Below are 54724 nucleotides of genomic sequence, written 5' to 3' on the forward strand. Positions count from 1 at the left end.
GATCACATAATGTTTAAAGCTGTGATGATCTTAAATGAAACCCAGTACGAGAAAGTGGGCTTCATTGGTTTTCCTGTTAGGGGGTCATTTCCTTTGATTCTCTGCAATCATGTGCAGAATCTGGATGACTGCCACAAACATTTGCACTGGTCTGCAGCTTCAGCGTGACGAGAAAGGAAATGGAAGAGTGACAGTAATGGATATGGTGAGTGAGCGTACATTGGTGTTAAACAAAAAAAAAAAAACAACATTCAGTGGCATTAATGGAAAACCTTTCTATCCATCTTCTTCCATCCTTATGGCTTTAGCTGGTTACTGTTTGCTTTTCCAGTAGAATTCATTGAACTAATGACAGATTTATGTTCTCTGGTCCTTTCAGACACAGAGCCACTGAAAACTAATATAAAGGCGTTTCTTAAGGAACGAATACAGTAAATCAAATCGAAATGAAATGAATGTCCTGAGATCATATAACTTGAAAAAAACTCTGTAAAACTGAAAAGGCAAAGATGAACCATGGTTTTTCTGGCTTATAATGGGACTTTGGAGGGTGAATTTAACCAACAGTAAGACGGTCTGTGTTATGGTAAAGGCAAATGAGCTTGTGTTATCTTATCTGACAGAAAATCTATGCATTTTCCTTTCATTTGTGGCCATAATATAGACAAAAACACATTAGTAGGCAAATAAAGCCCTAGTTCACAAATCTGGTTGACTTTTTATATTACTATTTTAAGTCTTTATTTATTTCTAATTATTTCTTTTATCATTCTGTTCTTGTCGTTTGTCAAAGAAAACCCTGATAACATTGTAATCCTTAAAATTATACATTGTCAATACACTTATTGAAGTCATTTGGGTTTAGTTTGGTATATTTGTACTAGTCTGGCTTAACAGTTTACAGTCAATTGAATGCGCACAAGACAGGTTGCATTGCAATTATCACAGATATCTGACTTACTTGCTAGACCCACCATACCTCGTAGGTGAAAATACAGTATTTTTTAAAACTCACCCAGGCAAAGTAAAATAGTGGCCTGAGTCCCAACAGACAACCCCATCAATAGTATTTTCTCAGACTTCAGAGTTACAGTAGTCATTTTACAGTGGTTTTCCAGCTGAAAGTAGTCGTGTCACTGTGATTAAAATGAGCTTTAAAGTAAAGTTGGTGGAGTGCCCCTCTGTGCTCCCAGGTCCTAATGAGCCCTATAAACCCTAGATTAAAAGTTTGATGGGAAAAGTCATGAAAAATGAAGGCCAAGCCAGTTAACAATAAAACACTATACAATTGTACAAACAGATATTGGCTTCAGTTAAGGCACAAAAATTGCACTTGTGTGTGTTTTAAGGCAAGAGCCCCTAAAGCCAAACCCATTTTAATCTTCACATTTCCCTAATATCAGAGCAAAGCTTGTTGAAATTTCTCCAAGACCACTCGAGCATCAGCAGCACTTGTTGCATTGGCTTAAAATTCACTTTTTGGTAATAAGCTACAGTTGAGAAGATCATATGCCTAAAAAGATGATCCGCATTAAAATACGCCTTTTTACGTTCAGCTATTGGTGAGAAAGTTGACGCCACTATCATGATGTCCATGTGCTCAATATGAAGCTTCAGTCAGCAGTCTGTTATGTTGGCTTATCACTGGAAATAGGCAAAAACAGCTAGCCTCAAGTAAAAATTACAAGATGTAATGTATTGAAGAACCCATATTCTGCTTTTTGAGTTCCTCCCTTTCCTTTAAGGTGTTAGAAAGACATTTTTTGTGCATGCAAAAGGTCAGCAAACCTACAAAGCCCAAAGTCAGTACATCATGTTTAAAGTCCAGACTTTTCTTCCCTCACTTATCTACATCACCATGTCACACATTTGCATAATGGTTATCCAGCCACTAGTCTGACATGAAAGAATTATTTTTTTTTGCAATCTACCATTAATTCCTAATTAGAGTTGATTCTGCTAAGGCTACTTCTCTCTGTCTGTACTCAGAGGTCTGAGATTACGATATGTGACCAACATTGCCTCGCTTTTATCAGTCCACCTGACCAACCAGTCCCAAGGGCTTATAGAAGAGGGGGCCTAAAGAGACAGGCTAAAATGGAGTGTTTCAGACCTAGGCAGAGAAGAGGTGCAACAGCAATGTACTTTATGAAAAAAAGTGTTTTTGAACATTAAACCAACTCGCAATTTCTAGTAGGCCTCAACCATATAACCAGAAAGCTGTAATTTTGCAGAATATGGGCTCTTTAACAAATTAAAAGGAATTTTATTACCAGGGTAGCTATGTCCAGTTTGTTTCACTGCTAAGCTAAGCTAATTGAGCTAACTGAACAGTCTGCTCTTTACTGTATTTAGCACACAGATGTGAAAGTGGTATTTCCAAAATATTTCACAACTAGTTGTGCAAAGCCATAGAGAGTAGAATAGGTAGCTTATTTGAACACAGTATGTCACATTTGTGCAAACCTTACAAAATTACTGGCCAACAAAAATGACAATATCAAGGATTGTTATTTAGCTTCAACCACCAGCACTGGTGAGCAGCTGCATAACAAACTGGGTTCACATCCTCATGTTTGAATTCAACCCTGTGTCAAAAAACATATGCTTCTCTTTGTAATTGCTTTGAGATTTTCAGTGTCTTTGAGTCTCAGCAGTGCAGCTGTTTTAGACAGAAAAGATCTCAGCTCCTCCTTTTTTTTCGTCTCGTCCCCATGAGCCAGCTTTAGTTGCCCTATTGTCCATACAAAGGGACCTTCCATTTTAACTCATGGCACATCACCTCTTGATGCGGCTCAGTCTTTCACACATGATGGACAGATACTGAGTCAGCTTCACCATGGCAATGATGACGGTTCCTCCAATCAGACTGCAGGTTGGCCAGAACAGGGAGTGGAAGACAGCAACCCGTCCATAGATCTGGGTCAGGATGGCGCTGTCTGATCTGTCTGTAGGGTCAGCAAAGCACTGAATCATGTGCTGAGACCGGAGACGATCAGAAATGTTCTGAATTATGGTGTGTGTGACTGCGTAGTCCTTATGGCACTTTGGGATGTAGAAGCACTGAAGAAAGAAGAGAGAAAAAGAGAAGTGGCAGTAAAAGCTGTGTTAGATTTCTCTTACAGGAGATCTTTCTGTCAACGTAGAACTCACTGGTTTTGTGACAGTTCAGACATTAATAAATTTGAAGTGCACACACCTGATTCGATTGAAACCAACTTTTGTAGACGTGTCAGACTCACCATGGATTAACAGTTCACCACAATAAGATGTGAATAAAACAGGAATAAAAGTGTTTGATTCATATCTATATGTAGACAAAAGGATAAACTGGCAACAAAAAGCTGCCCAGGAATTTGCTGTCAAGAAGCTTCAGTTTGATATCAAATTTAAACTGGCACAAAGTGTTTGTCACTCAGTGGATCCCTCATTTTAAAAATCTCACAGTCTGACAATTTCTATTGTTTGTGTCAGGCTAAAATGTCAAATCGCACTAATTTTCTAAGGTTTCCCTCGTGATATTTGTGTGCTCAAAAAGCAAAATTGAATTAATGTAATGATCAGCTGACACCAAATTTAACTCAGTAGCTGCTTTTACTATTAAAATTCTGCAACATGCTTGCCATTCTTTCTATTTCTTATTAGAAAACAACAACAAATAACTCAAATGATGTTGAACCTGATCACATGGATGATGTATTGTGCACTCATTTACATTACAGTCCCACAGTATCATTCAGCACCGCTAATATTTTCTGTACTGGTTTGTGCTCCCTCCTCCTTCACCATTTTTTTAAAGTTCACCTGTTTGTTTAGACTGTAAAGTCTTGAACAAATAATTTTTATTGCTGGATTGGCTTTCAAATATTAAATGCCTTATAGACTGTGATGAGAAAAGCAAACGACGTGTAGTATAGAAGAAAATACTCAAATTTACAGGTTTATTTTACCAATTTATAGTCAAAGTTGACAACCATTTTTGAACACTTTGGAAAAATGTAGGGTAAATGTTTGATAGATATGTAGTTAGTTCACAGATCAGAGCGTTCTGCTGTAATAAATTTGTTGTATCTTAACACACTTAAGTCATCCAATCTTTTTCTTTGACTGTTGCCTCCTCTGCTGGTTAACTGTCTATCCATGTTTCAACAATGAGCACTAGATGTATGTAACGCAAGTTAGATAGTAACTACTTGAGTGCTTGATGTTTTCAGTTGTTATGGAAAGTTGCTTATGGATTTCACCACCTGTGTCACGGCACCTAAGACACATTGTATGTAGGCTGTAGATAGGGAAAAAATAACAACTAAGAATACTGGTCCACTGAAAACATTCCCAAACTCAGTGATGGCCAGTCTGTGCCTGTGGGGAGATATGGTATGAACATACTGTAAGTACTTGTAGAGCAGGCGCATTTCAATGTCTAATTTAAATGAGAGACATTTGGATCTAGGGATTTGCCCAAACCAGAAAGAAAACTGTATTCATCTTCTACATCCACACCAAACATACCAGTAGGAAAACCATAGGAAACAGCAGCATCAGTACCTCAGGATTGCTGTCATGCGTCTCCTCATTGTGCAACAGTCGCACCACCTTTCCTGAGGAGTTGAGGCTGACGTAGACCTGTAGACAGGGGTAACGCGAAATCTTCCAGCACTCGACTCCACAGCTGTACGAACAGTTCACATCCCACACTATGGTGGAGTTCACAATAGAACAGCGATCCTCGTCTGTCCACATGCTGGAGAACAGGATAGTTTAATGTTGTGAGGTTTTAATGGATACTCTTAGAAAGAGTATCTTCTATTTGGCTGTGTGCAGATCAAGCCATCACTGGTTATTACCTGTCAGAGTAGGAGCGCAGGATGGTGATTCCCAGGACAAAGTACATCATGATAGACAGGAAGACCATGCTGAGGCCCAGCAGTATGGCTCTGTCCTCTCCGGCCCTCAGAGCGGTCACTGTCTTCCTCTTGTCCAGGACCTCATACTCACGGATCTGCTGGTAGATGGATCTGAAAGAGGATGAGGATACATTTACTGAGAGCAAATAAAGCCTTACTAGCTGTACCTCTGTGATCGTGACCCTGAGCTTTGGACACTAATCAAAACACGAGCAGGAGAAGATAAAATCATACCTGCGGTCATTTCTTCCATCTGTTGCTTTACTCCCTGCCCACAGAAACATTCTTTCTGAGGAATGTGGGAATTGTAGTCCACTGTTGCTGCTAGAGGAGCTGACCCACCTATGAAACATATAGACTATTATTCAAAAGGCAACAGACCCTGGAGGATTTAATTTCTTTTGTCTTGGGGACAGTTTAAGAAGAGTCTGACAGCGTTAGGCTGGCCTTCGTTTAACTCGCAGATTAGTTTGATGCGTTTCAGGCAACTTTGCAAAAACAAAAACTAACTAATTTTAAGCTGATAAAGTGAGCTACTCTGTGCCCAAACAAACTCTAAACTAAGACCGTTGTGTTTGAGTGACACCTGCTGTCCACTGCTGACATTGTCAGTCTGCAGAATCAACACACTGAAACTTGCCACAGGATCTCAGCTCTTCTACGGACATGCACTGTGTTGAGATTTTATGGTGCTGAAAGACTGTAATTGAATGTGTTTGTTACTCTTCACTGGGTTTAATTTGTAATATGTTCTTGAAACTGTTGGAGCACTTTCTGCTGGAATGAACTGAGCTCAGTGGTTTACATGGATGCTCAGGCAGTCATGTTTTTACTTTAAAACTTTCAATCAGAAATTCTTGTTTAGTCAAGAACTAAATAATCTTGCATAGCTAAAGTTATCTCAACATTGCTTTATCAGTGCTGAAGAAACAAATCAAATCAAGTTTATTTATACATTTCAAACACAACCTGAGTTGACCAAAGTGCTGTAAATGCTATGAGACAGGCAACAACAAAACTGTGTGCAAAAATGTGGCCAATGGAAGGTTTTTACCCCCAGTCTACATCTGGTGAGTCAGAATTATAACTAGTCTACTTTGTGCAACAGATGAATTTTGATGTCTTTGTTAAACATTAGTTTGATCTGAGCCTCCAACACTGGCGAAATGGTTTGTAGTCTCAAAAGTTAAAATACACAAGTGAAGAATGAAAACAAACACTGATTCAGGCTCGAGAATAACAAGAAAATGGTAGTGAACATAATCACATGACCAAAGTTGGGCATGAGAATTTTATTTCATTGTACCACCCAAACTGTCCCTTTCATGTGACCCTCAGAGGGGTCCACAGTTGTCTTTTCTTTGTTCAAGATGTTGTTCACAGTCAATTGCAGCTTTAAGTGTGGAACATAAAAAGAATAAAAAGAGTGTGAACTCTGTGTAAAATATCTAGAACAATAATAAAATGAGAAATAAATAATCCCAGTAAATTTGTTAGACAAAATAAAATAACACTAGATATCAAGATACAGAATATTTTAACTCGATGATATCCTAAAGTGATTCATAAGGGAAACACATCAAAATCGAGAAATGTACCATAAACCCAAACTGATTTTGATCAGCAGCAACATTACAGTCAATCTGCCTTAAAGCTGCTAATTTTGGTCCTATTATAATCATAAAGTTCTTATTTGAGAACTTGTTTCAATTTGTATATCTGGCCAATTTTGCTACATAATGCTGTCATAGCTGCTTCTGATGTCCAGGAGCATTTTGATATTATACAGTTCCTGCTGGAAAATAAAATCTGCGTTCTTTTGTAATCATTTGGTTTCATTCCACTTGTGCAGGTACACTCTATGGATTCAAATGTAATTTCCCATGTTAAATGCTTTAAATCGATGGCATTGTGACAGAATAGATGCAAAAACATGCTGCGTGCCTCCTTATAGTAAATTTTTCCCTCAAGTAAAAAATATATCACATGCTGGACAGACTGCAGGAAACATGAAGAGTTGAAAGCAACTCCAGCTGGTTGTCAGAATGTATGTTCGTATATCAACACTCAGCTGACCCACCATCCCTCACAGTTATTTACAACCCAGGTCTAACAGGTCTCTTTCATCAGTCATCAATAAGAGCTCCATACTGACTCTGAGAGGTTTCACTATCATCACCTTAGTGTTTACTGTTTGTGTTCAGGGTTTTCTGAGACTCCAGCTTTGACAACAGACAACCTTCAATGTTGGAGCGTCTCCTTCAGCTTCCCACAGTTTTCCAACAACTGCTGTATATATGAATAAAGACGTTTTCCAGTGTTTGTACAGCACATGGAAACAAGCCGCTCTAATGAAATCTGCAGCCTCCTGCTCACTCTATTTTTAATTTAGCCCTTTCAGGAATTACATCTCATTATGCAACAAGTGCCTGGTTTAGTTTTTCACTCTTCAGGCTTTAGAGAAACAGACACGTCCCTTCTTCTATCTTTTAAACTTTTATTCAGTTCAAATAAATTCAACATAAAACCTAAAACACATTCCTGATGCCATGAATTTAAAAGACTCATAGACAATATGTGTGACGTGGTTCATAGTCTTGTATGTTTTAATGAAAACTACATACACTACATGTAGCTGTACATGTAGACACTATATATGAATAGGCCAAAAAACAACACAGAACAAAACAAAACAAAAAAATAACTATATCAGATATCACTATGAAACTTCCTTCATTGATTACTAACATTAAGACAATATTTTTTTGTATTCCAAGTGTCCTGAAATTTTATATCTAAATATGCAAATGAGGTATTATACACTGCTCAAAAAAATAAAGGAACACTTTACAGACTGGACAATGTGTTAAGATAAGATGCCACATTGTTTGATGGAAATGAAAATTATCAACCTACAGAGGGCTGAATTCAAGACACCTCAAAACTAAGTGAAAAAATTATGTGGCAGGCTACTCCATCTTACAGAAATTCCTTGGCAGCAACTCAGAATGGTACTCAGTAGTTTGTATGGCCTCCACATGCTTGTATGTGGCGATGTTGGGGCATGTTCTTAATGAGACGACAGGTGGTGTCCGAGGGTAAATTCACCCTGATCTGGACCAGGGCATCACTGAGCTCCTGGACAGTCTGAGGAGCAACCTGGTGGTGTCGGATGGACCAAAACATAACGTCCCAAAGGTGTTCTATTGGATTCAGGTCAGCTGAGCATGGGGGACAGTCAACGGTATCAATTCCTTCATCCTCCAGGAAATGGCTGCATACTCTTGCCACATGCATTGTCGTGCACCAGAAGGAACCCAGGACCACTGCACCCGCACAGGGTCTTACAGTGGATCCAAGGATTTCATCCCAATACCTAATGGCAGTCAGAGTGTTGTTGTCCAGCCTGTAGAGGTCTGTGCGTTCCTCCATGGACATGCCTCACCAGACCATCAGTGACTCATCACCAAACCGGTCATGTTGAACAATGTTACAGGCAGCAGAATGTTCTCCACAGCTTCTCCAGACCCTTTCATGTCTGTCACATGTGCTCAGGGTGAACCTGCTCTCATCTGTGAAAAGCACAGAGCACCAGTGATGGACCTGCCAATTCCTGTGTTCTATGGCAAGTGCCAATCGAGCTCCACGGTGCCGGTCAGCGAGCACAGGGCCCACAAGACGTTGGGCCCTCAGACCACCCTCATGAAGTCCGTTTCTGATTGTTTGGTCAGAGACGCTCATACCAGTGGTCTGCTGGAGATCATTTTCTAGAGCTATTGCAGTGCTCATCCTGTTTCTCCTTGCATAAAGGAGCAGATACCTGTCCTGCTGATGGATTGAGGACCTTCTACGGCCATGTACAGCTCTCCTAGACTAACTGCCTGTCTCCTGGAACCTCCTTCATGCTCTTGAGACTGTGCTGGGAGACACAGAAAACCTTCTGGCAATGGCATGCATTGATGTGCCATCCTGGAGGAGTTGGACTTCCTGTGCAACCTCTGTAGGGTCCAGGTATCGCCTCATGCTACCAGCAGTGACACTGACCCTAGCCAAATGCAAAACTAGTGAAAAACAGTCAGAAAACATGAGAAGGGAAAAAAAATGTCTGGCCTTCACCTGTAAACTCATTCCTGTTTTGGGGGTTGTCTCATTGTTACCCCTCTAGTGCACCTGTTGTTAATTTCATGAACACCAAAGCTGCTGAAACTGATTAAAAACTACCTCTGTTACTGACTTAACCGGATTGGTATCCCTGAAGTTTAACTGTCTTGATGCAATATTTAGATTAAAAAATGTTCCTTTAATTTTTTTGAGCAGTTTATATCCAAACATATGCTGGTGAACAATATATATTTACTTTCCAGCATTGTATTTCACAAATTGTTGTTGCCTGTAGTGTCTGGTCTTAACTGAGATTTTTGTGTGTGTTTTGCCAATAATTTCAGAGCTGAGACTGAAAATACTTTGCAATTGTTTCTTGTCCTGACAAAGGACTTTATATACCTGTTGGCAGTAGAGATGCTGCCGAACCATTTTCACAAACCTTTTTTGGTTTTGGTTACATTTAAATCTTAAAACAAAATCACTCCAGTCCATGAATTCTTTCATTATGGGACCGCTTGTCTGTCTTGGGCAAGTTTTAGAGTATTTGCATATTTATTGCAACACTAATTTGTGCACAAGTTAAAAAATAAAATAGGAAGGACACAATCCTTCCACTAATGAGCCAGTGCTGCCTGATTCAGATGCTCCACCATTTGCAGCTACTGTCTGAGTTCTGTTATGGAAACTGATAATCCGCATCATGACTCGATGATCTAAATGGAAGGAGGTTATAAGCTTTATTTACTCATACGTGACGTTCCATTGTATTAAAGGCTCCAGAGAAGTCAACGAAAAGTAATCTTGGATTAGCCCTTGCTTGTTCATTTATAATCCAAAATAAACGACACCATAAACACCTCCCAGGTTAATACACCAACTGCAGCGAATCGAGAGCTGGTCCAGTTACATTTAGAGCTTGGATTTGATAATATTCTTCAGAGTTTTGATGTTATTGCTCACGGCCACAGGTCATTGATACCTTATTTAGGTTAGCACCCTTTGTAAGATCAGAAACAAGCTGCAGCTGAGCTAAAATAATATATAAAATACATAGTTTCATAAGCATGACTTTGTTGCATTAACCACACTCCTACAACAATAAGCATTGCTACTTTAAATCTGGGAGGTGAATCTGGCACAGAAAGGACATATTCATAATATTACAAGGGAACTCAACATCAAAGTGTGCTTCTATGTGTTAGAGACACTATGTCAAAAAAAAAAAAAAAAGTTGTGCCGCTGCTTTTGTTACTACAGCATTAAAGAGCCCATATTCTGCTTTTCTGGCTTCTCCCTGTCATTGTGCTCTGTTGTTGCTTTTGTTAGGCATGCTAAAGATCTGCAAACTTGCAACCGGCACCAAACCAAGAGAATTTGTGTGCCATTATTTCCTTACTAGGGCTGCTTCCGAATGAGCTACCTCTCAATACTCATAGATCTTGGATGACATATGTAACCAACAATACCTTGCTTTTCTCAGACCAGCTGACCAATCAGAGCAGACCAAATGAGGCTTTAAGGGAGGGGAGGTCTTAAAGAGACAAATGTAGCATTTAAGAAGAGGTGGAGGCAATGTACAGTATGAGGAAATGACATGTCATGACATCTCAACATTAATGTAAAAATAATCAGGTAGAGCCCCCAAAAAATGTATGAACCTGTAAATGTGCAGAATATGGGTTCTTTAAAGACTGATGGATTGAAAAGTTTGGCGTATTTTGTTAAAATACAAAAATGTCACTTCAAATCTCCATTATTGTGCATGTACCAGTATCCAAGCGATACTTTGTCCTACTTTCTTGAACCCTACTGTCTAGAAAGAAGGAAAGTTGACACTGGTTGCTTGTGCAAAACCCTGAATTAGAATGCAATGCTGATGTTTTTAGAATTGCCCTTTCTGCAACGTGCAGATGACGGCATCGGACATCAATCAAGAGGCGTGGCCTCATCCCAAATAGGTGTAATTCTTTAGATACTAATCTGCTCCGTTTGCCTTTTAACTCTGTAAATCTGCCTCAATCAGGTATATATCAAATGTGAGTATGCCGTCCTGTTAGTCTACCTGACGAGTCTTCTTTTAAATGTGGAAAAACATGCACAAGGGTGGGGCTGACATTGTATGTGTGTGTCTTTTCTGAGAACATGTGTTACTTTGATTTATGTGTGATGAGTGTGTTGACTGGCCGCATGCCTACACACATCTACATGGATGTCTTTGAGTGTTATATTTGTCTAAAGACAGTTGTCTTCGTAAACTAATGGAAAAACTCCACACACGGGAAGTGGTATGTGGACACGCTGTCTTCAGCGCATAGCTGTCATTCCTTTACAGTTTAAGACCTCCTGCACAAGTGGAAATCACGCTCTCTCGTAAAAGTTGATGTAGTGAAGGTTAGACAACACTGTTGCTGAAATTACAAAGACACGTTATATAATAACAGCTCCATTCTGGTGCTTTGTGTTGCATTGCAGATTTTAAGCCCACAAATCATATAAAAACCATAAGAAATGGTCAGTTACTACTGATATCAATGAAACTGAAACATTTTTTATATCACCCTAATCTGTCCAATTACTTTCTAACCTCTAACATCATAGCATTGTGTGTTTAATGGGTTGTATCTCTCACACTGTCCTTTCTGTGCTGTTGTAAACATACTTAAATTAAAGGCGAGACTCTGTATTTTAATGTTTCAGAGGGTTAAGGGTGAAATCCTGACCCTCTCAAAAGCCAAAACTCATCCTGCTGTTTGAGGTTCCCCAAATGGGGTCACAAGATAAATCTGAGGGCTCACATCCTTTAATTTCATAAATGAGACTTATTTTTCTCATGTTTTTCAATTTATTTATTTTGATATACTTATTGTTAGTTTAGCATATTGATGTACAGACTCCAAAGATGTGCAACTGTCCAGTTGTCTGGAGTGGATTATCAAGTGTTTAACGTGAGAAAACAAACAAAAGAGGGACCAAAACATGAGAAACCTGTTGGCACCTGGCTTCTAAAACAGGAACAGTCAACATGACAGTGCTAAATATTGACTGAAACGTGCTTCATTACACACACAGACACACTGTTGGTCTATAAAAGTGATAGGGCCATGAGTGAGGGACCGCCTGATGGGTGCCTAAATCAATATTTGCTCATCCTGTGTGTGTTTTCCGTTTGGTTGGTCGATCTGAATGCAGTTTCAGGTCTTTTAGCACAACAGAGCTCCTAGCTGCAGCTCACTGACTCACTGTTCAGTGAAATCTACACCACTGATGAGATGATAAGTGGTGGGAAATCTAAATATGGGACTGTAAACCTCCCAACTCCAAGCAGTTTCAATGTGTTTTTGGCTCCTGTTACTTTTTTTTCACTGTGTGCTCATTTTCCACTGCAATATAAAGTCCTGAACCTCGATGGAAGCAGCACAACCATGACCAGCAGTAGAAGGAACTCTAAAATGCCGTTTGTGCAGTCTAACAGAATTATAATGACAAAAATCATAAAAACAGTAACAACAAAAGTTGAATTTTGATTTTTTTTTTTTTTTTTTTTTTTTACAAAAAATTGGAATCAATGCAGCAGGTGTAACTAAAACTTAGAAAAAAATAATGACTGCCTACTTTTTAAATGTGTTTTCATACTTGTTTCCAATTGGCTCTGTGGAAACACAGCCTGCAGTTCAGCAGAGAAGGGAATTGTCGTCACATGACCTTTGATTACACGAATACTTTATCGATTGCACTGAGGAATGCAGAATTTGTTGCTGATATTTGTCATACAGAATATAAATGATTTTAAATATGATGATTCTTCCTTTTTTTTATAGTCTGGTAAAAGGTTTAATTTTGACCATTTTCAGAAAATAGCGTCTTTTTTGCTGGATAATCTAGGAATAGTTTGCTTTTTCTTCTCCAAATGCCGTCACAGTGAACCATTGTAACAACAGATCATCATTGTCTGGTTGCTGACAACTCTGAGTCTTTACAAAGTGTGGGAAAAGTAAGTTAATAACAATATAGGTTGAATACAAATCCAACATTAGGAGATTTTTCATTTACCATGCACTGAATTGAGTTTTTGATATTTTCAGGCCCCACAATACCACATTGGTATCATTGGACCCCAACAGATTACTCAGAATGGGTTTGTTAGAATCACTGCCATGGTGGTAAAGTAAACAGGCTTTCATATGCTGTGGATATACCCAAAATGCTTTATTGATGAAATTAAATAATATCAAGTGTAACCAAGATCCAAATAAATATAAAAATGCAAGAAGCAGCTGTATTATTTCATCTAATTTTGTTAATAAAAAAAGCTACTTGTGGAAAATCGCTTCGAGAAAAAAGTCCCAACAACTACAACTGCAGATTTAGTGCATGTTTTGGTGCCTTTGTCACTTGACCTCATCAAATATTCCTGAAACTAAACACAGACTAGCCATGTGTTCATGTTGCATATTACATACTGAAAAGAGAAACAACTACTCAAGAGAAGCCAGAAGATTCCAAGCAAAATGCAAAAAGCAATAGAACCATCAGCCATGGTTCAGGGTACATGAAACCATGAGTGGCTCAGTAGTAACACCCTGTTTTACAAGCGCATAACTCATATTTTATGGGGCCCACATGAGTAGAGCTGATGAAGAGGAGCTCACCTGATTTCTGACGATGGTGTTGGACAGAAGTCAATAGTCAGACTGTCGGAGCAGTTGTCTCCTAACATGGCAACCCGGGCTTCACAAGTCTTCCTCACATGGGCTCATTTTTACCTTCACCCAAACGATTTCTGTCATTTTATGCACCCAGTAGCTGTGACAGCTGCCTATGAGAAAGGCTCAGGAGCCCTTACATTTCCTGAATGGTGTAAAAATTTAGTTTCTAGTCTCTAAAAGTTCATGACAAAATCTGCTGATGGATTCTACTTGATAGAAAACTGAGAATACCAGGAACTGGCTGACAACGATCCATCAGCTTCATCATCTAACCCACGGGTCTCGTGTCTCTGCTTCCACTGCTGCTCTGTCTGAGGCGCCGGGTCTTTAAGTGAGTTTACGTCATCCTCATCTGCATCTGTCAGTGTGGATGTGGGAGGTGGCTGGATGAAGGCAGTGAGGAGGAGGCTGACATGCGCATGAAGAAATCAATGTTGCCAACACACAATATAAGTTCAGAAACCGTCTCTATGTTTTATTAGATGCCAGTAATGCTTTAATACTCCACTGTCCTCATTACACCCTGATCAAACAAAGGCGAGTGTTTGGTTTTTAGGTTTTTTTTTTTGCTCCTATCATGTTTTTATTCACTGTGGACGTATTTTAAAGGCTTGCAGCTCTATTTTATATCACAAAAAGACAAAACCAAAAGATTAATTTCTTATTTTTTTTTCTTTTTAAAAAAAAATAAAATTGGAATTGAAAGTTGCAGTTGTTACCAGTATTGGAAAACATGTGGGCTCCACATGCTATAGAGTAGGCCTGTCTTACAATTTAAAACCTCTACAAACTGTTTTTTACTCTACTCTGCACATCAACAGTAGAAAGATGTTTCGCTGTTCTGAATATATCTTCTAACAACTTGCTCCTCTGTACAGTTTCCATGCTGCATTTATTTTATTGATTGTGTTTTATTTTTTTTCTCTCAATCTCTTGGTTACAATCTGGTGTAAATGGTTTATCTTTGCTAAATTTTTATATGTGACATGTAGAAAAAAATATTTTTGATAAAATATCATGATCTTAAGATTAGATTCAGCAAATTTTCCCAACAGAATCACATCTCTTTCTTCTGAAAGTTGAAAATTGTTGCTCTAATGGATGAATCACATGCCTTTCAGACCCACCGTGGGATTTTGGGTTGCAGAAGGTTAAATTGAGCATGATGAACCAATTATAGTCTGCCGTCTGCTCATTTTTTTAGCGGTGGAAGAAAACAACAACGAGCAACTCAAGGACGATATGTTTCACCAGAAAAAAAACATTAAAACATCAAACATTTTCAAGATTACTTCTTTCTAGAAGGTCTAGCTATGTAAGGTCAAAGAAAACTACTAGTTGGGGCAAATAAACCATGATAACTACAACCCAACAAAGAGCTAGATGCCCTGTAGACCATCCACTTAGAGCTATTGCTTATTTTAAATTAATTGATGAATTCATTTCTTAGTTGTTTGGTCTATAACATGTCATAAAATGATGAAAAGTCAATCAGTGTTTTCCAAAGCCCAAACTGATTAAATGTCTTGTTTTGTCCACAACCCAACAATACTCATTTTACTGTTCTAGTGGAGGAAATAAGCTAGAAAATATTCACTTTTAACTAGCTGGAATCAGAGATTTTAGACTTCATTCTCTCCAAAAATGATTCAACTGATTGATCATTAAAGCTGTTGATGATTAATTTCATAGCTAACAACTTACTGATAAATTACTATAGCTGTCCTTCACACCTCCACCCTGATTCTACATGTCATTGACTGTAAAAGACATGATGTACAACTCTTTGATACACAATGTTGTAACCTGTAGAAGTGATTTCTAAGACTACTGGACATCTCACTGCATCTTAATTCTAGTATATTTAATGGAATATGTCTTTTTATAGATCCTGTCTGAAAACCTATCTTCATAAAAAGCTTTATTCAGTGATCTTTCATGTATTTAATGCATTATTATTATTATTATTATTATTATTATTATTATTATTATTATTATTATTATTATTATTATTATTATTATTATTATTATTATTATTGATGGCAGTTAAACAGGTAAATAATCATCTGCAGAGGCCAGTGAGCTTCTCCAGTACAGACAGACTAAAGTACAGACAGACTTCACCTTTCGGGAACTGATTGTCAAATTATCTTTGTTTTTTATCAGGAAAAGTCATCATATATATTTTATAATTTTTTGTGGTGTTTTTGTTTGCTGGTCGTTTTTTAATGAAAATCTAGTTTGCAGGGGCACTATAGCTGCACCCTGAGCTTCTCCCCAAACTACTGTGATTGATTTAAAGAAATACAAACAAGCCACTGTGGGGTTATTTGCCCCCTATGGCAGAATGATAATGAGCTGCAGCCAGATCATCCTCCACCACTGACACCATGCTGTAGAGATACGTCTGACAAGACCAATTATCAGCCTGATTTTCTGCTCAGATATTCATCATTTTTGTTTTCTTTATTTAAGTGATTCTGATACAATGAATAACAACTGAAAATAGATTTTTAGACAGGATCTATAAGATGACAGAACTGACATCCAAAATAATAGATTTGTCTGTATGTGTGTGGTGTTTTCACTGTCTAGTATTTTATTGAAACAAAATTTTGGTCATGGAGGATAACAGGCACAAAGTGTGATACTCTGAGCAAGAATGTTTTTAAAAAGTCGACGAGAGGTGTCGTCACGTGGATCCACGTGTTGGGACACATGTTGGCCAAAGTTGTGACTTTAATGCTCTGAGCTTTAACCTTGGTGTGGTCATGTCTATGTAATGTGTATTAAGGGGAGATCATTCCTTTATCCTTATTAATTTACTTTTTCATTGTTGTTTTCATATTAAAATGATTACCTTTATACCTTGATAAAGTTAAAGTGATGATTTCTATTTAAACCTTTCTTCTGCTAGTCTAAGTAAGCTAGTCTAATTAATAAGTATTGACTGAAATACAACATTTAATCTTAATAAATCTTTCAGTTCTATTGCCCAGTACCCTAAAGAGCTACATGTACAGTAGAAAAAACTTGCCGCATCAAGAGAGAACTCAAGGGTTCCTACATCTGCTACTGTTTAATGCAGACACATACTCAGAGCTATTTATTCACCTTTCTTATAACTGTTAAAAAGGTCATGGATGCCGTGTCGTGTGCTGTCAAATCCGCAGGAGGAATACTCTCTGATGTGGTCAAACGTTTTGCCATATATACATGCTCGCACATGCTGTCCACATACTGAGATCTGTCCTCTGCTGCATCCTTAGACAGCCACACAGCCACATACCTCATCAACACATACACTCACACACACACATATATGCTCGCTTCATCTCAAGCAGGTCAGAAGCTAAGCCGCTTGTCTGTCTTTGGCACATAAACCTCACGGCGTTCCTGGAAGGCGGGACTATCAGGTGGCACGATGACGGCACAGGTGCTGCGCTGACACACAGGAATCCTTTTACACTCACACACACAGTTTACCCGAACCACAGCGACTACGAGCCAAACCCCAAATCATGTCTTCACCCTGAAATTGAATGACGTATATTCCAAGGACTTGATTTGTGGCCCCATGAGGGAGGCAGGGAACAGATTTATGTCCCCACAACAAACAGGAGTGGACACACTGGGTGCGCCTCAGCAGTGATGTCATGCTTCTGTTTCTGGAAGGTTATTTGGATGGCATGTGTTTTGTGTGCGTAGTCTGCAGTTGTCTTTTGCAGACAGTGAGAGTCGGACACAGCTGCTCAGCTGTGTTTAGAATCGAAGAGCTGTGGTGCAGCTAAGAAAATAAAACTGAAATCAAATGAGCTAACTGTAGACCTGAACAGTGGATATTAACATGTGGGGTAAAACACATTTGATGGCACTGCTGTTGCCTTCTTCCACCTCACATATTTCAGCTGTTCAGCCTAAATATCTCTTACAGTGTGTTCAGACTGAGCCACATCAGTTGTTTTTGTTCCCAAATTTCACATTTAGAGATTTTCTTATGCAGCTTGAGTATTCATCTTTCACTGAATGAACTGTGCTAGCTGCTCAGTTTGCAGTAATATTTCTCATTTTTTGTGCACTTTATATTTGTTTATTTGATTTATTTTATAAACCTTAGAGTATTTTATTGAATATCAAAGTGTTTTTTTTATAGTATTTTAACCCTCAAAAACCCAAAACCTGCTGGTTCACAACCTCATTTTTAAAAAAGTTACACAATTACACCATTCACCAGAGCCAGAAACTGTAAAAACAGGAAAAAGGAGGAATATTTGGCTGAACTGCAGGGTGTGTTTACACAGACAGAGAGGAGAGAAGTATTGAAACAAATCCGAGAGACTAAGAGCAACAACAACAACAAAAAAAGAAAATGCATGCTTGATCAATGAAATGAATGCAGCATGGTTCAAAAAGGGTAAACAGAGCAGCAAAATATCAGCAAATTGTTGGAAGATACAGTCAGCATGGTGAAATGTATTTCTAGAGTTAATGTGCAGAGTAGTCTTAAAATGCCGAGTCTGTAGAGACTGTAAAACATCTAAATATCAAAATATATAGTATATAGAGCCACTCTTTTTTTTCCCCAGTATTAGTAACTGTGTACTGTGGAAACTCTGAAAGCTGTATTGTACGTACTGATTTCAGGATTTGTTTTTGTCTGATAAGTGCATCATACTGCACACAATCATTTTACGAGTTCTCTCTTCTTCTAGCCATGGCTGGGCTGTTTGCATAGAACTGTAGGAATTCATTTTGTGGTAAAAACCCAACAGTGGGTGACCCAGCAGTGAGTAAAAATGTTATAAACGCCCAGAAGCTGTCTGGACTTCATAGGGTTAATGTGTATTTCACGGTTTCTGCTGCTGGGATGAGTATTATCAACCAAATTTTCATTGTATGACCTACAATGATAATAAAGAGTCTCTCTCTTTTTTTTTCTTTTTTTTTTAAAAGAAAATCTGTATCTACTCTATGTCTTGCTATCTTGAAAATGATCTGCATTCAGACAGGTTAGGTTTGTAATTGTAGGGTCACCAGTTTGAATTTCCCACTTTCATGAACAGCTGCAGAGTTACTTAAAGCCCTGGTGGTCCTACTTCCCAGGTCACCAGGTCAATTTTTCTGTTAACTTGAATTTTTTTTAATTGAATACGGAGGACTGTAGCAGATAAGCTGCATTTTCACATGATTTTAGATTGATTGTCTTATTGAGAGACATTGTTTTAAATGTAGCTGAAAGATACTGTATGCTTACATGATGCATATTTCTAAAATGTATTAATTTTTGCATTTAATGACAGTTGGAAGGCAGATGGGATATGTGAGGCATGCAACAAGGTGGCTGAAGAGAGCTTCAGTTAGAACTGACCTGAGGACGGTGCACTTAAGTAGCATGTGTTTTTCATGTGCTTTTCAGCTACTAACAACTCTAATGCACATTTCTAAATAAAGCCATGTGTGATGAGATTAATACGAACAAGCTGACATACATCAAAGCTGCTTGTCACTGGGCTCCAAACAAAACACTGCATGTCAAAGCTGCCATGTTTTTTCTGCAGTTCACTCTGAACCTGAAGGTCAGTTAACAGGCTGCACAGAGCAACGACAGTAGCAGGAACCAGGGGTCAAAGGGGCCCATGGTTCAATTTTGCTTCAGGGCCCCCTAGTGGCTCAAATGTCAAAACACCAATAACATAAGTAAGAGAACGTCCTGGTTGGACACCTGTCACTGACCCACAGCATCTTTAGAGCAGCAGGGGAAATAAAATACCAGAGAAATGTGAATTTATATAGACATATTTGAAATAAAGCAAGAAAATACACATATACTGACCGATTTCTGAGCTTATAGGAGAATAGGGGAGCACAGGTAGTGAAACAAACAGACGTAAAGATGGTAGGACAGCATGATTTACTGTAGATCAGATTAAAGTTGACTCGTCTGCCACATATTTTGTTGTGATTGTTAGAAGGAGTGCTAATGGCAGAGCAGTGGAGACAGCTGGTGTTAATGGTTCAGACCAGACTCGGTGGCTCCTCACAGCGAGGTAACATTAATGGAATAATCCAGACTGCTGGGAAGTCATTTTAATACATGTAATTAAATTAGCAGCTGAGCTACAGTTTACAGTAGCTCTCCGGTAGGTTCATTCATTCTCCAAATATGGAGAAAGCATTTGGAGACCGTGTATTATCTTGTGTTTATATTTACTTCTGACATATTTCATACTGATTTTTTTTGTCTAGACGATGAGAGTTATTCTCTCAAGTTGGAATTTACGGTCATCTGAACATCATTGATTTCATCTTCATATCATTAATTCACAAAGACAACCAGACTTCACAGGCAACTACTCTGATGATAAGGTTTCATCTGAAGCCTTTAGGCAGTGTCATTAAACACTTTCTTAAACACCAAAATACCATCAGAAGACTTAGTCAGAGCTTTCTCATTTTGTCAAACTGCATGAACTTACCTTCAAATGCAGCAGAAGTCAAAAGGCTTCCAGAGTGCAGGTGCCTCTTTTGTGTTTCAAATCCATTGCATAGTTAAGAAGTGTCCTCTGGGCTGAGCCAACATGCGATACTCTATCAGGAATGGAGCAGCTCCAGCAGCTCCAGCATGCCTCCCATACTGCAGACTGAGCCACAGCCATAGTGAACACACTGCCCCTCACTGCTCACACTAATAACCAGTGAGTGATGATGATTGTCTGAGGGATTTGGTGGGGAGAGGGACAGAGTTTGGTCTAAAAGGAGATGAGAGACCAAGAAAGGAAAGAGAATAACAGGAGCAGACAAAGTAATTATAAAGTTTCATTAAAGTAAAGTTTAAAGCTCAAATGACAGCACAGAATGTCTGACAGATGAATAATATGCTTGGGAATGCAAACCTCATACCTTCAGGCAACTACAACTTCTCATACCGTCTGACAATGTCAACATCTCGGACAGTATGATTAATGTGACAACTTTTATGGCAACTACACGACAAAACCTGCATGAATTGATTTTCTATTCACTGTCTACTGAAACAAGTAGCAAACACACCACATACTATCGTCTCCAGCAGATTCTCATTTCTATCTCTGTTTTGGTCTCCGCCAACCTTCAGTGGAAATATCTGAACTTTCTGCTGCTACATGTTCAATATAATTACCAGCTGCTAGTGTTGTCTGTTTTTTGGCACTGAGAAAGTAGTGAACAGTGGATTTTTCTATTCTTTTCAGTGAAAATAGCTACTTGTTGCAGTTGGTAGGAAATTAATGAGAGTGAAAGCAAAAGTATACAAAATATAGAATATCTACCAAATGATGATGAATACTTGTAGTTTTTTCTGTGAGGGATTCTTAAATCTCTTAGATCTGAATGTTGACATTGAAATAAACAGTATTCAAACACTTTGCAATTATGTCCTGCAGCAGTGGATTCCTTTTTCACACATTCATGTGTTCGTGTGACATGTCCAGTGCAATTTTAACATAATCAGAAACATTTTATCACTCCCCAAGGCGCTACTTTATGTGACTCCTTTAGTTATAGCCCTTCTCCTCCTCCTCCTCCTCGTCTATTGGCCTCATACAAGAATTTGCCCAAAAGTGCAACAGAGTTAAAACCAGGCGATGAAAACAGGCATTAGAGCTGAGTTGACTGAATGGAGAAACTGATCATTGTTCTCACCCTGAGGTGCGACGGACGCCGGCCTCTCTGTAGCTCCTCTGGTGTAGCATTCTGTTAATGTATTTATGTCTGCATGTGACTGACTGCAAGGACTGGCTTTACAATCACACTAACACAGTGTACAGTCCACAGGATGAAGTGGAATCCAATAAGCAAACACAGAGAGAGAATTGGAGGAAGTGGAGGCTTTGCTCACCTTCCTGATTGTGGGAGAGGGTGACGACTGCACACATAATCAAGATTTTTTCTTCATAACAGAACAGCTCGTTGTAGTTTTTATTCATTCTTTCATGATAACCAGCAGCGAGGGTTTGCACTTTCAGAGGCTTTCAGGGTGTACTGTACTAACTTCCAGAACTTTGCAGGGCTCAGTGGAAGCCAGGGGCCCAATTGATTGCTGAGCCAGAGCTTTTCTGTGAAGTTACTTCTTATGTGTTGTGAAATTAATCAAATGACTACAAACAGACGCAAAATGATCCAAAGCATATGCAAAGGATGGATAAAGAGACACAAAATAGCAACATAGAAAAGCAAAATAATGACAAGAAACCCCCAAATGGTTTCAAAACAACTACAACGAAATGCAAAAAAAACCATGAAGGGATTGCAAAATATTCACAGAGATACAAAATAGCTACAAAAGGATTTAAAACAAAGAGATGCAAAACAGCTTCAGAGAGACACAAAATACCCATAAAGAGATGCACAGTTACTATAAAGACATGGATAACAATGACATGGTGGACAGATAAAAAAATTCCATACAAAGAGATGCAAAATGACAATAAAGGGTTGTAAAGGGACCCAAAGAGATGTAAAATGGTTACAAAAGGGCACAATATACCCAAAAAGAAATGCAAAATGACTATAAAGAAATGAAAAAATAGACATAAAACCAAGAAAGAAAGTGATAATGACGAAACTCAAAATTACCACAAAGACATGTAGAATGACCACAAAAAGATGCAAAAATAATATAAAGAGAAAAATAACAGAAATATATGCAACACGACACAAAACAAAGGATGCAAAATCTATACAAATAGATGTAAAATAACCCAAAACAGGAGTAAAATGACCATAAAATGGTGCAAAATAACTACAGAGTCACAGAATTACCACAAAAGTATGCAAAATTTGTCAAAAGAGATGCAGAACAGCTACGAAGGAATTTAAAATGGTCACAAAGGATGCAAAATATACAAATACAAAATACAGAACAGCAAAGAATGGATGTAAAATGACCATAAAGAAATGTACATCCCAACTCCAGTTTTTAACAAAAGAATTAATGAAGTCTCTTACAAAATACTGTCAGAAGTGCATTTTTTCAGCTTAGCAGGATTTTTACAGCTGATGTAAGTGAACCCACTTCATCAAATCTGCATAATGTGTAGTCTGGAAAGAACTAAATAAATAGTTTCTCTGCTGCTGCACTTTGAGAGTATTTGTTGAACAGATGACATTTTTAGAACTGGAAGTGCACATTCATCCCACAAGGAGAATATAATATGTGAAGACACATTAGTTAACCATCAAGTGTAGTTTTTTTCTTTTGTTTCCCTCTGAAGCAGCTTCAAGCTTTTTCAGTCTTTACTGTGAGGCAGAATCAGTTTGTTCCAACCCCTTGTTATCTGTATGTTGAGAAATAAAGAGAAGAAATACTCAAACGCACACTTTGCTTTTTTGGATTAATATCTAAGATTATGTGCTTTTTACAAATGTACTGTCTGTGACGACCCTCCACCTGGACAGGTGTTCCTGTCTTGTCTTTCTGGAGCTGAGGTCATCAGCTGATTGGGCCACAGCTACATAGTCTCCCTCACTTCCATTCCAGGGCTCTCTGACAGGAGCTGCTTCCCTCTGGAGCTCCAGCAGCATGGTTTTGGGTTTCAGTTTGTAGGCTGCAGTGCACCTTTTGGGCTGTTTTGCGTTACAATATTACCTTTTTTAGTCACCACACTGTTGTTATCGCCCTGTTTTGGTTGCAGCTTTGGAGCCAAGCTATAGCAACTCAAACACAAATGTTTGTGGTGTCATGTGGACAATTTTACACCAAGTTCACAAACCTTCATCCCAACATAATTGGTATCTTTGAAATCAGTGGCATCTCCACTATTTAAAATGTTTTACTTTTCAGAAAACTGTCATGCCAATTTTACAATATTTCTGTTCACAGCTAAGAAATAATTTAGTAATCTAATAATATTATATAGTGCCACTGAATTTAGTTAAATTTAATGTGTGGATTTTGCGCGGAATTTCAGATGCACTTTAGTGTTCTATGTTTCTGTTTGGCTCGTAAAATAGTTTCTGTTATACCTCTGTCATCTCTGAGCCCAAGACTTCTAAGAGAATTTTCACAGATTTGAACACACTCCTCTGGAGCCATAAAAGAAATCAAACTGCTGTTCTCACAAAATAAAATAGGAGGTGGTCCTCACTGATGTGAGATACCCTTGTGGTAACTTTATATTGCGTTTACAGATGTTTTCACTTTTTGTTCATCATGTAAGATATCCAGTCAAAGCACACAACCTGCTTTAACCATTAGAGCCCAACCGATGCACTTTTGTTCCAAATTCACATCACTTTTTCTTAGTTGAATTGCTTTCCAAGTTTTTATTGCAGCATGTAGCACATGTCAAGTGACACCACTTGACTTGACCTTTTCAACAATCCAACAGTGCTAGTGAAAGTGACAGCAAGAAAAAAAACATATTTTTTAATTCAGATAAAATGTAATTATTGTTCAACTCGCACACAACTGTGTGTTGCTCAGGAATTGGTCATTGGATAGATTTGCGAATATCTCTAATAGCATATCAATGCAATGATATGCTGATATATCACAAAATTTGAACTGGACCAGAGCTTTTTGAGCTTTTACTGATGTAGTAACATTGTGAAGACAGATGAAACTTGTGCAAAATAATATCTGTACAGTTTACCACTTTCACACTCCTGCTTCCTGTCTGAGAAAGTCGCAAAGTCCATATTGTTCCATGTCATCGGCCCGTCGCATGTCAGAATAAATCAGCACAAAACATTTTCCTGGTTTGTCACCACTGCAAGTAACCTTTAATGAATATAATAATATAATTCATTGTTATATTATATTCATTGAAGTGTGTATAATAATATAGTCTATTTCCATTAAGCACTAAGCATGTGTTTTTCCCCTACTTTCCAAATTATAAAGTATCTCATTAATGTTGTTGTTAATACGGTTGTGACATTGCCAGATTCCAAATAATCACCCCAACACAATTATAAAAAAGAGATAACTCTACCTCCAGCATTTTATGTTGAGATATATTAACATAGCAGTTTCTTATCTTTTATCCTTGATATAAAAGGCCAATATAGTAAAATCTGCTGGTGTAATAATTTCGAATGATAACAGATCTAGAGAGCCCAGACTGTTCTGAAAAAAACAAGATACGACATGTACGGCTAGCCCTCCTAATGACCAAGATAAGAGCTTAAAAGAAAAGGTAGTGAAATTACACTGAAAATAGCCTCAGGCTCAGAGGGTTAATGGGAAACATGTTCACACACTTCAGCAGGATCAAACGGTGTATTTAGATGAGAACTCCTCTGCAGTTCAGAGTTTTACCACCAGGTGGCGGCAGAGAGGCACTCTACACTCAAACGTGGTTGTAGTCTTGCACGAGGCTCAGCAGGGGTCAGTGTGGAGTCGTCCCTGTAAACAGGAGTGGGACAGTGTTTGTCCATAGGAGGCACTGTGTCCACACCCTTCCCTCCTCTCGCTCACTCGCACACACAAACACATGCAGCGTTTTGAAACAGGGTTCACTCAGGGCTTAGCTGGGCTTTCTATTTTAAAACTCCACCCTTAACAGCTCTAAATGGACTTAGTGACTCCACCCCACCCCCAACCTGCTGTGTCGGATAGCACGAGTGGGTGTCTTTTAATGCCTGCAGAGGTGGGGAAGAAGAAAAGATAGGGAGGAACCAAAAGGGCAAGACATCAGGAAGAAATGTAGGTCATTGTCAATGGTGGGGGAGGAAGACGGAAGAGGACAAGACACCTGCTGGCCTCCCAGAATCCCTGATGTAGCAAACGGACAACAGGGCCGGAGAGACGGAGAGAGTCGCAGAGGGATGAAGAAACAATCTGGATCGATCACAAGTGTACTCAGTGTGTGTGAGAGTGTGTGAGTGTGTGTGTTCTGACCAATCAACAGCAACCATTACAGTGGGATGCTCCTTCCCTCCTCCCTCTCTGCTTCCACAAAGAGGTGACCTAAATACTAAATCTGCCAAACTGGTGGAGAAAAACTAAAAGGAGCTGCTCTCCGCATGAGTGTTTGTGTGTGTTTGTGTATGTGTGAGGGAGGTGATGGGGTTATGGTAAATGTTGCATCAGTAATGAAAGCCATAGAACTGCAGCTCAAAGCTTTATTCTCGCCTGTTGGCATAGCAACCACCGAGTCAAACCAGCCTGATCAAAGAGGGCCTGATTATCCAGTGTTTGTGTGCAAGTGTGTGTGTGTGTGTGTGTGTGTGTGTGTGTGTGTGTGTGTTTTTCTGTGCGTTTTTAGTGTAGCACACTGTAGGGCACACAGAATATTATATTATGCATCTCGAGCTGTGTCCATATAACTGTCAAGCAAATCTGAAGCGAACATTTTAAATGTTGCAAAAATGTTGTATTATAATTAGGCTTATTTCCGTTAGCTGTTTTGGAGTGAAAAAAACAGGCTACAGTGTGTCAGAAGAAGTTGTCAGAAGGTGGCGCTATAGAGTATGTGGCACATAGCTGTAATAAAAAGAGTAGAAAAATCGAAAATGAAACCAGCTGTTTTCCAGCTACTAAAATATCTGAAGAAGAAACAAACAAAACCAGGTCCCTTGTCCACCTTTGACAGCGAAATGAAAAGAGGTCTTCAGGAACTGTTTTCAGTTGGACAAGTTGTAATTGTTCTTTCATGTCAACTGGTATCCGTCAAGTTTCATGCTGTCTAGAGACATAGGCAACAAAGGAAACAGCAGTTTGCAACATCAGAACTTGTTCGGATTAGATATTTCCATGCCCAGCGAAATGCCTGGACTCTTTTTTCAAAGAAGTCAAAACCATCTCAAGTGAGCTTCTAAATCTTTTTCTTGTTTGTTTGGAAATTGAACACTCTATTTTAAAAAAAAATCAATTTCCTTTGAACTTTGTGTAATGCACTACTTCAAAAATGCACATAAAGATATGAAACACAGCTAGCGATATACATTCTTAGAGATACACAGCGATGCTGCTGGTAAATCAGTGGTATCTGTTATGTCTGTTAGTATAGTGCAGCTATTACCAGCAGGGACAGACAAACGTGTGAAATTCAACAGCAGAAATCACACTTTATACTTTTATATCCACAAACTTGTTTGGGATGCAGGTTTGCCATATTTTTCTAGTTCTTTCAACTGGCATGGGAGTAGCTACTGGAAAGCTATCCGACAATGCGTTAGGCGGCTGTTAGCAGTGTTGGCAGCTACAGTTACTCTCGACTTGTGATAGCATTTGAAAACCCTAGCTTAGCATTAACATGTGGCTAAGTAGCTAGCTAACCTACCACAGTTACCAATTAGACAGCAGGGAAATGCGCTCAACCCTTACGGGTGGTCAGTGAACACACCTGTAACTCCATCTCATTCAACAGTGAGAGGTTCCACCTAATGCTGTGAACAGGCACTACTGTGAATCTATCATACATTTTCTGACAGTAAACTGTATAAATAAATAGTATTAATAGCCATTAATCAATTACCAATTAACCGTTTACATCCCTAATACCAACTGCCTTTGTGTTTTGCAATAATTTATAGTACTTCAATTTTTTTGGAAGCTTTAGGTCTTCGGCAACTTTCCCACTGAACCAAATTGGACCTCACTATAGCCTCCGTTTTCTTAACCCTTTGATGCACAACAAAAATGACTCCTATTCAATGGAAAATGTGTATCTCTTTACCCACGTTGTGCATCAAAGGGTTAAACTGTAATATAGTCATAAAGGACAGGAGCCAAAAACAACAAAAATCATGACAGGAAAAAATATTTGTTACAGTCAAGTCAAGCCTTTCATTAAAAAAAAGACAAAGAAATGCCGATGCATTTTCTAATGGCAGCAGCACTATTTCTAACCTGCACATACCTGACTAATTAATGCATGGACGATGGTTTGCTTGTCAGTTCCACATAAGTGTGCTCTCCGGATACTGGCCACACAGTTCTCACAGCTGAAAGCAAGTGTAGCTGACTAAAAGCTGAAACATGATTTTTGTCTTCATTGTTTGGATGCACAAAAGGCTTTGGAGGGTTACTGAGTCTCCAATTCTCAGCTCCACATCCTGTTTCTGTGCTTTTCTGTGGGTGAGTGAAGAACAGCGTATGGCAACATTAGCGTGCCAAGACCCAACACCTGCAGGGGCCCAGCAGTTTGATGAGCGCTTTGCAGATGGGACCTCGTTTATACAGTTGTCTGAAGAAAATCCTCTCCTAGAATTGAAAAAAAAGCACGAGAGGATCATGACCTCCTCTGCAGCCTTTGCTTCCTACATCTGTTCTTGTCAATGGGACGCAGCCAATTTGTGCACACATAAAAAGTTGCATGTAAATATATTGGCCAACACCTTTTTGAGCATCTGCACACCATCCCTGTGGAGCTGCAGATGCTGAAGCGGGTTTGAGGCTTAAAACAAGTACTACCAGTACCAATTTCATGTATTTTTGAGAAATGTTTTAAATAGTTTCCAATTTTAGCAAACCATTATAGAGAGCTGCTCATGCCAGGGAATTTAAAATGAAAAAGAAAGCAAAAATGCGAAGTCTTTTACAATGTTAACACAGTAGTAACATCTTGAGAGTGAAGATGAGCAACACTAATAAATGATTTGAACTAAGTTTCATACCCATTTGTGTTACTAGATCTTTGGTATGGGGAGTGACGTGAGGGCCCCATGTTCTCTCAAATGTAGTTTGTCCATTTGTTTAACCGACAACCTCTTGTTAAGTCAGTGTGCAAAGCTTGGTTTAGTAGTGGATTTCCAGGTCAGAATCAGTTTCTTAATGACTGCCATTCTTAGGTGCAGAGCAATGTACACTTTCAATTGAAACTCAGAAGTCTCTGCAGAACATCCAAAGATCACCAAGTTGTGTCTGGGTTTAATGTCTGTGAAATAGGTGAAATAGGTTTTTGAGAGCCATTCCAAAATTGCCGTCCAACAGTGTTGGGCCAAAAAAATAAAAAAAATAGAAGAAGAGCTAGCATCCCTAGCAACAGAGTGACACTTATCACACTGAGAGGACACTGATGGAGAGTTTCAGTTCAATTTTGTTTTTGAGGAATACAGCCAATCATCACCTTGTTCTTGTATAGAACAGCAATGAACACAAGACAGTGTGTTTTTGCAGAACTCTGCAGACGTCTCTGAATTCAAACCAGGTACCCAGGATTTTTGCTTGAAGGCTGAGGAGACAGGAGTGGTATTGCAATGCATATATTTTTATTTATTTATTTATTTTTACAAATGGTGGGGAATTAAGGAGCGAGCAACGTGTAAGCAAAGGACGGATAGTCAGGGTGGATTAACATTGCCTTAACATCGGGTCTGAATTTAAAATATAAAAAAGCGTAAATTTTTTATAGTTTAAATGTTCCAACTTGGCCCTTAACCTTCTGAAGTCCAAGCAGCTTCCTGGCATTTCTTTTACCTGTCACACTCAAAAATGTCTTCTGTGCAATATGAAACAGTTATATTGATAAATCTTGAGAAATGATTGATTTAACTTGGAAAAATATCTGAAATTGGCATGTTCCAATTTTTTTTTGCCATCAATCCTGGAAAAAAATGTGACTGCACAGACTATAGATAATTTACTAGCTGCATTTTTATATGTTTCCATGCTCGTCTCTTCTTTGCTTTGTGTAAACCACAGCCTGCAGTTCAACCGAATGCTGAGAAGTGCAAAATTTTTAGGTTTTTTTGCAGAATCTTCTTACCGTAGTTTATTTTTCTGGCACATTTTAAAATTTGATATATAGAATAAAGTTTTATGAAATATCACAATTCTGCTTAGATTTGGTCAATTTTTTCATCCCAACCTTAAGTGTTTCCAGGAATGTTGGAAAGTGAAAAATGATGATTCTTCCCATTTTCATTGTTTCTTGCTCTAATTAAATAAATGAAATAACAACAAAAAAAAAAATGTTGATGATTGAAAAAAATTAATTTTTTATTTCTGCTGGTAGGTTTTGGGTTTCAGAGACTTAATATACACATCTGCTAAAGCCCTGATTGATACCTTTCTTCCTCCAGACTGAAAACACCGTATCTAACTATCCAGGCTTAAATGACTGGTTTTGAAATTACAGAGCTTGTATGGAAACTCTAGAAATTCTGTAGGCCACCTTCATCTGATTCAATATTCGGATAAAATTTCTTAAAATAAAACAAACGTTGAATTGGCTGATCTGATATTGTGGAACTGGAGAGCAACAGGACAGAAAGAAGTAAACAGCAGAGCCTTCCATTTGTAACCATGAGGAGTTACCAGGAGTGGTTTAATTCTCTACATTGGTGGAATCTCCATATTTCCAGTAGGTGACACTTCTAGAATTAGTAGCCCACTAGAAATGCTTCCCTAATATCTTGTCTGACTAACAGAAACACACACAATGCTAAATTGCTGAGGTTTTCCTCCTCAATAGGGGACATTTCAGACATGTTTTTAGTTGATTCTCCTTTGTCTATCAGCAAATTCAGACCTGTTCCTGCCTTTTCTGTTTGGACTGCTGTACATTAGATTGGCATCACATCATGCTGCCACGGTAAACCTACTTTCTGGCTGGATTTTATTGATGAGTTATAATCAAAAACGTATAATATTTCAACAGATCTCGTGGCTTTTGTTGTATCTTATTGCTCCTGCAGTCACTAATAATAAAAAGCCAGAGAAATCATTTATTATGCAGTAGTTTGTCCTTTTCCTCAGTCAGGTATGAAACTGAGAGTCAGTAGTATGGGACTAATTGAAACCATGCAAATTAGTAAAGCCACTTTGACAAAAAAAAGAATAACAGAGAGAGAGAGAGAGAGAGAGAGAGAGAGAGAGCAAACAGTTTTATTGCTTTTGTCAGCTGAGAAAGAGTCGAGCTGCTTTTGTTTCCAAGTGTGTGTTTAATGTGTGTGTGAGGAGTCAGTATGGGGGTGAGCCTGATGTTTCAGAGTTATAAAAAAAACATGCCATCATTTCTCAGAAAACCACAGAGCTGGTTGCCATGGGAATGCTGCAGGGAGCTCCTCATCCTCCCACCAATGGGCTTCGGCGATTTGTTACCGCGGGAAACCTGGCTTGTTGCCTAGGAGACCAGAGGCTGCGTGCTCCTTCAGCTCAAACGAAGAGTTGTTTCTACTTGGCTGAAACACTCAGTGGCGACAAAAAAAAAAAAAGAGATCTATACAGATATCTGGGACTACTGGTGTGTGGGGGCAATATTGATCTGCTAATTGAAAATTGTGCATCAGCCAGTGAATGTAGTTGATATGAATTATACCATGCGGCTATATTGATTCAGATTTTACTGTAGAAATATTTTTGAGTGTAGAATCCACTCAAAAATATGATTGAAAAGCCTCAGTGTGATTAAAAATTCTAACTGCTGTAATGTAACGTCTGCATTAATGTTGCTGTCAGTCCAACTTCAAGACTGCAGTCATGATTATGGACACACTGAATGCTGAGTAATGAGCTGCATCTCTATAAAAACATACTTCCCTTTGATTGAAACTACTAAAACCAAGCAAAAGATCAATCAGGACATAAAATATTCCACTGACAACTAACATACTTGTATCTTCACCCCCTCAATATCAACTGTGAGTCAAAACGGTGAGAAATTTTGAATTACATTTGCACAATAGCACATATTCGCACTGTGATAACAGAATGATGCGTTGTTTATAATGTTTGAAAAGTTAGATTTGAAGAAACAGTCCTAGGGTAAGTTTGTGTCTCAAAGATTTGTTTGACAAAGCACTCCAGATGAGGATGTTTCTGTGAGAATCTAGTGTGAAGAAGTAAGAGTCAGAGAAAGTATTCAAAACATGATGAATTATTGATAAGTGAGCCATCTGGAGATGCAAATAACCTCCTACTAATTCACCAAGGACATCACCTGAGTGCACAACAGCACTGCAATGCAGGGGGAAATATCACAAAGTGTGTTAGATGACAGTTTAAAATGAAAATACACTGTGGGATCGAGGCTCTTTTCAGGGTTTTCAGTCTTTGGCATTTGAAGACCTACACCTGCAGGGAAGAGGTTTGATTCTGTACAGCAACGGGGGAGTTTATTGTCTCATGAGGGCTGAGTTTTTCTTTTAACCCTTTCTAACCTGCATCTCTTGTTTAAACACGGCCCAGTGACATTTTGCAAAGGTTGCCGTCACATTCAGTGAATCGTCTTCTTGGTACTACTGTGACTGAATTGACAGCAGATGTTGTGCTTTATTTCTGTTGCATCAAATTTAGTAGAGGTGCAGAATATTTAGAACAAGTTCAATAACATCAGCTGTACTCATTGTGTTATCTATCTATCTGTATACTATGAAAAGAACATGCACTCCACTTTATGGAGATTAATCGTGGTGATCGTAATTTAAACATAGAACATCTATTGGTAATTTGTGCTACATTGAGCACAAATTACCAATGTAGGCTACACTTTTTTCACAAGGTAATAATTTAGTGAAATAGTCCATAGCCAATTATGCACTGCTATGTAAATCATGCGGATATCTTGCTGTTTTACAATATTTCTTTCAACAGCAATTCAGTTAAAGATTTTACTTCTACCTGCTTAAAGCAGGGCATAATACGATTATTTAATTTATCAAACAAAAAAAAGAAAAAAAAAATGAAATCACCAAAAATAAAAGTAAAGTAAAACTGAAAACAGAAGTACTTTTATTTTTCTCAGTAGCATTTCCTACAGTCATCGCAGGGTTGAAATGACTCTTTAGTGTTTTTTATCGCTGCGCATTCACAGTTAAAGCTTAGCAGCAAAACAAACGTACTTTGTGACTCATCTGTGCACCCAAACCTTTTACTGTCATCACGACACCAGCAAACAAAATACTCACCATCCAGCTGGAGTGTTTTGATTCAAGTCAACAATGGCAAAGTGTACTTTTTTCCCCAACAGCATACTTTTATCACCAGCTACCTGTGATAAGTGTGCAATGACAGAGTATGGAATTGAAACAGAAAAGCACTGAGTGTGGGACATGAAGTTCTGTCCCTGTGATGACTCATGTTCTCTTTCTAATGCACAAGGTTAACAAAATAGTCGCACTTGGACTGCAAGTGTTATGTCCATTTAAGCTGTGAAGCAGTTTGGCGTTTGAACTACTTTAAAGAAAAGAAAAAAAAAACACTCATTGTACAAACTGTTTCACTGCCTGCAGCGTAAATATACTTTTACACGTGCACATCATTAAATGGAATTTCCCATAAAATGACAATTATGAGCTTCAATAGAAAAAGCAGAATTTGCAGTGGCCTTGAAGAGCCCACGCTGCTGTGTCGTGCATTGTGCATGTCAGGGCGGATTTCAATGCGTGTTGCTTACGGAGTGCTTCTGTTTTTATCTTTACAAGAAAAAGAGGTCATTCTGCTCCCCTGAGTATTTTCTCTGCACTGACACAGACCAAGGCAGACAGAGTGAAGGCAAAACAGGAAAGGAAAGACTCTGCTGAGGATCCCAGACCAGCACTTAGCCACTGAACCATCTCTGGGTCCAGAGCTTCTGTGATGACATGGAGAGGTTGGATGTTTCAGGTGCTTCTTTTCTCCTATGTTGTATCATAGTAGTGTCGGATTCTCTGTTACATAAGTGTATTGAATTCACAAAAGAAAGAAAAATTAAAACCTTATCTAGTAATTATGACTTACTATTTGGGCTGCATGTTGCATATATTGCAGTATACAACAAGAAAAGCACTCAGAGAGTGCAAATCTGAATAATGACCAGTTACTGCAAAGCCTTTTTGAGTTTACAACCTTTCTCATATAGTGCAGCACTGATAAAGGTATCTGAAATAGTTTTGTTTTTGTTACCTTTGGGCGACATTCAGATGTGGCTTTGCAGTCATCGTACAGAGCTTTGTGCTTCTGATTTAAATGGTCATGCTAATTACTTGTGTTGCTTCTTGTAGTGGAAATAATTGCAAGACACTGATGACACAATCTCTGTTTTTAGTCAAAATCATCCTTTCTGTAGCTTTCTTGTATTTCTTGTGTTTTCTTTGATTTCCATACAACTGACGTGGTCTGCACGATTATAGCCAAAATAATAATCACTATTATTATTATTGAGGACAGCATTGAGGCTTCTCTGTTCCAAGAAACTTAGACCAAGCAGATTGTCTTGCCTTTTGCCAAACCGTTCTTGAGTGTTTTTTACTTCGCATTTTACTCACTGTGGGCTCTTTGTTCACTGCAATATAAAGTCCTGCACCTCTAATGAAACAGCACAATCATGGCTAGAAATGGAGAGAACTCAAAACTGTCTTCTGTGCAGTATAATACAGTTACAATGCCAGAAATCATTAAAAAGAAAAACAATGAAAGTTGAATTTGCTTGACTATTTTACAATAATTGAAAATAAACCAGAATCAAGGTGGCCACAAGTGTAGCTAATGCATGATTTAAAAAAATGGGATTTCCAGATGCTTTAGACAGGCTGTTTGACAAGCATATTTACATTTATACAGCCTCTACAAATTCTGTGCTGTTCACACTACTCTGCACATGAACTCCAGACAGATATTTCACCACGCTGAGTGCATCCTCCAATGACTTGCTAAACCTGGAAACACAGCCTGCAGTGAACCTAAAACGGATCTTTGTCATGTGACTGTTGGTCAGTCATGGCAACTTAGTTGTGCTGAGGAACGCAGAATTTATACATGTTTATCAGGATCTCGAGCAAACAGTATATTTTTGGTGAATTTTTAAATGAGGCATGTAGCATAAAGTGATTTTGATGAAATATTGCAAATATTAGGCTTATTTTTGACTATTTTGCCTTACCGCGAGATACATCCATCCACCTGTTATCTGTACACCACTTTCCTCATTAGGGTTGTGGGGGCTGGAGTCTATCCCAGCTGACTTGGGGTGAAGTCTGGGGAAACCCTGGACAGGTAACCAGTCTGTCACAGGGCTACACAGAGAGAAACAATCACACTCACATTCACACATATGGACAATTTAGAATTATCAATCAACCTGAGCATGTTATTGGACTGTGGGAGGAAGCCAGAGTACCTGGAGAAAACCTATGCATGCACAGGGAGAACCTGCAAACTCCATGCAGAAAGATCCCAGGCCCAGGCTTGGATGAGAACGCAATGCGACAGTGCTAACCACCGAGCCACTGTGCAGGCCTGCGCCTGATTTGAAATTTGAAAAATATAAATAAATTTGAAAATCTTATTGTTTTTACAGTTTTTTGCTCTCGTAAATAGGTATAATGTTGCCAATTTTTTTTTGGCAGGTTTTGGGGTTCAAAGGGTTAATGAAGAGATTCGGTTGAATCAATTCCGCTGCTGTCATTAATTTGATCGCGGTTGTTAAACTCTAATACTGTACGTTGGTAGAGCTCCCACCATTAGGGGTCAGCTGAGGTCATCAATAACTAAAAGCCCTCCTAGACTTCACGTGAGCTTCTGCAGCAGTTCCTGTGATTGGAGGCTTTACAACATGGTCTGACAGCTGGATGGAAGCAGCTAATGACGCTGCAGCAGGAAAGCTTTCGAACACTTACCTGTCTTCTCTCCCCGCTGACCTCCTTCTGGCTCACTGCCTGCCTCCTGTTGAATATTTCAGGTTAGCACTAATGAATGGAGGCTATCTGTCTCTCACTGCGGCAGGAGCTTTAAATAGAACTGGAACATCAGTTCACTGCTAGCAGTCCCACAGCTCTGTCTCTCTGTGTGTTACACAACCTCTCCGACTGGCCAGGCGTGATTCTAACACGGAGAAAAATGAATGTGATAAGCGAGCAGGTGAAACAGGCTCTCGCCAGTAGCCGACTATGATAGTATTAAAAGCTAGATCAAAACAAGGACGGAAACCAAAGGGAAAAAATGACTGAAGCTCTGCTGCAGTTAAATGAAGAGACAGTGGCTCCTGATAAATCAGGCTCACACCATCGGGGTTCCAACTAAATCCCCACAAAGATGAATGTGTTTCATCACGTAGCCTGGTTTTGCTGTATCCCTGTACTGCGGTACATAATTAAACAGATTTATGTTCATTAAAAGGTGTTTTTTTTAGACTCTGTTGAAATGTTTTTATCTATGTGAGGACCAGATGGAGAGCTGATATTTGAATCTGTCAGTTTGAGGATGCCTGGTTTGTTTTTTTGAAATTTGAAGGAATTGTTCCACATTTAAGGGACTTAACTCGATAAATAGTGAATTGTTGTTTTTACACTTTTGTTTTCATCTGGTTTAAAAAATTAAGTCCAATGCATCCTCATACCTAATCAACAGAACAGGGCTACTGGCATTGACTTGCAAAATGACATATAGGAGTACTTGCAAAGAAGTTAGTTTAAAGAACAACAAAATCCACATTTGGAGAAGGCATACAGAGCCATTGTTTTTAACATTGTTAAATTATTAGTTCTTACTTTTCCCATTGGTTTTAGCCCTTGTTTTGTTAGATTTAGGCACTGAAACTGCTCATTTAGGTTGAAGAAAGTATCATGATTTTGATTAAATAGACCCTTTCTTGTGTGCAACAACTTTCTCATCCATTTTAAGTCTGGTCTCCTTAAGCAACCGACTAGTATTATTGTTTTTCTGGGCTGTAAAGGAGGTGGTGTGTGGACTATGTTACCTTTAGCAAAGCTCGGCAGGTTGTTTTTTTGTTTCCAGTCTTTTTGCTGAGCCAGACTGAGGCCACGTCTGCACTGATACTAGATTGTAAAATGACATGTCAGTGCACCTACTGCAAGCTCATTTCTGCAAATACACCCATCCAGGTAACTGGTAACTACCAACTGTTTGTATATTGTTGCAGTTTCAAACAAGAATCAAAGTAGACAGTAGAGAGCACAGAACACATCAAGGTGTCTATCTTTGTTGTCTTATTTTTTTCTGTCTTCTTCCTCATTTTCTTGTTTTTTTTGAAGAAAATAAATGCCATGTTGCTCAGTTTTGTCACCAATATTAGTGCATTTCTGCACTTTTCAGCAGGTTTCCCAGTGCATGCTGCAATACTGAGTTGCCTTCTTAAAAAATATTCTAGTCACTCCAGATCCCACTTTGAAAATTATCTGTTACTAGGTTCAAAAAATGCTGCTTTAGTCAGGACAGAAGGTCAAGGAGGAAAAAATATTTTCGCACATTCACCCAGCTTAATCTGCTTGCTGGTTCCTTGCTTCCGCGCAGTGTTTTGTGCAACCACTCATGTGATGTGATCAACATTGGTACTGACAACAGAGGACAATAATGCCAATGTGTGAGACATATACGCCATCAGTTGTGAGGAAGTAGACAAACATGCCACAATAGATGCATCTCTCAGTTTACAACGCACATCACAGCAGTCACTGTCAGCCATTTTATTTTAGTGTACAAATTCTATATGTAAACGTACTCACTTTATACCGCTCTTAAACGCAATGTTCAAAAATAAATTCTCTTAACCATCCAGCAATGCAGTACATGGATGTTATAGATGTTAACATTCCACTCCTGTGACACAAAAGATGAATGGTTCATCAGTGTCCAAAATCTCAATTTACTGCACATCACATGGCTACTAATTGTTCACAGGGAATAACAAGGAGGTGAATGAGTTCAAACAAAGCTGAGTATGAAGAGGTGAAGCCTGCATGTCAGATCACCCACTATGATGGCAAATCTCTCTCAGTTTCACAGTATTCCACTGACCAAAGGCTGGTGGCCATAAAATATTTAAAGAAACTGCAAATCTTTTATGAGGATGGGAAGCATTCAACACATATGTTATGGCTCTGGGATACATACAGCACATCGCCTGTTGTTGAGAAAATGATGGAAACACGACACTGTGTTGATTTGGACGTGGGTATCAAGTTTATGAGGCTGATAACTGTTTCATAGATCATAGAAGACTTGGCATTTACTACATTTGACTGAAGCTGCAGCTGTGCATAACGATGACTTGACCCTGCCTGACCCTTAAATCTCTCGAATAAATATGTGCGTCAGTCCAGTACTAAGCAGCACAAGCAAGTACAGAACATTTTTCAGCACAACATGAATATGTATACTGCAATAATATCACAGAATGTTTGTGAGACAAAAAGTAAAACCAAGAACTTAGGAGACAAAGTAAATTTTCCATTTTTCCACAAAAGAATAAAATATTTTCCATAACAAATTGTGTGCAAAAGTTTATTATCTCTACAGTTGTAGTCTGGTTCTCAGCTAAAAAGCACTACTATGCAGACAAACAGAACTATGTACATTTTTATCACAAATGACCATTTTTGTTTATGGTTTTTTGTTCTTGTTTGCTTTGTTTTGTAAAACAACTATGTACTATTTATTTATTTATTTATTTATTTGTTTATTTATTTATTTATTTATTTTACATTTGTAGCCCCAGGCCATAGGTGAAAGGCAAAAAACATAAATTTGAATCTCTAATCATAAACTTTTTCAATTTTTACCAAAACCATTGTAATAAATGTGCATATATGTACATGTGAGCATGGAAGTAGGAACATACATCTATGTAACACAGTACATGAAAACTAACCACCTTGACACATGTAGTCTCTGGAGGTCGCTTCATTGCTGCAATAGATTTTAAAAAGCCTGGACAAAGCAGCAAAAATCCCTCCAACCATGTGTAAATCAGTGACACGCCATTTGACATATGTCACTAGTGCAATGCTTTTTGTGCAGTTCACCACCAAGTAGGACAGCTTGTAATTGAAAAGGAGAGAGTCAACATGCCTGCCAGCAATCTAGTTCACCAAAAGAGCAAAGAGGTGTTTTTGTAGTCAGCATTAGACAAACAAGTCCATAAAGCACTGCATTAACGGTTTTATTACTTGGTTGAAAGCATCCAGAAATAAGGCCGTGTTCCTGATAGACGATTAAACCCCTGGAAGGATTGTAAGATCAAGTGACAGATCATTTCAACAATGCTATAGGGATGCAAATTTTCAACAATTTGAAGCAATTCCCTTTACTTATAGTTGGCTATGTAAACAATCAATGATGATGAAATCAATGAAATACAGTGAATGTTTTCCAATATGGTGATAACATTATTTTCAATCACTGATACTAAATGTTTGCCACAAAATCAGCATGTTACATTAGAATTTGTGGAAAAGACAAAGTGAACACCAAGTTACTGAATTATCACTTAAATGGCAAAAATGAATGACTTCATGTTGTTAATTAATGACCTGTAATGTTGCTTATCTTTTCATAGCGGTTGATTTAATATCAAAGTAATCCTCATAACTGATCTACACAGAGTCTGTGTTCACTGTGGCAAACGTTATTCCAGCTGCTGAACACAGCTACTCATCTTGAACAGATGTACACAAATACTGCTGCAGCAACTTTATCAGTTCAGGAAATCTATCAGTTTTTACTGCTGCCTCTGAATGTATTCATACTCAGAGCAACACTTTGTCAATAGAATTCATCATGTTAGTTTGAAAGTTGTTGGAAGCATAAGGCCAGAGTCCTGCTGCTCCTGAATGTTAGCAGAGTTAGCATGTTTAGCCTTAGCATGTGCCTGAAGTAGCTAGCTCAACCGGACAACCACCAGACACCTTTTTAACGTGTTGATGCTACAGAGTTCATCAACGCATCTAATACAGTTACCAATTAGACAGCAGGGAGGTTTTATGGACACTTAAAGGTGGTCAGGCAACACACCTGTGACTCCTTCTTATTAAACAGTGAAAGGTTCAACCAGGTGCACCATTTGCTGACAATACATTTGCAGTCGATGTGCAAGTCCCTCGCTTTCTGCCTCAACGGTCGGTGCATTTTTCATCAATTAATTCTACATGGCAATTAATTGATCCACAATTAATCAGTAACATCTCCTGTCACCTCACATGGCTGTTCCAGTGATATTATTAAAGGTATTAATTGAGTGCTAATAATATGCTGTTGGTCCTTTATGTGACACCAACACAGTTTGGACCTTCTGAGGCATGAACCTTAGAAGTGTGAAGGTGCTCTGTGGTATCTGGCACCATGACGTTAGCAGGAGATCTCCAGCAAATTCCTCTAAACCCTGTCAACGGGTTTAGAGTTTCCCTCACATCTGCTGACTGGGAGCATCCAACAAGCTGCTTTTTAGGAGATCTTCTAACCCAGTCATCCGACCATAAAGTTCTGGCATTTGTCAAAGTCCAAATGGTCTTTACACCTGTAGATTTCAACACAGGAACTGCAAGGCTAGCTGTTTACTCATAATTTGATATATGATGGACCTTAGAAACCACTCAAAGAGCAGTGAAATGGTGAAACCTATGTCATTTGGTGTTTGCTTTAAGGCCTGCCAGTGTCCAAGACATACTTGAATCCTCTTTCGAAGTTCCCTTGCCTCCTCTGGTTCTGTGTATCTCCTTCCCTCCAGAGAGTTGGTGAGAGTCTTCAGAAGTGCTCAGTATCCCACTGAGAGACAAGTTGAAGAGACAGACAGACACACTGAGGGTTGCCAGCCTGCAGAGATAAAGGCAGGCAGAGAAAAAAAGCGTGGAAAGACTGCAACAGACAGATTTCCACAGAGGGAAAATAGACACATGATTAAAAGAGAAGCCCAGCTACATTAAAGTTCAAGCTAAGTTAAGATATCCAAGCAAAGTTCAGTGGAACCGTGTGAACTGAGATGCCCTTTTTTCGTCTCCTTTCATACTGTGTAATATACTGCAGCTTCGCAATTCACACTTTAATCTCTTCTTTGTCACGATACAAAAAAAGTGACTAATCTAAGCTTTTACTCTATCAGTTGAAGTCTGTAAAATAATACAGAGAATGTGTGAAAAGACTGATGTGCTGCACTGAGGTATAAAGTGCAGCAGTTTCATCATTTTTGTGCTCATGATTTTTTGGGCGGGTCAGAAATCAAGGTTCGATGATATGTTTTGCACGACCCCTTTCCCTAACTGTGTAATGGTGTAGAATCCAAAGCGAATCAGCGTCAGCCCACCGGTCCACATGGCCGTTTGAGGAGCGACCAGAGGCTCCATTATGAAGGAATATTATAGGCTGTTTGTGATTCAAGGATGGAGAACCCTTGAAGTTTGTTTGTGCAGTCAAACTTTGCGTTTAGATGCTTTTAGTTGTTTTATTGCCCAGGCTTAATTTCACATCTAACCTGTTTTGCTCTGTAAAACAAACTCAGGTCAGCTTGGTAAGTACATTTCATTTTGGCCATGTGAAAGCTAGCAATCAGCGCCTGTAGTAAAGATGCTCCTAATATTTTAGAGCACAGAATGCTGTTAATTTTTTAATTTTGAAACTTAATTTCAGAATTGTAATTTTTTTTTGCAGTTTTTTTTAACTTAATTTTTGATTCATATTTGGTGGGATGGTTAGTAACAGTTTTCTCAGTAACCACATATTTTTACTGCTATACACAGATTTAATACACAGGCTTACAGCTTACCAGTTACTGGAAAAATAGTTCAATTTTTTTGTGGCACAGGTTCCTGTCAAACCCAATACCAACTGAAAATAAGAGCTCCGTCATTATTATGCAGAATGTGTTCTCAAGCTGTGTTTGTGTGTGTGTTTGGGGTGTGAGCTGTGAGCCCTCTAGGCTACGCTGCTATTTATAACTGACATTGGCAGAGTTGCATGAGGACACTGAGCTGCATGAGGACAGACTGTGGGAGCCAGTGAGAGAGATGCAGAGAGAGAGCAGGTTGAATTGATTTCACTTTAACTCTACATTCCTTCCTAACAGGAAAATGTCCATGTAGTGCACAGTGTTACTGTGTTGACATCCAATGAGTCTGGAGTCCATTGAATGAGAGTTAATGTAATAATGAACCACGAGAATTAATTGTGCGCTATGTTAACAACCCAGATGTTCCCGCATGGTACTTATGTATAATTTGAAATATTTAGATTAACTGCAACTACTTTCCAGGCAAACTCAGTGCATTTTTTTAAAACCATGTTACTGTTGAAATTAAAGTAACTTCATCAGAGCAGAGCTGCAGTGATTTGTCTGCATAATTGATGATGCTGACTCTGGAAGTGCATCACCATGAGTAATCAGCACGTTGGTTTTGTTTTTAAAACTTCATTTCATTGCAGCTGATGCTTAGTGTTAAGGTATCCAAAGCCCCAAGGCTTTGAAAGTCTGATGAACTTTATGTCTGTTTTCTTCTCTCCGGCTCTCTGTGCTCACATATATAGAAAAACTGTTCTAATAAAAAAATTATTGACAATATATATAATTTCAGGTAGTAAGCAAAAACTCAGAATCAAAATGTTTTAGCTACTTTGCACTCATCGTCTTTTGATTTGCATGTATTGTAGGGCTTCAGTGGTATTGTTCCAATTAAAAATGTCCAAGGAGTAGGGAACCATTTTTTTAAAAAAAACTCACCGTCTTCTTAAAAGATATTGCCCAGCATAGACGAATTCCAAAAGGAAATGAACGTACATCCATGAGGCTGCCAAAAACATCAGTTCAAATTAATTCTAATATATTAATACGAGAAGAGGACATAAATACGAGATCAGGCAGGTAAGTCAAAAAGTTCTCTGCTCGGTTTGAGCAGGCAGACGGAGGAGGCATACAGATCAGACAAGCAGCAGGTTCAGACAGAGGTCGGGATCAGGTAGACAAAAACCAGGAGTAAGCAGGATTGAACACTACGACTATTCAAGAACAAACCTAATCTGACAGTGATCAGATGGCTGGAACAAGGCCGGTTTATATATGAAGGGAACAATCAGACAATGAGCAGCATGTGTGCAGGAGGGCAGGTGCCAGGAACACTAAGGAACACTACAGGGTCTGAAAAGACAGTTAAGGTGCGGCCACATGATATACCATAACCATTCTGGTGGCCAATATATGAATAATTAAGCTTTGATGGGCAGTTTCATATAAATAACAGCATTTTAGAAGAAGGAAAAACTCGGCTGCACTAGCCCTCAAAGAGATGAAAGGAACTGCTGACCACACCCCACATCACAGCTGAAGTTTGGTTTGTTATATTTGTGACCACACACAGCTGACATGTAGCTCGGTGGTGAAGTGCATGTACTGAGTACATGCACAGTCTGCAGAAAACACTAGTTGGATAAGCAAGCCGTATAATTAGCCTGGGTGTAGTTACTCTTTCAGTTTTCACTGTTCAAACAGATCGTCCTCCACAGACACTGTTACCCCTTTTACATTTACACCTGGACACATTATCTGGACACAGACATCTGATCCATGACTCCCTGCATTTACACCTGGTATTAAAATATCCTCTCATTATCTAGAGTGGGCCTGCAATTGGAGCTAATATGCAAATTGGTTTGGCATGGCAACTAAAGGGTGCTTCCCAAGTCAAGGAGAGCAATGCAGCTGCAAGGACGAGGTTATAGGTGCAGCCCGACCATGTTGATAATGTGTTGGGTTGATGTAGGACATATTAACACACTGAAATAAAGTAAATAGACATTTTGACTTGTCACAGTAAAGAAACTGGACAAATGAAACAGCTCCATTGGCTGTCCCAGTAAGCCATTATAGTAAACCACCATATACAGGACTAGGACCTTTTTTAAGTGGAATGCAGCGGAAAAAAATTATCTATATCAGACTTTTTTCCCTAGCAACACAACAATGTAAATTACGGATTTAATGAAAAAATGTAGTATTTTGTGACATAGAGATAAATATAGGAAGTGAGGGTGAGAATGGGTGTAGAGCAGCCCTATTCAATTAGCGGCCCGCGGGCCACATGCGGCCCGAAAGCAACCCTCGAGTGGCCCTAAAGCAACTGCCCAGTGATTGGGACTTGGGTCCGAGAAAAACATCAAAACATCTTTCAGTAACGCTGACAAGTTCTTACAAAAATTCCAACATTATTGCAAACATTGAATGCAACACTTACCAACCTAGCAACTAACCCACAATGCATTGTGTTGAGGAGACGCGTTTGAAAAGTTAACATTAGCAGTTCTATACAGGCGAAAATAGCAGCATGTCTTTTTCTATCCTGAAACGACAAATCGGCGGGGAAAACCGTCGGTTTGGACTGACAAGTATTTATTTATTTACCACCAAGTCCGAACGCCAAACCAATGCGTTTACTCTGCAACGAGTGCTTTGCAGCGCTGAAAGATTATCATGTCCGAAGACACCACGTTGAAAAAACATGCCGCGTTTCGGACAAACTTTCCCGAGGGATCTGCTATAATTCAGAGTTTTACTGCATCTTACAACCGGAGCTGTACTACAATGAAGCGGACCTGCACAGCTCAGGAAAGGGCCACGAAAAAGAGGCCGTTCACAGACTCAGAAACTGTGAAGGACTGCATGTTGGCTGTCGTGGATGAAGTTTTAACGGACGATAAAGTTAAGACGAATGTGACATCTGCTACCAAACAGGTCTGACACGTCAAACATTCTCGCCACAGATGTCTTCGAGACATGGTAAGTGCAACAAAGCAGCGTGCTGTAGCAGACACTAAAGGTAGTTTTATGTATTTATGTGACTATTTTCTGTTCACTTATTATAAGTTTAATATTTAAGAAAGACGTTTTGTTTTGACAGTTATTTCACTTAGTTGCAATTTATTATGCACTTTGATGTCAGCTTTACTTTGTTTCAAAGGGACAGTAACTATCACTGTGCCTACTGTTTATTTTTTTGATTATATGCACTGAAGATGCGACTGTCTCAGATGAGACCAAATATGGACAGGGACAAACTCTGTTTTTTGTTATTTCAAAAGAAGAAAAATGTCTCAAGTTCTGAAAAGTTACTGTTAAGCAAGTTACTTTTTAATGCACTTTGAGATGTGACCAAAACAAAAGATGGTGTTTCTAATCGGCACTTAGTTTTTATGTTCATATGCACTTTAACCTGTGCTTGTATTTACCTATCAAAATGTGTTGAAGTTGTGTGTTTGAAATGTAAAATTTAAAAAAGCAGTATTTCAGCACAGGTTTAGTTTAAGTACTGCTCTTCTATTGTGTTTTTGTCCTTTTGGATGTGGCAATACGTTAATAAACATCCAGTGTGTTTGTTATCTTATCTGTTTGTGTTTATTTTAAATGGTTAACTTTGCTCACTGTCTGCTAAAAACATCCCGCCCAGCTCATGTTCTTAGTCTGAAAATCCGGCCCGAGTCAATTTTTAATTGAATAGCCCTGGTGTAGAGGTTCAGACACTTGCAATGAATATTTTCATTCAACCCTAGCTTTTTAGTTGTTCAATGGCAGGTTGCTGAAAGGTACCAAGTCTCTGAGACAGAGGAGGCAGAAGCTGTTCTGTCTGTCCTCTAGGGATTTGCTTCTAGTTTCCCGAAATGTTGGTGAAAGCTAATAGTTGTTAATATCTACTCTTGATCTCCAAAGGGATGCAAACCTGAACTAATGTGCCTCTAATTTAGGTCCCAGTGGGAGGCAGGAAGTCAGATTTATCTTTAAATATCCGCTCTGCTTTCAGAAAACAATAACTGTCTGGATCACATCATGTCTCATGTATTTATGTGAATGATGATGGCTGAGCTGGAGGCAGCAGTGCCGTGAGACAGTAAAGAGTAAGGAAATGGCTTTTTTAAAAATAGAAGGTATTGCTGTCTTATTCAACATACAGACAAGACAAAATACTTATTTTTCTCACTGAAAGAGAAAATGTAAAAGGGCTTGTAGCTTTGAGTTGGCTTGCTTTTTTTTTTTATCAAGCTGCATTTAGCGTTGTGAACTCAATTTTTCCCCCTCAGGCTCATTTACATGAGTTTTGTTCAACAAAATGAAGATGAAACATGGCTTCGACATCAACTGACACTTGCCCTGCTTTCAGCTAATGCTCTGACAGTTCAGCTATTTCTTTACTTTAAGAAGTGCTTAAAGAGAAAAAAAAACATAGAAGAATGCTGCTTTAAATGCCTTCAAAAAGTTAATTTTAAATGCATTCAGTACTTCTGCTTCAGACACTTGAGATCCTTTCAGTGTTTCAGTATCAACTGACACTTAAGTTATATGTATTTAAACTTCACCCACCAGGTCCAATAGCACATGTGAACAACTAGCAATCTGAGACTATGTCCACGTAATATGTTTTTATTTTATCACAGCGTTGTAAATCGGGAGCAATCCTCCATTCAGAGGACAGTTTTGCCACCATTTCATAAATATCTCTTCACCCATGATCATCATGTACGCTAGGCATGTAGGTGCTGGTGTAAATGTGAAGCAGTACATTCGTGAGTTAGCTGCAGAAAATATTACAGAGGGAGAACAGTAATTAGCAAACAGCTGCTGGCAGAGAAAACAAGGTCAGCTATGCCTGTAATCTGTTATCAATATTAAATTAACCACTGGTAGTCAAGGCTGATTTCTTTCTACAAGAAAATTGGTGAATCGGGGACGACACTTGGGCCAGGCAGAAACTACAGGAGTTTTAAAATTCTAACAGATTTTGAAGTTTGGTTGACAACAGTGTCTGCTTCTCCAGGTACAAGCATAACAATCGTAACCATTCAGATGTTAAGTTGTAAAAATCAAACAAGTTTGTTCTTGTCAGGGTACTCCTAATGAGTCTGCAGTCAGTTTGGGATGTTTTAGACTGCAGCTGTAAACCCTTCACAGTACCAAACAATCTTGACCCTACATCATTTCAGACCAAGGTCCCAGACCAGATTTCTCCTCAGTCAATGGGGCTGCAATGGGTGGAAATCATCCTGACACTCTAGTAGTCTGAGCCTGGCATTAGTCGCACGAGGATTGGGGTGCTGCTGGTCATGTCTTTAGGTAGAAAATTTAGTTGTTTTCTTGCGTAGTTGTTTATAGTGGTTTCTTTCTACTATAACATTGTTGAATCGGGGGCAACACTTAAGCCAGGCTCAGACTAAAGGAGTTTCAAAAAGACTAAGATATTTTGAAATTAGGTTTGATGACACACTTAGGGAGAAACGGATATTCTTACATGCACACACTAAAAAAACATAATGGTGGTTCAGGCAACAGATTTAGGATTCAAGACCTTTATTTGTCACAAACACAGTGGTAACGCCACCCTGATGGCAGCAGAGAACAGTCTGTGGCTGGGGTGGCTGGGCTCACTCGCAATCTTCCTGGCCTTTAACCTGCATCGTTTGTTGTAAATGTCCTGCAGGTTGGGGAGGGTGGTTCTGATGGTGCGCTCAGCCGAGCAGACCGCTATTCTCAGAGTCAAGAAGTCCTGCTGGGTGCTGCTGCCCGTCTAGATGGTGATACTCCCAATCAAGACACTCTCAGTGGTGCAGGTGTAAAAGTTCCTGAACACCTTGAGAGAGAGCTTCAAGTCATTCAGGCGTCTGAGGTGGTAGAGATGCTGTTGAGATTTCCTCACCAGGGTGCTGATGTGACAGGACCACATCAGTGTTAACACCCAGATACTTGAAGCTCTCCATTCTCTCCACCTCTGTCCCACTGATCCTGAGTAGGTGGTATGCCCTCTGTTGCTTCTTGTTGTAGTCCACCATCAGCTCCTTGGTCTTTCTGACATTCAGGAGGAGGCTGTTGTCTCTGCACCAGTCCTCCAGGTGGGTGATCTCCATACAATAGTTCTCCTCATTGTTGCTGAAAATCAGACCCACCACTGCTGTGTTATCAGCAAACTTAATGATGGTGTTAGAGTCTGATGTGGACTGACAGTCATGAGTGTCCAGTGAGTAAAGCAGAGGGCTCAGCACACAGCCCTGGGGGGCACCGATGTTCAGGGTGCGTGAAGGGGACAGGCGTTTTCCCACTCGTACCACCTGTGGTCTGCTGGTCAAAAAGCTGTAGACCCACCTGCACAGGGAGGAGGTGAGTCCGAGGTACAACCAAGGTACAGCATATTTTTAAGATTATTGTGCCATCAGGGAGCAGAGCGCCGCCACACATGATCTCATGGGGAAGCAGATGGAAACAAAATGGAGACTGTAACGCAACAACTTGCAAAAGCAGTAGGCTAAACAAGTCTGGATGAGATCAGTGCTGGGGAGGTGTGATCAGTATGGTGTGTTTTTTTCAGTGAGAAAGGTTTTTTTTAACTATCAGTTGTGATATCTGCAGTTAAAATCTGCAACATAAAATCCAGGGGCTGCAATGTTTACCATCGCATAGCATCTGCTTCTCCGGATTAATCTGTAGGCAGTTCAGGAGGTTTCAGACTGGGTCTGTAAACACCTCACATTACTAAATAGTCTGGCCCAAACATCAGTTCAGACAAAGGTTCCAGACCAGATTCCTTCTGTTTCTCTTGTTCTGAGGGTTGAACAGGGGTAAACTGGCCCGTAAATGACCAGAAAGGAAATGTTTGTGTGTCATCCAGAAGTTTCCGTAAGTCTCCTATTTAAACTCTAAAGTTTTAAAATGAAAGCAAATTAATGTGGATGCAGCCGAAGACAGCTTACTGTAGATTTTCAACAATCTAAGCTTTAGTGTCATTTTTTTTTTCAGTGACTACAGTACGCTCAAGACGTACACCAGGTAAGCAGACCGTTCATGCCAATGAATAGATCGTTTTACTGGCTGCACCTGCAACATAGGAAAACAAGATAAAAGCTCATGTTTTAGTATTGTTGTCTTTGTTTTTCTGGGCTCAGCACTGTGAAGTTTTCCACAGAGTTTGTGTAATACTGATATGTTGACATTGCAGACTACAGCAGAGACTATAGGGGAGAAAGTTACTAAGCAACAGTCAGCTGGTACAGATAGTAAATGCAGAGGAGGTGATCAAGACTCAAACTGGAATCCCTGATTGATGGAAGGTTGCTGTTTCCTGTATAGAGTTTTTGTTTTGCTTTTTTTAATCGTCACTTTACCTATTTCTGTGTAAAAAGGCCATGTACACCTTACAACTAGAATACTGGTCAGTTATTACGTTTACAGTGTGCGTTTGTGCTGTGTATATGCAGCACTTGTACACTCCTCACACGAATGGTGTAGCCAGTTTTATTGGTTATCATAGAAGCGTAGTGTTGCAGCATCCACATACGAGATACGAATAACGTAGCCACGGGATCACATGACTGGTGAATGTAATTCTTACTGAGTATGATCTATCTGTGGCAAAATGTGATGATGAGCAAGCTGTGAAGATACAACTGCAACGATTAAATAATTGACCGATTAGTTACTCGCTATTAAAAGCATCACCAACTATTTTGATGATTGATTAAATGTTTCAAGTAATTTCAATAGAAAATTATTTAAATGATTTAATTACAGCTTCTAGAATGTCAATTATTTACTGATTATTTCCTTATTTATGACAGTAAACCCAGTATCTATGGGTTACAGACAAAACATTTAACGATGTCATCTTTGGCTTTAGGAAATACTGACTGACATTTTTCACCATCGTCTGACATTTTGTAGATCATTCATCAAGAAAATAATCAGAAACTGTAAGACAGAGAAAACAGGGACATATCTATATTTAAAAGAAAATAGTTTAAATATCGAAAAAAGTAATTAAAATTATGACAAATTTCTAAAGAGAAAAGTGATTATATATTTTTAAACAAAAATATTATCGCAATAAGTGTCCCCCCCAAAAAAAACTTAATTCTTCTTAATTTCACAACTTTATTTTTACATATGCCTGCATTGTTGTTGTTGATAGTAAAAAGTCAGATGTTGCAGCAGCTCCATTTTTCTTTGTGTGTCTTTTGTTTTTGAGCAGGTGTCGAATTAAATCTGTCACCTGTACCATCTCTGCTGTTGCTGCCTCTCTGACTCTTGTTCTGACGCTATTCGGGATGCGCCCTCTGTGAAATCTTACAGCCTGTGCTGTCGCAGATTACCGAGAAGAGCGTCAATACCTAACAGATTTCAAATATTTGGGCCGTCACAGAAAAAAAAAAGTGTGATAGCATCGTATCATGAACATCCTGTGCTGCAGTGTTTGTGTTATCTGTGCTGCTCCACTGTTAATCCCTGGATCAATAACTGGAGCCACTCTTTCATGATCGCTTCACGGTGGCCTCAATCTGTCACACGGCATCATGTCAAGAGCTCGCTTACACATAGAGACACACACACACACACACACACACACACACACACACACACATCACACACACATCACACACATATATATACCAGTATAAAGCTGTGTTGGGATCACACTTGAGTTAAGCACTAAAACACCCACCTGTGTTGCACCACCTCTGTACATTTTGGCCCTCTTATGTTGCTGCATTTTTTTCAGCTTTGACATTATTTACGGTTTCCGTGGTCTGTGTCAGCAACCGCCTTAAAGCAACCTTCATGCTGTTTACAACACAATCACATCTACTGCTCTTCTGCTGCAGCATCTTCAAAGGCACCTTGGCAGTAATATTGGCAAGAGACAGTTACTCATTCACTTTCCATGCACACACTTTCTTTGGCAGGCTGGAAATTTGTGCTGGCACAGGCGCAGCTTGCAGCAGCTTCTCTACCATTTACATAAAAGTCTTTTTTATTTCAGTCATTTGTGCAGAGTAGAGAGAGAGAGAGAGAGAAGCCACCTGGCAGGAGCTGCACTTCCATTATTTTGCTGACAAGTGTAAAAAACAAAATAGATGAAAGGATTAAGGGAAATTCAGATTCCAGGATCTCATTTTGTGAGGTGTAAGGAGAAAGTCACACTGAGCCCAACTGCAGAGCCCTGTAAGGCAAATAACCCCCGTAATAAATGATTCGTACAGCGACTCGACAAACTTACTATTCATTTGTTAATTTGAGCTAATTTAATGCTTAAATGAATGTGTTTATTTTAAAACACTCCTGCAGTCCATGGGTCAGTAGTGACTAAATGTCTATAAGACATATGAAGCTATGTAGTAAAATCGTATTTCTCGCATAGTATTAAGTATTCGTGTAGTATTAAACAGAACCGGCACACAAAAATATGGAATTCAGATTTTTAATAAGAATTATGTTAAGGATTAATATAACACCTTTAACCCTCTGCAACCTTAAAACCCACCAGCTCTTTGAAAGGCATGCAGTCTTAAAACTAACTGCCAAAATTACACTGTTTATCAGAGGCAGAAACTGCAGAAACAGAAAGAATTGCCCAATTTTTAACTTTCCAATGATCCTCGAGGTAATCATGTGTGATATGACATTCCGTATCTTTAGATTTAAGCCAGAAAACACCACTAAGGCTGCGATCAACATTGCAGCTATGTAGGTTGGGGCCAGATCTAGACAAGCTTTAAAAGTGATCAGTAAAATCTTAAAATCAATTCTAAAACAAATAAGGAGCCAATGGACGAAAGCGAGGACTGACATGATGTGATGTGATGGAGTTCTAAAAAACTAGGATAATGTTTTTGAAAAGATTCTCAGAGTAGACTAGTATTTCATGTTTCCATTGTCTTATCTTGCAGAAAGTCAGCTGTAGCTTCTCATACAGTGACAATTATTCAGCACAGTAATTACTAATGATAGTCACATGCTCATGGTTTTTGTACAAAGCTGCAAAAAATGCTGCTCAGAACTAAACCAGCTGCAGCTTCGTGCATCTTGAACTGCAATTAAGGCATTGCTGCAATACTTTGTGAGGTCGGGATCGTGAGTGAGCAGCCCTTTTCAAGTCCAGCTATAAAATCTCATTTGAACTGGAAGTTCTTAAACCTTTTCTGTATAGCGTTGGCTGTGTGCTTTGGGTTATTGTGTTGACAGGAAACAGGTTTCACAAGCTGCAGTTGTCCTCCAGGACTTTTCTGCCTTCATATTCCCCTCTACAAGCTTTCCAGGGCCTGCTGCCGAGTGCCATACCCACATTATGATGCTGCCACCACCGTGCTTATCAGTGGAGATGATGTGTTTGTGATGATGTGCAGTGTTTGGTGTCTGCCAAACATAACGTTTAGTCTGATGGCCAACAAGCTCAATTACGGTTTTGTCAGACAAAAGAATTTTCATGCCAAACTCTAGTCAAGATTTAATGAGTTTTTTTCAGCAACGGCTTTCTCTTTGCCACTCTCACATGAAGCCTCAACCAGTGAAGGACAGGCAACATTTGTTGTATGTATAGTCTGCAACGCTCCATTTCTTAATCATGGATTTAACTATAATCCAAAGGATATTCAGTGACTTGTAAATTTTCTTCTATCCAGCCTCCGACAGATGTTTTTCAATAACCTGAACACAAAGTTGTTTTGAGTGCTCTTTTGTGTTTATGGAGGAGCTATAGCCAGATACAGACATCTTTATATTACAATCGCACACATTCGCTGCAATCTGATGGTCTATATTTCACCAATGGTGTGACTTCTAGCACCAACTGGACCTGTGTTGAATTAGATGAGACACACATTTTATATATTTAATTAATTGACATTACTTTGTAGAAATCAGTTTTCACTTTATCATGAGTCGTTTTTGGTAGTTCTTGTCAACAAAGCTAAACTACATCGACCATGATTCGTTGTTGAAAGGGGGAAACTTCCAGGAGGCCTAAATACTTTTTACAGCCACTGTATGTTGACTAGAAATGGATTTGTGATGTGTCACAAACAAATGTAATTGGGGAGAAATTATGTTTACCTCAAAACCAAACGGAGAATGAAGTTTAGTTGTTTAGGAATGTGATTTTTAAGAGACAAAGCTCGATCATTCATTAAAGTTATATCACACTGAGCTCCACAGAGCTGAGGCCACATCACACGGCTTTCTAGAAGAACTGCCAAACAGCTGCAGCAGCCCTCCTCTTCTTCATTCCCCTCAGCATCCTCTCACAGTTACTCGTTCTACATGAGATGACTCCTGTCAGAGGGGAACAAAAATGAAGCGTTAGCCTTAAACTAAAAATGTCACTGTGGTCGATAGCTAAGATAAGCCATGAGCCTTTTCGGATGCCCTGATCTAAAGTAACGATGCTGCCTGTCCCCAAATGCTAAACATGAAATTGATTTGGTGACAGTGTACATTAGTGAAGCCTTTTTACTCTGATCTAACTTCAACCTTCAAATAAACCTTGTCTTCAGTGATAAATGCTCACAATTCTCCCAGTTTCTGCCATCCAACCCAACCTGGTGCTTCTGCTGCTCTGACACTGCTGGCACTGAGCCCATCTCAACCTCTTTCATTTATACACTCGGCTTCACACCAGTTTTTTCTGGTTCTGTCATTCTTTATGCTTCTTCCCTTCTTCCAGTGTGTTTATCTCTCTGTGTGTGTGTGTGTGTGTGTGTGTGTGTGTGTGTGTGTGTGTGTGTGTGTGTGTGTGTGTGTGTGTGTGTGTGTGTGTGCATCTCTCTTACACATCCACACACTCCCTCAGCTCTTGGCTGCCTTCCTGCAGATTCATCATTAATTCATCCAATTTCTTAATGTTCCTTCTCTTCCTCGCCTTCATATGGCCTCTTCAGCCGCCCACTGGCTTCTCTCCACCTGCACTACTTCTAGATTGAAGAGCTCCTCTCTCCTTTATTTCCTCCCGTGTCACTCCAGAAGCTCCTCTATAAAAACAGATGACCGGGACTCTTAGGGCTTTTCGAGAAATGGGGAAATTATGTTTGAGTGTTACTCTTTCTGCACCGCAGGCTTTGCTCAAACAGTTTCTACTCTATTATACACAGTCATTTGTTCAGTCTGATGGGGTTTTTTTCATGCTTATGAGATTTTCCTCCATCAGGGGACACTGACATGCTTTGTTAATCAGGCTCACATGCAGCATGTCAGCTTGTTTATAACCTGCATGTCAATTACTATGGTGAAAAAAAAAGAAGATGAGATGTACCCAAATGCAACGCTGTGGCCTGTAAATGTGTTTATGTCAGGTGAGTGATCGCTGTGTGTGTGTAGGTGTCACAGTAAAAACATTTAATCACACTAACAAGCAGAAAACTAAAAGCCCTGGAGTATTTATTTGTGAGTCAGAGTGTTTGAGGATGAGCTGTTCAGATGGGATTGAGGGTGAGAATGTAATGTGAGACTTTGTTTTCACACCGTTCAGCTGACCTTGGCACTGATGATCTGCTTAGAGACAATGAGAAGAGAAATCAGCAGTAAAGAGTGAAACGGGGGAGATGAGAGTCAGATTTTTTTCTCTCCGAACACGGCATTGCAGCCTTTTTAATTAAACGTCTCATTTGGGTGGAGCCTTGTATTGTGTGTTGACGGTCTTATACACTGTATGTGTCTTCTTCTGGGTGATTTCTTGATATTGAGGACTGTGTTGGGAATCCCACAGGACTCAATGCAAATCTGGTGGAAGCATTCAGTCAAAAAATAGACTGCAGGTTCTGCGATTTAGCACAAACAGAAGGATGAGGTCAACAAATGAAGTTGAAAAGAATATTAAAGTGGAAACTCTGATGTTTGGATGAAATTCCCAACAGTTACTAACAAAGATGGCAAAAAATTGGACGTCGTTGTGACAAATGTGCAAAGTCTTGATATTCAGTGGCCACGAATTTAATCTGAACTGAGGCCAAATACCTTTCTCCATTCTCAAAAAGTCAAAGGTCAAAAATTTTCCAAGTCGCAGTTCGTCTTGCAGACTGCATCAAGTTGTTCTCAGTGATTTCCCAGTGGTTTTCTGCAGTCATTTTACCCTCTACCTTTTCATGGTTCCCACATAATGATGCTGCCACCACCATGCTTCATGGGGGACACTTCTTTGAGGAACACTGATTTATATTTTTCACCACTTTAGATGTTTTATAGACCAAACAACTAATGAATTCATTGATAAAATAATCAACAGCTTTGATAAAAATAATCTTTAGTTGCAGCGATTTGCTACTGTTGACCAGAACCCCACAGTACCTGTCACGGAGATGTTCTGACAAATTCATTGGACTAATAATTTTGAATAATTTCATCCTTGATAGCGTTGCTCAAGTTATTTTCAGACTGCAAGAATTATTCATTTACCATATTCCAGACCTTGACATGTGCAGTTGTTATGAGACAATCAGTGCTAATTACCTCATCTGAAATATTAAAATAAGGACAACGACATTTCATTTATAACCAAGCAGATAATGAATGCAGAAACACCATGCTTCCTTCATACATACATATATTCAGCTGGCAGGGAATTTAAACAACCTAAATCAAGTTC

The 54724-nt window shown here is 39.1% G+C and overlaps 1 protein-coding gene across 2 annotated transcripts; it reads right to left on the bottom strand.

The window, feature by feature from the left end:
• Nucleotides 1-228: 228 nt before the first annotated feature.
• On the bottom strand, nt 229-21521 carry si:ch211-247n2.1 (calcium-activated potassium channel subunit beta-2). Of its 2 annotated transcripts, XM_035941288.2 has the most exons (6): nt 21398-21521; nt 20194-20466; nt 5142-5249; nt 4848-5018; nt 4549-4744; nt 229-3063 (listed from the first exon to the last, which is right to left on the bottom strand). In XM_035941288.2, exons 3-6 carry the CDS (start codon nt 5189-5191, stop codon nt 2779-2781), a joined length of 702 nt encoding a protein of 233 aa, XP_035797181.2. In that variant the 5' UTR covers nt 5192-5249; nt 20194-20466; nt 21398-21521; the 3' UTR covers nt 229-2778. The 2 variants fall into 2 exon arrangements, with proteins under 2 accessions (XP_035797181.2, XP_023150581.3); XM_023294813.3 differs by lacking the exons at nt 20194-20466; nt 21398-21521 and adding an exon at nt 13661-14024.
• Nucleotides 21522-54724: the final 33203 nt, after the last annotated feature.

Source organism: Amphiprion ocellaris, chromosome 2, assembly GCF_022539595.1.
Source record: "Amphiprion ocellaris isolate individual 3 ecotype Okinawa chromosome 2, ASM2253959v1, whole genome shotgun sequence".
NCBI lineage: Eukaryota > Metazoa > Chordata > Actinopteri > Pomacentridae > Amphiprion > Amphiprion ocellaris.

Bases quoted from the DNA above. Each gene is read 5' to 3' on its own strand.
- si:ch211-247n2.1 (XM_023294813.3), bottom strand. From the start codon at position 13,728: ATGTTAGGAGACAACTGCTCCGACAGTCTGACTATTGACTTCTGTCCA. The intron at 4,745-4,847 runs GTAATAACCAGT...CCTGTTCTCCAG, and splicing joins CTGCGCTCCTACTCTGACAG to CATGTGGACAGACGAGGATC. The intron at 3,064-4,548 runs GTACTGATGCTG...TTCTTTCTTCAG, and splicing joins CGCATGACAGCAATCCTGAG to TGCTTCTACATCCCAAAGTG.